The sequence below is a fragment of the Pinus tabuliformis genome, chromosome X (assembly GCF_031772625.1).
Source record: "Pinus tabuliformis cultivar Carrire ecotype Pingquan chromosome X, CPIR1, whole genome shotgun sequence".
Lineage (NCBI taxonomy): Eukaryota > Viridiplantae > Streptophyta > Pinopsida > Pinales > Pinaceae > Pinus > Pinus tabuliformis.
In genome coordinates this window covers 49,068,684-49,140,772 of record NC_142308.1, presented here as the reverse complement: position 1 = coordinate 49,140,772, position 72,089 = coordinate 49,068,684, and the positions used below count along the sequence as shown (strand labels likewise).

At 41.4% G+C, this 72,089-nt stretch overlaps 1 protein-coding gene across 1 annotated transcript; it reads right to left on the bottom strand.

Moving 5' to 3' along the window:
- Positions 1-18,774: 18,774 nt before the first annotated feature.
- On the bottom strand, positions 18,775-21,590 carry LOC149138274 (hydroxycinnamoyltransferase-like). Its single transcript, XM_089448818.1, has 3 exons — positions 21,277-21,590; positions 20,522-20,998; positions 18,775-20,122 (listed from the first exon to the last, which is right to left on the bottom strand). Exons 2-3 carry the CDS (start codon positions 20,972-20,974, stop codon positions 19,136-19,138), a joined length of 1,440 nt encoding a protein of 479 aa, XP_089304944.1. The 5' UTR covers positions 20,975-20,998; positions 21,277-21,590; the 3' UTR covers positions 18,775-19,135.
- Positions 21,591-72,089: the final 50,499 nt, after the last annotated feature.

The window sequence follows — 72,089 nt, the reverse complement described above, 5'->3', positions numbered from 1 at the left end:
ATTTCTAGCCCTCCACGCTCAATGTTTGAACCAATGCTCTAATACCACTATAACCACCTCCTACCCCCTTAAGCATCTTGGGTTGTGGGAGGTGTTACCCATTTGGCCAGAACTCCAAAGTCTGTTATGAACATGAGGTTACAACCACCTCAGTTTTTAAGTCTACAAAATTTAATTATGATACTACCTTTTCATTTGACTCGTCGAGAGCTTTTTGGCGACAAAGATTTTATCTAAATCTCAATCCTGGATCAAAAGTTATGCTCGTTAGAATTTTTGGCCTATTAAAAGAGGCCATGTCATCACAAGGACGCCACATGGCACTGATGAGGCCTCCACCTAGCCCACATGACACTATGATGCCATCAAAGTGAGGTCCATGTGCACCATGTTGCAATGGGTCAGTTTACACAGTGCATTAAACATGGTTTGTTGTGCAAGGTCGAGGTTACCATCCATGGTGGAGCCTCCAGATCCATGTCACGTTGAATATGAAATCTCCCAGCAGCTCCTTCCTCACACAAAGTCCATGTTATTTCTGGTGATCTGATGGCCCTTAAGCCCGATGGGCCCACCCCCGACATACTCCTACATCGGATCAGTATCACCTACCCCTACTCTACTCATATTGTTGGATATGTCTGATATCGATGGCCAATAGATGGTGGGGTCCACCCTTGAGCCACATCACACCGAATTGGCTCCTTCACTTATTAGCCTATGTAACACTCCCTCCCACCCCCTTGGGTTATTCTTATGCAATGGAGGATGTTACCTCAAAATTTACCTGATCTCCAAGATCTCTTATCAACATGGGGTCACAAAAATCCTCTTTTTCCAACCTCTTTGAAACTTAACAAACACCACCATCGCGTTGGACTCATCAGGAGATTTTTGGTGATATAAATTTTATCCCAATCTGATTCCCATATTGAAAGTTATGTCCATTTGAAAATTGGGCCCTTTTCAACCCCGCCACATTAGCATGCTTCGCTTCGTGGAACTACCAAGTGGCATATGTAGTTCTACCATGTCACACAAATCCCACATGGCCCCTGCCACGTCATAGCACCAACATGCCTTGCGTCATTCCTTTGGAACAACCCTTTTTAAAACCTATGTGATGCAAAAATAATTTCCACATTAATTACCAAGAAGATTTCTTGTTCCGCATCCCACCACAATTAACACTGCAAATTGTCATCGGGAATATGTGCTCCACAGTGGCGTGGCCTTGGGCCATGTCAACTCTAGGCTGGCACCACATATCACTTATGGCCACATGGCACCACATGCCACGTCACATCATCGACTTATACGCATCATCGGCCTCCCTGCTCCTTGTTGGTATCATGTAGATGTCAAGGTGATATCACCCTACCACATGGCATCCTATGACAGTACCATGTGTCACCCAAAAATATGCCTTTGACCATCCAATAGGGTTGAATCAACCTACCACATGTCACGCCATGTGGGCACCATGTCAGCGATCTTCCTCGTCACTTGCCACATGGAATCCATGTATCCTTTCCTGCCCTATGTGGCACCTGCTACCTCAACCATCGCTAAAGGGCCCCACATGGCTAGGCCCTTCATGAAAATATGATATTTCATGATATACAAAATCAAAGGTCGAAGGCACAATTGCTTCGTTAAGTGCCATATTCAATTCTTTGTCCCCCGAGATGCTGCCACCACGCCATAGCATTATAGTGCCACAACCAGGGATTTTTCCAACTAGGTGTGACACGACAAGAAATTTCACGACAAGTGATGGAAGGTAGACCTATCCCACGCCTTTTGTCAACAGTGCTCGGGCCATTACACGCTAACTACCAAGGGTGGAAGGGCACAACACGTCATAAACTTTTCCATCCAATGACGAGGAAATCCCCACCCCACATGCTTTGTCTATAGCTCTTTCCCCCAAGAGTAGCTAGCATATACCACTGACCAAGGGGGACATGGAGCGACATGAAATCTCATGTCAAGTGATGGATATTTTCCCATCTCACGCTTGTCATACTTTAGCAAATTCTAAGGTCCTCATATAAGAATATATTTGTATACTACAAAGAACCTTCATCAATCAAATGCAAGCTTGTAGCTTGCATTACACAGACTTAAATACTTCAAAGGTCAGTCAACAATCCTTAGAAACAAGTGTAGCCCACAAGGAGAGTGAGACATTAAACTTTTGCACATATATATATATACTACCATCAAGCATAACACCTTTAGTGCTTGGCCCATTCTCTTCATAAACACAGTACTTTACAGTATTAAACAATACAATAAATCTTTTGATTTATAAACATTCCAACCCTCAATACACAGTATTAGCATTGCAACCTCCAACGAAGCAATGAACTATGATATTTGCAACACATTAGATTATAGAGGTCACATACCAAAATAGGTTAGTTGAAGCATATTAGACAATCGTGCATATGCATGTAAGTAACTCTGTAAATCATGAAAATATTAGAAAACACAGATCCATGAGTTAAACCATCACAATGCAGGAATCTAAAGCAACGCATACACCAAGATCATACAGAGATCTCAGCAACTTCCTGAGACAGATTTATTCAATGCACTCAACATATAAATTTCACTCTTAATGAGGTAGCCCAACATTATGATTATGGAAGTGAGATGCCCAAACTTATAAACATATATATAGATAATAGAAACTCATGAGGCCATAGGTCAGTGCCGAGTGATATCACATCACCAATCAAGGTCATATCAGGCAACCTGCAAAAAGAATAGAAAGTCTACATGCACATAATAAAAGTAACTCATAATCATCACAGATACACAAGTCAGTGGGTCAATTATGATTAAACAATGAATCATGCATCCTTATATAAATAGCACAAGGTTAATCACTGGTCATGAATCCAATAAGGCATATTACAATCTACAGACTAGCATGCATAATCTAAGAATACTTATCTAAATTATTATGAGATGATTGGCAACTGAAGGAGGGATTTCCACTCTCCTCACAACCATAGGCCAACTACACTACAACCTTTCGAGCCGAATCTAAGGTCTAGGAAATTACTTGCACTAGGGAAGTTTACACCAAGGGTTCATTCAATCATTGAACTTCATATTTCCCACACAAGCTTAAACAAACAGGGTCTCAAACACAGTCAGGGGAATTGATGCCCAGAGTCACAGAGCACAAGCTCAAGGTCATTTAACACCAATTCCAAGTTACCACTCGATAATTAGCCCACCTCTACCCCCGATCAATGATTTCATGCCTCCCCCACTATGCATGTCGCCTCGCTTCAGTCTTAAACACCATCTAATAGTAGTTGGGACCAATGTACACCCATGAGCTAGGACCCAAGACAAGTCCCAAAATTTCTCGAAGAACTTCTCTCTCCCTCTCTACTCAGTTTGTTTTGTCTATCTTTCCCCAATGAGCATTATCTCCCCTTGCCTTTTTCTGTTGATTCCTCTCGTATTCCTCTGTGCAAGTGTGTCCTTTCCTTTTTTCCATGTCCCACCATGAATGTCCATGCTTTCATCTGTCCAATCCCATCTTTAGCAGGTGTCTGTGGTGGTGGCTTTCCAATTCCTCCCTCTTCGGGTACATCTAGACCTATTCACTGCACGCAATAGGTACCCAATAAGAAAGCAACAAGTGTAACCCAAAAGCATGCCACCAGTAACTGCATCTTTTAATTCAACTAGTAAGAGTCATGACTTTAAGCAAAAAAGACGGGCAGCAAGCTTCCTTCATACCAAGGATTCGTAAGGCTATCCAACCTTCAGTGGCATTAATTAATTAAAAAATAACAATAATTATAATATGTTTAATCAGAGGTCCATACAGTCATGGTCCTTCCACGCTAACATTAAAATCACAACCATCATTACAATAAGCAGGTGTAAAACAGGGGGATGTTATAGCATACTTAACTCATTAATAACCCAACACCCCATGGTAGGATTACCTTCTACAAGGTTTCGTTGTCAAATCAAAACTTTTGTCGTCAGATCAAACCTTACCATGTGAAAAGACCACAAATGTTTTTGGATTTCGGTGGTCCAGTCGTCTAACAACAAGGTTTCATTGGGTTGGTTATGTTGTCGAATCGACCTTTCTGCTATTGGATCGACTCTTTTCACGCAAAAAATCCACAACATACTTGGGTCCAATGGTCTAGTCATCCGGTAGGCATAGTTCCAACATCCAAGGTTCCACACTAGGCCCACCGCCTCCTCTATTAACTTGTGCATCATCAATTGTTTGGTTCTAACCATGAATTGATCGTCCATTTAGACTGGGGGTACAATGAATCATGGCTCGACCATCGTCCCTTCCCCAAACTACTCTGCAGTGCGCCATACACCCGTTTCGCAAGTCCTCAAGATAAGAAGAGGGGCAAAGCCTCTTCCCGAGCTTCACTAAGCTTGCCAATACTGCATGTGGAATGATGTACCAATTCAACCTTGTTCTATAGGCCTCTTGCATAGGTTGTTTAAATTCATATTCATAAGCATATATTCGTTAATCACATAAATGTAGAATACACATAACTACACAAGGACAATTCTAGTGAATCCTCAGACATCACAATTCCATTGAACATGTTGATCTATTTATTCAAAGCCATTATTGTCAAGCAATAGAGAGAGAGAGAGAGGATGAAAACATGGATTATCATATTATTCATGAACTAGTATTTATCAGCACAAACCAGGTAATTCGTTCAATTCATAACATACATGATAACTTGCAACTCACGAGTATTGTAGTTAATTATCCATTTCACACATTCATTAAATCATAGAAATATAAGTTAAATTTCAAATCTTGAGCACATAGTGAACTTCATGTATTTACTCATGAATATACAAAAGCATGCATTAATCATAAATACTAGGAATATCACAGTTCATAATTCCAATATGCACAAACATTTATACTCATTTGTGTGTGTTACTATCGTTGGCAAGTGAAGGAGGGGCTTCCACTCTCCACCCAGCCATGCATTAGCTACACCATAGCTTCCTTGTAGTTGACCACCATCGACCCTGATCCAAAGTATGAGGGATGCTTTCTCAAGGAAAATTCACACCAAAGCTTGGTAGACAATCAAGAGATGGATTCCACTGTCCAGGTGGTTTATCAACTGCCCTTTAGCAGTAAGCATCACAGTGACTCACTTACTCCTCTGAGTTCATACAAAGGGATTCACCCAAGATCCATATCAGGTATTGCTTAGTCTAGGAGGTTGAATCCATTGTTTAGGTGGTTTATCAACTATTTTTTCATAGCAAGCACCACAAGGGTCTCCAGTCCACTATCTAAGTGGTTTATAGGCTCTCCAACAATCACCATAGTGACTCAGATTGCCCTATCTAGGTGGTTTATCAGCTATACATCAGGCACCACAGTGATTTGGTCATCCATTGAGCCTCCCACTGACCACTCAAGCATAAGCACACAATCTAGTGGCCTCAATCACAATATTACAAGGAATAACACCCAAAATCACTAAGCATAGGGCCCAACAACAACATTCAACAGCGTTCAGTCTTCTTTGTTTTAGCTCCAGTAGCTCCTTGCACTCTGCAGCCATTATCAAGGAGATTTTGCACATCCAAGGAGAGCTAATCCACACCGCGAGAACCACTGCTTTCTCGTATATGTCGATTATTGTTCTCCTCACGTCTCCTCTTACATCTATTGCATATAGGCCTTTTGATTTTTGCTTGTTCTAAGGCTGTTGTCCCCATCCTCTATCCACAAGGGGAATGGGGATGGGTGTGGTCCTGTGTCCACACCACCTAATCCCATCTCACTACAACCTATCAATTCAGTTCATGGATTGGTCAGCAACTGACCTCTGAAATTTAATGCGGGTGGCTCTCGATTCTTCAAGGCATACAACCTACATTCCCCTCAAAAAATGGATCAGTGATGTCCCTCCCTTCAAGCCAACATTAAATTATCATTTAATTTTCAAGTGTTTGTAAGGTCTGCTTCAACTAGTCGTGGCTCTCACACTCGAAAATACACAGTTATATTTACAAGCATGGGGGTGAAACAAAAGGGTTGTTACACTTCCTCCATTGCACCACTAGCTTGTTATGACAAAGTTTCCCCACCTCTCCATTACTTACAATGAATGGACTTGGACGAGATTCCTCCAAGGCAAAAAATGATTCCTTTCCTAACATTAATACCAAGGCCAACACTAACATTAAGACCAAGCCCTATGTGGCATGGTTATGGTTCCTTTTTGTTAAAATTGGAAACTAGGGCCAAATTCCACCTTAGGACATCTCATATGACAGAGATGATTATTGCATTGGATTCCTCTTTTCGAGAGGTACAATTTTGATATAAAGATCATCTCATTCTGACAAGCATAAATGGAATTTTGAATTTATTCTCTCTCATGCACAAATTGTCAAGGTCGGCCTCAGTGAAATGTAGGCTCATGAAGCCCAATAGATGTGTCTCCTCACCCTCAACGAAGTGTATAAATAGGAGTGACCTCTCTCTCATTTGGATATCACTCATCTCATCACATATCTCTCTCTCTCCTCTCTTGATTGATTTGTACAACTTGGAGGCAGCGTTCTCTACTTCGCACGTGTGAAAGGAGGACGAATTTCTGGGTTTGTTTGTTGGCTGAATTTCAGGAAATCGGAACAACGTTGACCGGGGCTCTTTTGACCAGCGTTGACTACGTTTTCTTGGGCAGAATTCCTAATTTTGGAGGCCACACTCATTGGCACAGAGATCGAGGTGATTGGGACAGTTTGACCAAGGTTGACTTTAGATTTGACTGCAGAAATTACAACAGTGTTTTCTCTCTCCTTTGACTAGTTTGACTTAACTATTTTGGGTTGACTTTGACTCTCTTGGAAGGCCGAATTTATCTGTTGTTGACCGAGCTTCTTGGAGGACATTTTGGAGCTACTTTGACCAGTGTTGACTTTCTGGTTAAGGCTGCAGTTGACTGTTAATTTTATCAACACTGTTTTGGGCAAGTTAATTTGATATTTGTACTCGCTCTCTCTCTGCTGAACTATTGAAGAATAATAAGAATATTTGATCAAAGGGTTCCCCCACATTGGGGTTTGTCCCTAGCATCTACCATATCTTATGTCCTCTTGTCTTGGCTTATTTTTTGCATTTACTTTCAATGTGTTTAAGTTAATGTGATTGCTAATTGATATAATTGGAAATTGTCATTGGGCTGTTATAGGAACATTGAAGTAAATTGTGCTAAAGCATAGACAATACCATTTTATCTAAATTTAACATGGTATCACAGCTCAGGTGAAGAAAAAGCCCAAGCAAGAGTGAGGAAAAGTAATCGTTAAGGGAAGTTGTTGGACAAGGACTTGGAACTAGTCCCAATGACAACTACATCTTACTTCAAATCCAAGGACAAGCTTAAGGACAAATCCGACTATCATGCATGGAAGATGTCTGTAGATCTGACATTAGAAGAAAATGATGTTATGGACTATGTCAAAGGAAAGAGGAATGCTCCTGCTGCTCGAAATGGAAATGGTCGTCCTCCCAAGAAGTCGAGAAACTCCAAGTATGAAGAAGTTAATGTTGTAAAGCAAAAAGAATTTTATCTTATTTTTGCCCTCACCACCACCTCTCCTCTGGATACATTGGATCATTGGTTGATTGATAGTGGTGCCTCAAGGCACTTCACTGGGTACAAAGAAGCTCTCTCTAACTTGATTGAAAAGAAGACGAATATGGAGATTATACTTGGGGATAATGCCACTTATCCCGTGAAAGGAATTGGGATTGTTACTCTCCACTTAAATCAAGGTCAAACTCTTCATTTACAAGAAGTGTTATATGTACCTGATCTGAAAAAGAACTTGGTCTCTATTTCTGCGATGGAAGATAAAGGTTTCAAGGTGACATTCATTGATGGGAAGGTTCGTGTTTGGCAAAGGAACCTAAGAGATGCATTCACTCTTTGATTCAGGGTTGAAGGTCTCTATCAAGTTGGAGGAAGTCAGTTGGGAGCAATGACTTGTGATACTTCTCTTCAATCTGAATTATGGCACCGTGTATTTGCTCACCTTCATTTCAAAGCCTTACCTGATGTAAGGAAGATGGTCACAAGTATGCCTAAATTCAACTTAGATCATGAAGGTGTTTGTCAAGGTTGTGAAGCTGGAAAACATACAAGGGGACCATTCCCCTCAAGTGAAACTCAAACCACCGATATTCTTCAATTGGTCCATTCTGATCTATCAGGTATATTGACTGTGACATCTTTGGGTGGATATTTGTACTATGCTATTTTTTTGGATGACTTCTCTCGCAAAACATGGATTTATTTCTTAAAGAAGGATGAAGTGTTCAAATGGTTCTGCTCTTTCAAAGCCTTGGTCGAGAATCAAATAGGGAATAAGATCAAAATATTGAGGACCGATAATGGGACTGAATATGAGTCAAATGAATTCAACAACTATTGTAGAGAAGCTGGCATTAAGAGGGAGACCACTACTACATATACTCCTGAACAAAATGGTGTTGTCAAAAGGAAGAATCGAACTATCATAGAAGCCACTCGTGCCATGCTTCATGACCAAGGTCTACCGAAGTTCTTATGGGGAGAAGTTTCCAATGTCGCTATGTATGTTCAAAACAGATGCCCACATCAAGCTTTGGACTTCAAGACACCTGAAGAAGTTTTCACCGGTAAAAAACCTAATGTTTCACATTTTAGAATTTTTTGTTGTCTTGTATATTTTCATGTGCCGAAAGAGAAAAAAAACAAACTAGACGCATCTAGGAAGAAAGGAACGTTTGTGGGCTACAGTGTAACTTTGAAGGCATATAGAATCTACGTGCCTGGTCAAAGGGAAGTGGAATTAAGTCATGATGTCACTTTCGATGAAGGTTCTGCTCTTAGGAAGGTCTGAGATCTTCCTATCCCTAGGAAGGATAATGATGCTGGTGATGTTAAAAAGTAGGATGAACCTCTGTCTAATGAACCAATGTCTGATGTTGAAGGTCCGATGGATCCCATTGATCCACATCCTAGTGAGCCCACTACTTCAAGAAAAATACCTTTGTGGTTCAAACATACTCTTGAAAATGTTGAGAAACGCATTGCACCGAGGGGGACATTTCATGAAAGCAAGATGCCAAACAGGTGCCAAGGGCACTTAGTTTCCACGAGTAACATTGTACAATCTGAGCCTTGTACATTTGAAGAAGTCGTGAAACACCAAGTTTGGAAGGATGCGATGAATGATGAATATGAGTCGATCATGAAGAATGATGTCTGGGATGTGGTTCCTAGACCCAAGGACAAGTCAATGGTCACTTCAAAATGGCTCTACAAGATCAAACATAGAGCTTATGGGAGTGTTGAAAAGTTCAAGGCTTCTCACAAAAAGGAGGAGTAGACTATGATGAGATATTTGCACCAGTTTCCTGATACACCACCATCCGTTCGATCATAGCCCTTGCTGCTTCGCAAGGATGGAGCCTACACCAGATGGATGTCAAAATTGCCTTCTTGCATGGCTCACTTAAAGATGAAGTTTATGTGGAACAACTCGAGGGATTCGAAGTTCAAAATCGTGAAACACATGTATGCAGGTTGAAGAAATCTCTCTATGGGTTGAAGCAAGCCCCTAGAGCTTGGTATGACAGGATTGATAGCTATCTTATGAAGCTGGGATTTACAAGGAGTGATGCTGACCTGAACCTATACTTCAAGGTTGAAAATGACAGACCCCTCATTCTGGTCCTTTATGTGGATGATCTCTTTCTAATAGGTGATGACTCTCATTCATCAATGCAAGAGAGAGTTGGCTTCTGAATTCGAGATGAAGGACCTAGGACTAATGCATTACTTCCTAGGGCTGGAGGTCTGGCAAAAGTCAGGTGAGATTTTCCTTTCTCAAGGAAAATACTTTGTGAAGCTACTTGAAATATGTGGGATGATGGACTGCAAGTCTGTGACTACTCCAATGGAACTCAATTTTAAGAAGCTATGTGGAAGTGTCGATGGGCCCGGATTAATGAACCCTTCCAAGTATCACCAACTTGTGGGGGCCCTGATGTTGTTGGTCAACTCCCATCCTGACATATGCTTCGTTGTGAACATGTTGAGTCAATTTATGGTCAAACCTCATCACATTCATTAGATTGCTGCTAAGAATCTCTTGAGATATCTCTGGGGCACAATCCACTATAGACTGAGATATAATGTCAAGAATTTGAGGTTACATGGATATTCAAATGTTGACTGGGCTGGCAGTGCGATGGATTGTAAGAGCACGTATGGGTGTCGCTTCTCTTTGGGGTATGCTTCTATATCTTGGATGAGCAGGAAGCATAAATCGGTTTCTTTAAGCACTGTCGAGGCTAAATACATTGCTGCGAGTATGCCCTGTTGTGAAGCATTTTGGTTGAGGAAGCTCTTTAGTGGGATATTTGAGCATGTGTTAGATACCACCGTGATCTTCTGTGACAACCAGAGTGGGATTCGCCTATCAGAGAATCTTGTGTTCCACGACCACTCCAAGCACATTGATATCAGGTACCACTTTATCCAGGATATGGTACAACAAGGAGCAATAAAGCTCCAACACATCAGGACGGATGAGTAGGTCGCAAACATTCTCACGAAGCCTTTGGGGAAGGTCAAATTCTTAACCTTCCGAGAGAGACATGGAGTCGTGGAACGACCCTCCTATGAGAGTCCCGTATGAGTTGGACACTGAGATCCGGGAGCACCTATGGGCTTGGGGTACTTCTTGGAGCTATGAGCGACCATAGGGTGAGCGGTTCACCTTCCCCCTAATGGTGTACTAGATACAGGGTGAGTGATTTAGCTTCTCCTGTGATACCCCATGATGGTTGACATGTGTGTAGGGTGAGTGGTTCACCTTCCCCTACCCGGACACATGTATGTAGGGTGAGTGGTTCACCTTTCCCTATGATTGACATATGCATAGGATGAGTGGTTCACCTTGTCCTATGGCATATGAGCAGGATGAGTGGTTCACCTTCTCCTGTTGATGCCCCAGCACACATTCTGCCCATGGAGTCCAAGACTCATGGAAAGTACCTCTCGTCTGGCCAATGAGTTGGTAAAGGATGGTTAGGGACCATAGCACTACTAATGGACGCATCGTGTACTGTCGTACTCCCTATGACTAGGATGCCTGGTGTTTAACAACTTGATCTGGGATCAAGAATTAACTTTTGTCAGTAAAGAGTGATATGATCTTATGACTCACTCTCGACCTCTTCTTCTTCACTATTACTTCATGGTTCAGCAGAGCAGAGTAGAGTAAGGCAGTGATGACAGGGATGGTACAGGATGACAGGATGGCATGTGACAAATGGATTGGCACGAAGAATTCTCCCTAGTTGAGGGGGAGTGTTAAAATTGGGAAATAGGGCCAAATTCCACCTTAGGACAACTCATCTGACGAAGATGATTATTGTATCAGATTCCTCTTTTCGAGAGGTACAATTTTGATATAAAGATCATCTCATTCTGACAAGCAGAAATGGAATTTTGAATTTATTCTCTCTCATGCACAAATTGTCAAGGTCGGCCTCAGTCAAATGTAGGCTCATGAAGCCCAATAAATGTGTCTCCTCACCCTCAACGAAGTGTATAAATATGAGTGACCTCTCTCATTTGGATATCACTCATCTCATCACATATCTTTCTCTCTGCTCTCTTGATTGGTTCATACAACTCGGAGGCAACCTTCTCTGCTTTGCACGTGTGAAAGGAGGACGAATTTCCGGGTTTGTTGGCTGGTCGAATTTTAGGAAATCAAAACAACGTTGACCAGGGCTCTTTTGACCAACATTGACTGCGTTTTCTTGGGCAGAATTCCGATTTTTGGAGGTTGCACTCATTGGCACAGAAATCGAGGTGACTGGGACAATTTGACCAGGGTTGAATTCAGTGTTGACTTCATATTTGACTGTAGAAATTACAGCAGTGTTTTCTCTCTCCTTTGACTAGTTTGACTAAACTATTTTTGGTTTACTTTGACTCCTTTGGAAGGTTGAATTTATCTTCTATTGACCGAGCTGCTTAGAGGACATTTTGGCGTTGCTTCAACCAGTGTTGACTTTCTAGTTAGGGCTACAGTTGGCTGTTGATTTTATCAGCACTGTTTTGGGCAAGTTAATTTGATACTTGTACTCTCTCTGTGCAGAACTATTGAAGAATATAAGAATATTTGATCAAAGGGTTTCTCCACATTGGGGTTTGTCCTTGGCATTCGCCAGATCTTGTGTCATCTTGTCTTGGATTGCCTTCTGCACATGTTTTTATGTTCTATCTACATTTACTTTCATTGTGTTTAAGTTATGTGATTGCTACTAGATATAATTGGAAATTTTCATTAGGCTGCTAAAGGAACATTGAAGTAAATTGTGCTAAAGCATAGAACATACCATTGTTATCTAAATTTAACACTTTCCCTATTGTTGTCGCCCGAAGTGTACACCAAGGGCCACAACGCTCAGGGCAGGGGTTGTCACTCTAATCCCTACCCACTCTGTTCTATCTATCTCCTAGGCAAGCTAAGGGGGGTAGTCCCTAAAGGGTGAAAGGGTGGATGATGAAGGGAAACTTGTTGGAAACCAACAAGTTCTAGGAGATGCACTCAGAATTATCTTATTAACTCAACTTAAATTAAATGCAAGAGCGATCAATTGAGCAATGCTTAGGCTAGTCAATTAGACTATTTAAAGTTACAAGACCAGTGCCTTCAACTACAATGCTCAAAAAAATTAATCTTGCAGAATAAATGGATTATCAAGTCACAAGATAACAAGTGCTGCTTAGGGAAATTAGCTTAACAATTAGAGATATGAGCAAGAGAACAAGATTGCAACTACTTTCAAATCGCCAATGATTTGCAATTAGAAGTTCAAAACACAATGTGACGATTAGGTTCACAACAAGATGATTCAACTTATAACCAAGTAAGATATGATTTAGGAATTAAGCTCACAATTCTAATTGCTACCAAGGATGTAATGCAAAATGAGAGACTAGCTAACAAGGTTCCTCCAATTACTTCAATGTTCAATAAAATCACTACAAGATATTCAATGCTCCACAAGACACAATATCATTCAATTAGGCACAGTTTAACCACTTGCAATAGCAACAAGCTATACTTTAACCACAACAATTGGAAGCAACTTTAAAGCATTTTTAGGAATGCAAGATTACCAATTCCTCCTACTAGAATTCTTCAAGCAATACTTAAATTTATGTTTAGGGAACCACATAAGTTTTAAAGTTCCAATTTTAGTCACTCATTAGGCACAAGGAATCTATTAATGAAATGAGTATGCCAATAAGATAAGATTACCAAATACACTTAACCATTCAATGATGCAATTTAGCTATGCAAGAGTTATGCAATTATTTCTCTGCTTTGCCAATGATCTTCCAACAATGTTAATGCTTCAGAAAATGTACAAAATCTTAGAATTCAAATCAGATTTTCTTCAGCTATAAGAACAATCCCAAACATGCAAGAAAGATGTACAAGAACCAACTAGGAACAGAGTCACCGACTTTTAGAGATGCCACCATAGATTTCAGTGTAGAGCAAGATCAGATTTTCAAAATTTCATATGAGACTTCTATGAGAGAAATGTCAATGCTCTAATGAATTCACAGTCAAGCAAGATTTCAGGACAAAATACTCAGCAACCTCTGTAATCAATGTATGGTGAATTCCTAATTGTTTTAGGCTTATTATTGTTGACTTTTAAGTATGATTATGACAATGTAGCATATGCTTCAGATCTGGTTAGTTTTATGACATTCACAGCGAGTAATGGCAAGAGTAACAAAACTTTGCCTTGAGGCCTTCCTTCAACACCTGAAATGGAAGTATCAGCAATATTACCTCTTATAATGACCAAAAGGGACTTGTAACCATAAGTGTTAGCCGCATGTAATTTAATATCAAACTTTGGCACAGGTGATAGGAGGCTCCCTAGCGCTATCGTCTTATGGGACAAATGTCACAAAAATGGTTGCTTTGAAACTCCAAGTAGATGCCAAAATGAAAAATCTTAATGAAGAACCCCTACAACAATTTGTCAAATTCTTAGATTAACCACAGGGAAAAAGAAAACCTCCTCAAAGATTTTTGTTGATCACTAAAAAAAAAGTAAATTTTCTAATGAAAACAAGGCGAAATTTGAAACCCTAAGAAGGCTCTGCGGCCCTAAAAATTTATGCCAAATCCTTTGTGAAAAAACCCTTCAATTTGATGAGGAAACTCTGCAACAAAATTGAAAAAGTTTCCTAATTCACAGCCAAGCGTAAAAGATTTTACAAGTGAAAAAATAAATGAAATTTTATGAGTAAATCGATTTTGACTCCAATTTGATCAAGGGTCAAAAAAGGTTTAAATTTTAAGGCTCAATACACTGCAGCTTACCTAAGAAATTTCAATTTAAAAAAAAAATCTGGAAAGATGTTCTCTGATGCTTATGGTTTTGAGAGAGAAAGGCCTCGACATTTAAGTTAAACAAAGAGAAACAAAATTTGCTTGAAATCCTCTTGCAATATGACTTTCGCGACGAGTCTAGAGGCTTTCAAAAAAGAAAAGAAGTGCATCCCAAAGGCCTCAATAAATGCCAAGAATTTGCTAAAGGAGAAAGCATTCATATCAGAAGATTTGCAGCTTATAAACGGTGGCAAAATTTTGTTTAAACACATGATATTAACACCGTTAAATGAAGCATAAAAATGCACAAGGTATTAGTTTGAAAACCCTTACAGTTGTCACAAAATTAGTAGGAAAAAGCCAAATGACTTTGTCCCAAAATGATAAAAACCCTCCTTTTAAAAAAATCTGAAGGTGTTTGTTTATGAATTTGCAAGTAAAATCAAACCCTTGGAAGGTTTTGAGTCCAAATATGTTCCCAAATCTGATAATCTAAAGCTCTTACTAGCCAGATTTATTAATTTTTCCACAAAATATTTAAAAGATTTTGAAATTTTAGAGAGGTACTAGCCCCAAAACACCCTACAGAAAAAAGTTTAATCGTTAGATAAATCTTGGGGCTTATATGAGGTAGGCTCTTCAGAAAATGTGTTGAGAGTTGGCTGGTCCAACCAAGGACTATCCCCAAATGCTCAATGAGAACCTAAGCGATTTTCTCCAAACACTAGATTAACCATCAAACCAAGTAGAGAAATAGAACAACAATAAAATTTTGAAGAAATAGAGATACATGTTACTTCAATCAAAATTAAAAATGTTACCCTAGATCCAACAAACTGAATAAGATACTTGTATTCAGATTATTCTAAGAGAGCTATTGATTGATAGTTTTCACATAATATTAAGCAGAAATTAAAACAATGTTACCATAAATTCATGAAGAGGAACACCGCCGCAAGTTGAAACCCTAAAGACTTTTACATTTATTCCAAAATGTATATAAGAGAGTTTGAGAGCTTAGTATATGATTCAAAGATCAGATCTAAAATAGACTTACACCGACCTCTAATTTATAGATAAATTCTCCAATGGTTAGTTCGCTTGATCTCGATTAAAGTAATCTCGACCGTTGAAAAAAAATTGATTATCTTTTAATCTCATCCGTCGAAATTATTTTTTTTTTTGAGGAATTTCGAATTTTTCATTTAATTTTTTTTTAATTAACTCAAAAATAATAATTTTGAGTTAATTACCTCAAAAAATTGACTATTGACTTTGACTTAACTACCAAAGTCCAAGGGTCCAAGATTTCTTAAAATTTTCAATATTCCCTTAGCCCGGGACTTTTAAAAAAAAAAAATTAGACCCACGAATTTTGCCTTTGGAGAATTTAAATTTACCTAAGACATAAAATTAATTAATTTTTTGGCTTGGGATTTTTTAATTTAATTTGGCCAGAAAATTTAACTAATTGACTTATGAAGAGATTAATTATTTTTCTAACTCTCTAATATTTAGCCATGGTGTCTAATTATGAGAGACCATGCACTAAATATTTTTTACATCAAGCTTTAACATTTTAATATATGAAGGGGAAAAACTCGTTCGTTATAGACCCTCAAAAAAGTCAATTTCTGCGACACAAAATATAATTCAGTAGACCAAGTGACTTGAAATAAAATAATCTAGCTAATTAGCTAGGATTATTCCCAAAACATTTTTACATAGACTTTATCTAAAACACTAGGACTCGCCTAAGATCTTAGCGACAAAATCCACTCTAGCTTTGGGATAAGAGTGGAGGAGAAAAACTATGCTGATCATTTGTGTCTAGAGACAGAGATGAATCAGTGAGACAAAAAACCTCCTTGAATGGAGATTGTCACCAAAAACATAGGTTTACCTCAGCTGTTACATACAAACGCAGTCATACTTAGATTATCTACATTTTACATGTGCAAAATGGGCTGACATATTCATAAAATTGTCGGCTGATGATGAAGTCTAGATGGCACAGACACCCGAACATGATGGATCCCTTTTGCGAAAAAAAGAGTTTAACTGCCACGGGTTCGTTGACAGAGAGTGGTCCTATTATCATATAGTAGAAAGGCCTCATATTGCTCCTTTGTCTTCACGTCAATCTATGCTTATTTCTTTTTCTTATTTGGCCTAGAATCAGGTTGGCTAGTTTTCCATTCTATTTTTCCATTGCTTAACTCTTATTCTGTTATCTATACCTTGTAGGTAGACTAGACTAGCTAGTAAATAAGCTATACCTTGTAGGTATACTAGACTAGCTGGTAAATAGGCTAGTGTTGGTTGAATTGGATTAAGTACAATTAAAGATTAGACTAGCTGGTAAATAAGCTAGTGTTGGTTGAATTGGATTAAGTACAATTAAAGATTTAATTCCGAGTAAATAAGGTAAACTAGCACATGATATGTTATTAGGACTAAAGAAACTTCATTAATAGGAAATAGATAGACTTCACTCAATCCTGATGACACCTTGACTTTTGTAGAATCAACTAAGCCCCACTATGGATAGAACTAGAGACTCTACCACTAGATGATTTGCAACTTAGCGAACTGGAGAATCTACCATTCGATGATTTGCAACTTAGTGAACTGGATTGGGAACTTCAACTCAATCTCAAACTGCTACAATTGATCAATACGTAGAGCTACTATTTTTTGTATTCAATTCAATTTCTAAAAAATAAATACAACAAAAACATAAAGTAGTACCGTAGCAACTCATTAAGACTATAAATTTCAGTACTTATTTCTTCTTCATTCATGCAAATTTGTTCGTGGGGTACATGGGTGATAACTTGAATAGCAGTGACTGTGTCACAATACCTCAAGCCCATTCAATTGAGTGTGGGCACAGGTGAACAGAGTCTTCACTTGACTTATATGTTGTCGAATCATGTGCAATTGGAACATGAGGCTGAGATGCAAGAGAAACTTATGAGCCAAAGGAAGATTCCAAGGAAATTTGGCATATTTAGATATCTTGGAATGCTAAATAGAGAGGCAAAAGTAAGGCACCCCTTAAAGAATATTCATGGTCGAGTCTCCCAAAGTTGTCCGTCCTACACCTCAATCCATTGAAGCATTCGAGGTACATTGAAGAAAGATTTTCAACTCCAGTGGAGAATGATATATTAATCAAGATTTGAACCATAATGCATGATGTCCCTTATGAGTTTGAAAGGTATAGAACAACGAAACATTTATTCAAGGTAGTGGGTGAAAGAGCATGAATCTGTCTCATTTTCCTTGTGTTGTGATTTCTGCAACTATATGGTTTTTTCCAGTGAACCATACACCTATTTACTCATAGACTGGGTGCAAGCCTTGGAATGGTTAGCTGAGTCATGGTTTGATTTATTAGAAAATCCATTACAATAATATATTTGTTATGAGTTTAACATGTTATTTTATGGAAATTGAATTTGAATAGGAAGAACAATAATCATTCGTCTTATTCAGAGACTTAAAAAAGTTGATGAATGGTACATTGTTGAAGTGCTTGTGTGATGATCACCATTTCAAGGCCTTGTAAATGGTTTTAAAATCCAATTAAAATTTAATTTCCTAAATTATTTTACCTTATTTATCAAATTGAATTGACAACATTTTTCTACTTCTATTCTTATTTTTATTTTACTCTGAATACTAAATTTATCTTCCTTTTCCCTGTGTGGACCGTTCTATTTTATGACTTTTGATCCTCATCTTTCTGCTTAGTGTTTATGGTTTATGCCACATAATCAAGATGACCTACAATTATATACTCCAGGCAGCTACCATACTTAAATATTTGAGACCTGAGTCGACCCAATGACGAAAGACAAGACTCTGAAAAGGACCAAATCATTGGTCCTTTATCACACACCCTAATTTTCAACTTTTCTGTAGTCTTCTCCACTATGTAATTTAGCATATAGATAACAAAACCAGATTCTGTTTATATTTCCTTTACCTGAATTGCCAACTCCAGTATTATATTATGGCGCAGGCAGAAAACAAATCCAACCCGGCAAATCATCAGTCAAATCCTCAAACATTCGATCTTTAATATCTGTTATAGAAAGTAAACCCCAGTGTCATTGTATAGCAAAACAAAAAAACAAATCCAGCCAAAGAGTTTGGATGACAAATTGTCAGTTAAATCCTCAAACATTCAATCTTTAATGTGTTATAGAAATCAACATAAAAAGACTCGGAAACTTCCACAGAACTGGATGATGAAATCCACAGAACCTAAGGAAGCAATTCAATCAGTAACAGATATCTTTATTCAGGTTTCAGATTTTGGGAATATCCTTGAATTTCACGGACAGTTGCAAGGTCAAACAATTGGCCTTGCTACTGTCTGTGGGATTCGGAGATATTTCCAGAATTTGCAATTAAGCTAAATTCAGCAACCAAGAACAGAGAAGGCAATTCAATCAGGGAGCCCACAGAACCTAAAGAAGCAATTCAATCAGTAACAGGTATCTTTATTCGGGTTGCAAATTTTGGGAATGTCCTTGAATTCCACGGACAGTTGCAAGTTCAAATAATAGACCTTGCTACTGTCCAGAATTTGCAATCAAGATAATTTCAGTGACCAAGAACAGAGAAGGCAATTCAATCAGGGAGCGACAATCATAAGGATCCGTTTTAGGGCATCCATCTGATGGCGAGGAAGGCAAGTGGACACATCAATACTCCTTCCTCCGTTTTCTTCTCTCCCGCTGATCAACGATATCACTCCTATGTTTAGGTGTGGAGGCTGCACATTCAACGGCTTCCCCCATCCATGGTCTATTTCGTAAACAGGGAATTTGGGAGAGCCAGCTACGGTAGCATCGTGAGGGCAAACTCTAAGTGTTTCAATAAGATTTGAAATAACACGAGACTGATTAGAGGAAACCCAGTCTACCATATTATTTAGTTGCATCTCCATGGTGCAAGAATTGATGAGTACTTGAATGAGAGAGGCAGCGAAGGAGACATGTTGCCCCAAGAGCCTTTGGGCACTAGTCCGAACCAAGCCCAGGCATAGGCAGTTTCCGAAATACGTTGGGGGTAAGGGCGGTTTTACTCGACCTCTCAGGTCAGCAACAACTGAAATATCAACAGGCTCTGTGTCTGGGACCTCTCGAGCTTGGGTTAAGCATCTCCAAAAATGTGCGATGACTGCCACAAATGAACTTGAAGCCTGCGCTACTTCTTTCAACTTTTGAACCATTTCTTCGCTGAAACGAAAAGTATGCATTTCAACATCTATGTCATATTTTAAGGGTTTGATTATCTGAGCACTGCACTCATTTATGCTCTCCATCACGTTGGTTTCCAAATGATTCATGGGCAGTAAATCATCTCGCAGAAACTTGAAAATCTGAGCTTCCTTGATACGATCAGTGACAACTTCAGCTCTCCAAGAAACGTTGGGCATTGCACAAATTTTCTCATCGTGTTTGAAGATTTCTCGCATGTGCTCAGGCTTACTGGAAATAGGAAGCCCTCTGCTACATTCTGCCCAGCACTTCATGAAATGCCAAAAGGAACTCCCGTCTGCAATAACATGATGAAAATTGGCTCCGATACAGAGTCCCCCTCCCAGAAAAGCTGTGACCTGGTCTGTGACATCGGAAACCCATCATTACTTTTCATAGTTGCAAAATAAACTTGCAGGTATCCCAAATTTATTTATTTTTCCTTTTCAAATCTGGTAAAAGGCTATAATACTCAGGGCTACTGTTAATTTACCCTGAAACATCAAAAATTAGTAGACTTCCTACAAGTATGCCGTTTGAATTTTTGACTTCCCTAAATTCCAACAAAAATAACTTTTCGTTACCCCTTTAAATAAAAGATATACTGATTTATAACCTTTAACAATGCTAATTTCAGAGAACTCTCTTCCACCTGAATTTTGCATAACTGAATTAATGTTAATTTCAGAGAAATATGCCTTCCACCTGAATTAATGCTAATTTCACAGAAATCTGCCTTCCACCTGAATTTTACATACCTGAATTGAGAGAAGTGGCCTGTCACAAGTTCCATTGTCCGATGTATTGCGATCACGATCATGGTTCCGAACAAGTTCGTTGAACAAACTTCTGTGCCGAAACCCCTCTTTTTCCAAGTCCCCAAAAGCCATAGCGATCGATGCTTCCACGAATTCCACTCCCCCATCGTTGCATTCAATTTCTGGCCGACCTGATTCTTCTCCCTCAATGTCCAGTCGACCAGCGAATGGATAAAAATCCACCAGAACCAACGACAGGCTCCTCTTAAGCTTCTCGGCTATGGTAGAAAACTCCATCTCCTCGTCTATTTTATAGAACATAACCCTCTGATTCTTAAAAGAAATAAAAAACAGATCGAGGTTGGAGAGGAACATGCGATGCTTCAGAGTAGGAATGGCCGGTACCACGGATGAAACTCTCAACAGTTTTACATTCACTCGCTCTTCCGCCATTGTCCCGGGTTTCTCAGAGAAACGCTGAGGATCATATAGAAGAAAACAGTTAAACCCAACAGAGCTTTATAAAGAAAATCTGCAAGCCTTCAACCGATACCAAACCAAATGTAATCGTAATACGATGCATTTAAACTCTCATTAATAAAACCCTAAAGCCTGCTAAAATACACTCAGAGCCAAATGGAGCAAAAGTTGGGCAATTCAACCATAAATGCTTAAAAATTTCGTGATCACAAAAGTCCCTAAAGACAAAAACATTCGAGCTAGAAATAAAAATAGACAATGAATGCGATTAATACCTTATCCTTCCTCAATGGGAATCGATCCTGGGACACTGGATTCTATTAATACCTTAGCCTTTACTCAATGGGAATCGGCCCCCGGGAGGCTGAATGCGATTAATACTTTGTCCTTCTTCAATGGGAATCGATCCCTGGACAGAGCGCTGGTTATTGGAGACTGCAGAAAGCTATGCAATGTACAAGGAGAAAGGAGGCTGCGGAGGAAACAAGAAGGTAAGATAACAAGTGGGTCGTTGTATACACAGTGACGTAGATGATCCATGATATTTCGGATTTAAATTTCTTGAATCATTCTACCTTGATGCTATAACCTGATGGAATGACGTACCTGCCTCTGATATATATGTACATTTGTGATTTGCAACAGACATATTTCTTTGGAATTTTAATTAGTTGTTTTATATTAAAAATTAATTTTATTATAATTAATTTTTATTGCCATACAAATTATTTATTGGATTTTTAAAAAATAAGACATTATTATTATAGCGTAGAGGTTATATTGTTTTTTTTATTTGTAGTCAAAAACTTCGATTTTATAAAAGAATTTATATAGTTTTATAAAAAATATATATTAAAATTAATTTTGAGATTTTATTGGTTAAAATTTTGATTTGCTTTAAATTTGAATGGTCAAATATAAAACATAAATTTAAAAAAATAAATAAAAAATCGACATGTTTACCATTATTATTACATTTATATGTTGAATCCATTATTAGATGTGTGGATTTTGTTTTTAATAAAACAGGCCAAATTTTATCTTACTTTACTTGTATACAATTTATTTTTTTTTAGTAAATTATTTGATCCACATTTATGTAGGAACAAAATGAAATACGAGTTTAAACAGAAACACAGAGCTACAACGAAAACTAAACTCCAATTAATTGATGATAAAATACTGAAAATTGTTTATATGCATAATGGAAATACTCTAGCACAGATAATGGTAGCTTATCTCTAAGAAGATATGTGGTGGCTATATGCCTCTGAACTATGTTACAATGAGACTCGCATGCCTTTTTATTATTGAAAAACAAGGGACAACCCCAAACATCCAAAAACGTAACTCTAGGAGATGAAGCGTCAAAAGTTTATGGGCCTCGTTGGGGTTAGTTAGTACACTAACTTTCTGGTATCGTAACTTTGGCATATGTTTTATGTTTGACATATATGATACCTTGTTAGAAAGATCTATCTGATGACTACAACTTTCGACTACAAACCCCTACCACAAGTTATTAATTTGTTTGTTTTCCAAAAAAAAACGTCATGTAGGACCTCAAAACGACTCCAGAAGTTCAAGACTCGAAAAAACTGCCAAAAATAGTAAATTGTGCTAAAATTAAGGAAACTAAAAGAAACGGTGTTGTGGGTCCATGTGGAATATGTGGGTGGTCACCAATATCCAACTGGTTCAGTCCTCCCTCCTTAGGAACTAATGGTCCCCATTGCATTGAGTGCCTCCATGAGATGGGGAAATTTTTGCTAAACTTGGTCACTGATGAGCCACTTGCCCTAATGCAAGAGTTGGCCAGCTTTGACAACTCGATATATTTGGATCCTTTGTTTGCGAGTGTTCTTGATCTATGTGTCCATGCTTTGATCAGTTGTGCCCTGCTCAATGCAGTATGGGTTGAGCTTTATTGGTGTCAACTACTCTGCAATGTTTGATGTGTCTAGCAATGGTGGAAGTATGGACAAAAGCAGTCCACATTGAATACAGGGTGAAAGCCAAGGAATGGGGGGACACTTAACTCGAAAGTGTTGTCTCCCATAGCCTTGGTGATGGTGTTAGGCCCGTATCGGAGTGGTTGAAGCTTACGATGGGCTCCAGCGAGGAGCTCTTTCTACAGATGTAACCAAACTTGGTCGCCCACCTGAAACTTATGGGGCACCCGATGTTGATCATGTCGTTGTTTGTATTTGGCATTAGATTTTTCTAAGATGTTGATCCAGGTGGATGTTGGTGGCCACCCACCTATCCCACTTGGACTCCCACAACTGTCTCTTTCAGTTTCAGTTTCCTTAATTGTAGCACAATTTACTATTTTTAGTAGTTTTTCGGGTCCTGAACTTCCGGAGCTGTTTTGAGGCCCTAAACGACATTTTCTAGGAAAACTGGGAGTAGCATGGGGACATAGGCAAATGTTGTTCATCCCAAAGTTGTAGTCCTCGAATAGATCTTTCTAACGAGGTATTGTGCGTGTCAAACGGAGATCGTATGCCAAAGTTACAACACCGAGAAGTTGATGTATCAATTTACCCAAAACGAGGCTCATAGTTTGGCGCTTCATCTCCTAGGGTTAGGTTTTTGGATGTTTAGGGTTTTCCATTGTTTCTCAACAATAAATAGGCCTTCGAACCTCATTGTAACACAATTCAGAGGCATGTAGCCGCCACATCTCTTCTCAGAGATAAGCTACCATTGCCCTAGTTGGTTTATTTCCATTTATGTTTGTAAGCATATTTCAGTATTTTACATTAATGAAATGAAGTATTATTTATGTTGCATCTCTATATTTATGTTTATTTCTGTACTTTATTGTGTTCCTGCTTAAATCCGGATCAGATCTTGTGACCCTGTTAGCGGATGTAAGGCCTTCGGAGTTGTGCGACGCGGTTGGGCGCCGGGCGCGCGCACAGGAAAACGATGGTTGTGCGACGGGTGGTCGTGCACGACGGTGCGACCAACTTCTACGACCGGTTATGCGAGCAACGGAGGACTTGCGACAGACGAGCGACGAACACTTGCGACGATGGTGAACAAGTGTGGTTGTGTTGGTTTATACCCACGGTTGGGGCAATATGCGATGGAGTATGGCCGACATGCAATGGAGGGCGAGGCCGACTTAACATGGCGTTCAAAGGGGTGTGCGTAGCGTAGGTTGGGCGGTCGGCTAGGCAGCCCACCCACATTTGCGATGCATATATATATGCGATGCGTTGAGCATTCAAAGGCATCACATTCGGTCACACATCTTCGCACAAGTAGTGGAGTGCAGATCTAAGTGCGCAAAAGGCAAGAAGGAAAGGCGCAGATATACATGTGCCCATTCTTGGGCGAGTCGCACAAGGGGAACGCGTTGAACTTGGTGTTGGGCGAAGGTGCGCCCGGTGGTCGGGTGAGGCATGCACGGTGAACGTGTGGCGCCCGTTTGTGCTAAGTCTTGACGTGGGTGTCTTGGTGGCTCGGGTGAGTGCCAACCCATCGTGCAAGTGTGCACAAAGGTGAACGAAGGTTGGAACCGGATGTCATAGAGTTGAGCTGGCGGTACTACGTGTTGTTCACACGATTTGGGCATTTGTCAAAGGTTGGCGAGTGGGACTGCGTGTGGGCAGGTGTACACGGTTTGGGCGTTTGCGACCAAACGAAGAGCGAACCAGCAAAGACGTGCGACGAGGTGAACGACGGGTTGGAGAGTCGTGCGGCGACCGTGCGGAGGTGCCGACGAGCTGGGTAACCGAGTTTGCCGAAGTTGGAAATTTGGCTAAGTATAAATTTGGGGTTTCCCAAGGACTTAGCCTATACTTTGTAAAAGTGGAAAAATTATATATATTGATATTCGGGCAGACTCATATTGCAGGGAGTTGCCCCTCCCTTTATATTGTTGTGCATTTCTTTTGTTTAATGTTGTTGATAATGAATGTGTATGGGTGTTCATTGGTATAAAGGCACATTCATAATACTTGGTAACGAAAATAAAACTAAGTATGGAATGTTAAGACGTAGTCCACGAACATAAGTATTGGTGAAAAGAAAGTGTTCGGTGGTGTCGCACCTCGCTATAAGCGGTTGAAAGACTACCGCAGGTGTAGGGGCGTGAAAGTTGGTATCAGAGCTGGCTGATGACCGGGTTGACGACGAAGTGCTGATCCCACTGCATTATCGTGACAGTTGGTATCAGATCCGGTGAACTGAATCAAGGGGTTGATTCTACGAAGACCGAAGACTTGGCAAGGAGCTCAAGTTTTGCAGGTGACAGGTGGAATATCAGGGTGATTCAGGTGAATGGTGAAACAGGTTTAGCAGGGGTGAAGCTTTGTGCTTAAGCCAAACTGAAAGACAAGGCATGGCAGGTTTGGAAGGATGCGAAGGGAAGCTCTTGCTTACCTTATACAGGTTGAAGTGGATGAAAGAAGAGAATCCCCGGATTCGAAAGGAACTTGAAGTCTTGGAAAAAAATGTTGAAGACGAACTTCTTCAACTTGGTTGGACAATGGAGCAAGATGAAGTTGCAGATTGTGCTGACAAGGAAGAGGAAGCCGTGATGATTGAAGATGTTGCAGATGTGACAACGATGGAGGATGAACTTGAGGTTGATCAAGTTGGACCAGGATCGTGCAGGTTGCAGACAAGGATGGATGAGGATACTCACATGGAGGAGCCTCATGATGATGATGTAAGTACCGTTGATACTTGTGTTTCACTTGAGCATTTGGTAGATGGACCGTATGCAGGGAAGGGCAAAGCCAGTTTGCCAATGCAGGGGAGCATCTTACCATGGATGTCTATGATGAGACCTTGTATGGAGAAGCAAGGATTGTTGATTGTTGCAGGACTTGTTGGGGTTGTTTGTGACCTTATGATGGAAGGTGCAAAGGCCCGTGACAAGGGAGGAACATGATGATCATTGTGGAGGATTGGGTCATGCTTTAGCCACTTTGGCTAAGTGCCCAGCATGACTCATGGACAGATTGAAGGGCACACACTTGAGGTATGATGATACTTGGGTGGACTTCTCATGGCCGAGACCAAGAGATAGTCTTGGTGGAACCTTTAGTAGGGGAGCTATGAAGGAAGGAACTCGTGATGATGATGATATGGTTGGGTGATCGAGTTCACTAGACCGAAGATTGCAGACTTGGATGAGGATGATCGATTGTTGTGATGGGTCCACTCAGTGGGACTACATGGGCAATTTAGTCATGGACATCAGGTTGGAAACATGGAGCATGGCAGTCTTATGCAGGGACATTATGCAGGAGCACTTGTAGAGGTGTCACTTATGGGCATCCAATGAGGAGTGCCAAGGCAGGGATGTTGTGCAGATGGATTTGCTAGTGTGACATGGAGACTTATTACTTATGAGCCGATGGAGAGGTTGTACACTCTTGTGCAACAAGACCATGGACTTGGATGGATTGTGAGCAGACTATGGAGCATTCCTACTACATGGAGAGCTGAGGCATCTTGCAGAGACCTCTGGGCCGAGACTTGTATGCTCGCTGAGATGTTGGTTGGGGATGGTTTATGGAGCTCATGTTGACATGAGATTGTTGTGACTTCTAGGGAGGCTTCACATATGGTGGACTTGGAGGATTTGATGCATTGAGGAGATGAGGTCAGGGACTTTGATGCAGGTGCATACTTTCAAGTACATGCATGGGTGTGGCTTGAAAGAGTGACTTGATGTGGAGGATCGATATGAGACACTTTGGAGTGATGGAGTTACAACGATGATGATGCCTTGGTGGCAACACTTGGGCATGGGTTGAGCCGAGACTCAACCACTTTTTACACATGGGAGCTGATTGATCTATGATCATGGGCAGCACATGGATAGATGAGACAGGTGTATACTTGTTTCTATGACAGACTTGAGGGATGGCACATTGCATATATGATGGAGGTTGCTTCATGGACCTGGATGTGGCACATCGAGAGTCGGAGCTTGATGAGATGGTCTCTTCATATTGAGGAGATACAAATATGGATGATGTTGGGATAGATGTGGCTGATTTCATGCAGCACATTGACACCAAACATCATGGACAGCATGTTGCAGACGATATGAGGACTACTTCATGGACCTTAGCATGGCTTACACTTGTATGGATATGGATTCTTGATTGGGTTGAGGATGTGACAGGATGTTCAGAGAAACAACTGATGATGGCATGAGGATGTTCACTCTCATGGTTTGAGCGTGACGGTTGGATTAGCTACCCAACTAGTTCAAACATGGGGTCGCGAAGTGTGCAGAGATGTGTTAGCATTGTGTTGGAGTATCATGGCAGCAGTTCACATGATGACACATGATGAGGTCGGCACGAGAAGTTGCAGTGGGCATGTAGCTTGAGATGGAGGGACCAGCCTTCCATGATGGGAGCAGCATGTGGAGATTGTGACAGGGTGGTCGATGATCATGGATTGAGATGATCTCTGATATATGACATACCGATGAGGTGTATACCTTGGTATGGTGATCTTGGTGATAGATGGTTGCCGAGGCGAGACATGGTGGAGACGGTGGTTCTACATATGTTGCAGAGATTTTTGCAGTATGTGGAGGAGTTGACATCATGGATATTTGATGATCTTGGTGAATGGATACCAGGATGGTATGTTGTCGAGGACGACAACGATTTCAGGTGGAGGAGGATGTAAGGCCTTCGGAGTTGTGCGACGCGGTTGGGCGCCGGGTGACCCGGGCGCGCGCACGGGCAAACGATGGTTGTGCGACGGGTGGTCGTGCACGACGGTGCGACCAACTTCTACGACCGGTTATGCGAGCGACGGAGGACTTGCGACGGACGAGCGACGAACACTTGCGACGATGGTGAACGACAAGTGTGGTTGCGTTGGTTTATACCCACGGTTGGGGCGCTATGCGATGGAGTATGGCCGACATGCAATGGAGGGCGAGGCCGACTTAACATGGCGTTCAAAGGGGTGTGCGTAGCGTAGGTTGGGCGGTCGGCTGGGCAGCCCACCCACATTTGCGATGCATATATATATGTGATGCGTTGAGCGTTCAAAGGCATCACATTCGGTCACACATCTTCGCACAAGTAGTGGAGCGCAGATCTAAGTGCGCAAAAGGCAAGAAGGAAAGGCGCAGATATACATGCACCCATTCTTGGGCAAGTCGCACAAGGGGAACGCGTTGAACTTGGTGTTGGGCGAAGGTGCGCCCAGTGGTGGGGTGAGGCGTGCACGGTGAACATGTGGCGCCCGTTTGTGCTAAGTCTTGGCGTGGGTGTCTTGGTGGCTTGGGTGAGCGCCCGCCCATCGTGCAAGTGTGCATGAAGGTGAACGAAGGTTGGAACTGGATGTCGTAGAGTTGGGCAGGCGGTACTACGTGCTGTTCACACGATTTTGGCATTTGTCAAAGGTTGGCGAGTGGGACTGCGTGTGGGCAGGTGTACACGGTTTGGGCGTTTGCGACCAAACGAAGAGCGAACTGGCGAAGACGTGCAACGAGGTGAACGACAGGTTGGAGAGTCGTGCGGCGACCGCGCGGAGGTGTCGATGAGTTGGGAAACCGAGTTTGCCGAAGTTGGAAATTTGGCTAACTATAAATTTGGGGTTTCCCAAGGAATTATCCTATACTTTGTAAAAGTGGAAAAAATATATATATTGATATTTGGGCAGACTCATATTGCAGGGAGTTACCCCTCCCTTTATATTGTTGTGCATTTCTCTTGTTTAATGTTGTTGATAATGAATGTGTATGGGTGTTCATTGGTATAAAGGCACATTAATAATACTTGGTAACGAAAATAAAACTAAGTATGGAATGTTAAGGCGTAGTCCACGAACATAAGTATTGGTGAAAAGAAAGTGTTCGGTGGTGCCGCACCTCGCTATAAGCGGTTGAAAGACTATCGCAGGTGTAGGGGCGTGACAACGGATGTGCTAAATGCGCTCAATAACCCTGGTGGCTTTATCAGCTTCGGACTAAACATGGGCAAATTCTTCCTGTGTAGTTGCAAAAGGCAGTGCAACATCAAAGGGACATAATGGTTGAAATCTTAGGCCCACTTCAAAAGGGTTGTGAATAGTCGAGCTATGGAGAGCTATGTTATAGTTGTGCTGCACTTAGGGAGGACTCTCATCCCATGTCCGCATATGCTTAGAGTTGTACATGTGTAGTATGTGCACAATCATCTTGTTAACCACCTCTGTTTGGCTATCAGTCCAGGGTGGAATGCAGTTGATTTGGTGAGCTTGGTGTCCAACAATGACCAAAGGCTCAACCAAAACGCGTTTAGGAACCTATTATCCCAATCTGATATAATGATTTGCAGGATCCCAAAATGTACCCACACTCATTCAAAGAAGAGTTTGGCAATGGCCTCTATTGTGATACTTTTCTTACAGGCAGTCAATATGGCCATCTTAGAAAATTTGTTAATGACCACAAATACATAGTTGTTGTCATGTTTGGTAGAAGGAAGGTCAGGCATATAGTCCATGGAGATGGATTCCCAAGGCCTGCTAGGAGTAGGCAAAGGAGTATACAAGCCTTGCTTCTCAATAGTTGGTTTGGTGATGGCATAGACAATGCATGATCTGATGTATTTTCCAACGTCTTGTCAGAGATTTGGCCAATAAAAATACTTATGTAGTATGGACACAATTTTCTTCACACCAAAGGGGTATGTGACCCCACTAGAGTGCGCCTCCCAAATCATCTTGGCACGCTTGCTTGAAGGAACAAAAAGGTGGCCCAGGTAGCATAATAATGTATCCTGTAGGTGAAAATATGGAAATTTCTTGCTATCCACTAGCATCTGGTATGTCGTGGAGAACTCTGGATCATTTTTATATAATTACAGCCATCTATAGGTCTCGTGGCCACAAGAGTTGAGAATAGTGGTTAGTGTTATAACTGGTGGTCGACTGAGGCAATTTGCAACATGATTGGTGTTTCCCTTCTTGTATTGATATTCAAATGGAATTGTTGTAGATATGTGGATCACTTCTGATGGCGATTGTTCTGCAACGTCCCTTGGGTCTGTATAAACTACATGGATCAGTGATCTGCGTGGATGATTATCTCCTTCCCTATAATGTAATGTTTCCATTGCCAACAAGTCTACACGATGGAATACATCTCATTGTCCTAGGTGGGGTGTTTCTGAATTGTGTCGGAAAGTGTCTCACTTTGATAAGCCATCGGATGCCCTTGTTGGGTGAGAATTGCGCCAATAGCATAATCAGAGGCATATGTCTCAATTTCAAATGATTGTTGCAGGTTTGGCAATGTGAGTACTAGTGCAGAGTAGAGGCAATGCTTCAGCTCAACAAACACATTCTGTTGGGACTCGAACCAGAAAAACTTTTCTTTCGCTCCACCCTTGGTAACTTGATTCAAAGGCCAAGTGATATGAGAGAATCCCAACACGAACCTCCGATCAAAATTGGCAAGGTGCAAAAAACTACAAAGATTTGTTAGAGTGTTTGGGATTGGGCAATCCCGAATGACTTTGATTTTAGTTGGATCCACATGCACTCCTTTCTCATGAATGATGTAACCAAAATATTGGACCTGTCTCATGCCAAAGGTGCATTTCTGCAAGTTGGCACATAGTTTGTGCTACCACAGGGTTTGAAGGACCTGTCGAATGTGTTGCAAGTGCTCTTCCCAACTCTTGTTGAAGATGAGGATGTCGTCCAGATATACAACCATGAATGAGTTGGTAAAGGGCCGCAAGGTGTCATCCATCAACCTCATAAAAGTTGCAGGGGCATTTGTCAACCTGAAAGGCGTGACCAACCACTCCAAAAGACTCTCCTTGGATTTGAAGGTGGTCTTCCATACATATGTGGGTTCTATTGGAACCTGGTGATAACTAGAATTTAAATTGATCTTGTTGAAATACTTGGCCCCTTTGAGCTGATCAAGAAGGTCATCAATCTGTGGGATTAGATACCTATTCTTGACAGTGATTTTCTTTAGTACCCGATATCAATGCAAAGTCTCCAGGTCCCATCCTTCTTATGTACAAGTACAATTAGGCTCCCACAAGGTGAGGAACTTGGTCGGATGTGCCCTTTTTGCAACAACTCTTGGATATGTCACTTGAATTCTTCATTTTTCATAATAGAGTCGTGGTATATCATCCCATTAGGTAGAGGTGCTCCGGGAGTCAGATCAATCGAATGCTTGACCTAGTAGTGCGAAGGTACCCATGTGGGCGAGGAGAAGATGCCCTTGTATTCTTCCATGACCTTATCCACATGCTTCTGTTGCACGATGGAACCCTTTGCAGGGGCCATGGATGTGGCCATGATCTTCCCCTTACTTTGAGAACAAATAAAAAAGAAAATAAATTTCTCGGTCTAGGAGATGATCTTATTGTATTGCTTAGCAAAGATCAAAGAGAAGGTGGTAGGTGGGGCTACCTCCAGTATTTTGTATAACTTATTACCGCTCAAAGTAATAATAATAGTGCGAGGCCTCGACTCATACACAACATGATGCTTCCACAAGTATGGTTGGCATAATAATACATCACAAACTTCAAGAGGAGAAATGTCACACAATACCTAAACTATGAAGGGTCTGATGTTATAGGGAAGATGACACTATTCGCTGACCGAAGGTCTCATCCTTGGTGGAGCCACATGATAGTGTATTGTTGCGGGTGTGGTGTGGTCGGTAGGCCCAACCGCTTAACGACCTCTACTAATATGAGGTTCTTTTGGCTCTCGTTGTTGACAATGAACTACAATGGAGACCCCTTCACCCACATATGTGAGTGGAAGAGACGCTCCCCTTCCTATGGATCCTTGAGCTCAATATTTTGAATCTTAGTGGTGGCAATGGTGAGCCTAGGCTCCACATCAATAATATGCTTCCCTTTGGCATTCCCCTTTTTGGGTTCTTACTTAGAGTTGGAACATGCATCTGAATATGAAGTCTTCATATCAGCCACCGGTGATTACTTGCCTCGACACTCACTTGTGTTGTGAGTGGGGTTCTTATGAAACTCACACCACTTTCCTATGTCCTTCTTTATCTCTGTGGTGTTGTTCTTTGCTTGGGGCTTCAATGGGTTGTCTTGGGTCACCCCGCCTTGGATTTATCCTTTGTTTTGTAGTTTGGGGGTGCCTTTCCCTTGCTTCGGATTCGTAGATCCAAAGTCTCTATTTTTCTGTTTAAATTTATGCTCAATCCTGATAGTATATCGATTGGCAACACCAAACGAGGAGATGTCTAGTAACTCCATCTCATCCTAGATGTATTTGTGTAGACAATTGCGGTACTTGAGTACTAGATTCCACTCATAATCCTTAATACCCAACTTTGTGCGAAGGGTATGAAAAATATTTGTGAACTCTAACACATCTTGGTCCCTTCTCTGCCACAGTGTGGTCCATTTCATGAACTCATCTTCATAGCTACCAATAAGGTAATATTGTTCCTTGATGGCATCTTGAAAAGAATTCCAAGTGGGAGTGGCTGAAAATAATGAGGGTTCTCTCTCGTCCCTCTGATCACAGTAGGTTTCCCACTAGCCCTTGACGTGGTGGGCGACTTTGAGGAGGGAAAGAGTAATATTTTCCTTATTGGAAAAATAATGGACCGAAAAATATCCTTCCAACGTATTTAACCATTTATATATGGCATCTGCATTTATCTGTCCTTCAAATATGGGAATGTCAAAGTTGACTTGTACCTTAAAGGGAGTGGCACCTCTAGGGTGGTTGTTGGATGAAGATGTGTCGCATGTGGGCATCCGTCAAAGGATCTAGGCAAAGTTGTCTGTCACCGCGTTCCTTTGTCGCTCGAGGGCTTCTTCAAACAATATTCTGAAAGGATCTCCTGCTCCCTCGTATTTCTTTTCTTCCGCCATGGGAGGTTGTCGAGGTCGGCAAGGTCGGTCTTGTAAAGGTTCTACCAGTTGAAGCCCTAACTCCTTATACCCTGACCTAGTTGGGGACATGCACAAAAGAATAGAGAAAGAGAATATTTCTCTGATACCACTGATCCAGATTTATGCAAGAACATAATGAAATATAGATTTAAACAAAAACACAAATACAACAAAAACTGAACTTCAATTCATTGATAACAAAATAATGAAAATTGTTTACATGTAGAATGGAAATAAACTGGCTCGGGCAATGGTAGCTTATCTCTGAGAAGATATGTGGCGGCTACATGCCTCAGAACTGTGTTACAATGAGGTTCGCTGGCCTTTTATTATTGAGAAACAAGGGAAAACCCCAAAATTCCAAAAACCTAACCCTAGGAGATGAAGTGCCAAAAGTTTGTGGGCCCCATTGGGGTTAGTTGGTACACCAACTTCCCGGGGTCGTAACTTTGGCATATGATCTTTGTTTGACATGTACGATACCTCGCTAGAAAGATCTATCCGAGTACTACAACTTTCAACTACAAACCCCTATTGCAAGTAATGGGTTTTCCCGTTTTCTAAAAAAATATCGTTTAGGGTTGTAATGTCACCTCCCACATTTACCCTCTTTCACCGGCCTGGCGGAGTAAACATGAGTTGAGGGCTACTATGACATGACTCAACCTCCTAAGTATAGTTAAGGAAGTGGAATTGACAAACTAAAACTAATATTGACCTTCCTCGGGAGCTACATGGCCCCGAGGAGCCAAACAACCACTCGAGGTGCATAACCCTGAGTTAACTTGCCTTTTTTAGTGATATGGACTCCCAGTCACTTGAATAACAAGGCAATACAATGACCATAACCCTCTAGTTGCATGGATAACCCTACTTCCTAGTGACTGCAGTGTAGAATTCCCAGTACTGTGCCTACGAACCTAGAATCTGAGCCACTTTTTCAGGGCTAGGATCTAGACCTTTGCCTAGAACTTGATAAAACTTTCCATACTGATGAATGACATTATGACAAAGCCATTAACACAAAACTTTGACAAGAAATTGTCCTAACTAGGCCTAAACATGACAAATATTATGTCAAACACATGGTGAACATGCAATCTACAGGTCATGAATGCATATATAAACATAGATTTTTGAAACTTATCTAAGAATCATCAAGAAGGTCTAATGCCCTCTCACAATATTTTCAATAACATCTATTAGGTCATGCATTCAATAACCATTCATTTACCAATCAAAACATGATAAGAGCCATAACTAGAATTTGTCATAAAACCATGTTTATAACCAACATATAACCAGATAAATAACAATGATAAAACAACCATCAAAGCCACATCATAACAAGTACATTTACTCATAAAATACAAGAGGAAAATAGCTCTTATTAACATATGCAAAAGCCAACCAAGTCAGGGACTTCCACGTACCACCCAACCATAGATTGAGCTGAACCAAATCTTTCTTTCATCCAATCACCCCCGTGCCATATTCCAAGCATGAATGTGGGATCTCATGGGATAAACCAATACATAAACAACCAAGGGAATCCAGAGGTTAAACCACCTCCACCCTCACACTACCATGATCTCACCTAAATCTTTCATGAGATCAGAAAACCAAACCAAGCTTGGATGCCTCAAAATTCATCCACCATCCCTTGAGGAATTTTCCTATTTGCACCCACCTATTGAGGGCTTCCTGAAGAAAACTGTCTCCACCCCCAACCATTGGGATTTCCCTAAGACCACCTCACTCAGATCCAAAACCTTCCGGCAATCCAAATCTCAACCAAGAATGAATCCCATCACACCATGGCTACCTGAAAATGGCAAGGCAAGGCTGAAACCATTGTCAAACCAAGAAAAACCCATGATAATGACAACAAGTGAACCAAATATACACATGCATGTACCATGCATGCCAAAATCAACTACGAAATCACACATGCAACCTGCTACCTGCAAGTATTCCTGTTGAAGCCACTTGATCCAACTCTTCCTTGCTTGATACTTGCTTTCCTTTGCTTTCTTGTCCTTCCTTTGCTTGCTTGCTTTCTTTCTCCTCTTGGTGTTCTTCGCCTTTCTAAAACCAATTCCAAACTCAACTCACAAAAAGCTCCAAATTTATGCTCTGATGCCTTTTTATTATTGATGCCTATAATTTCTTCATTTTCCCTCTATTTTCCTTCAATTTCCTCTTCACATGCAGCTTGTGACCTTTCATCTCCATTTTCTCCTATTTTCCTTTATTTTCATAAATAGATGTCGATAATTTCCACTTTTCCTTTTCAAATCCTTTGCCAATTTCCCCTTAGCCATAATAAACAACAAGTAATGCCCACTAAAATGTTTTGCCCAACATTTAGCTTGGAAAACGTGTCCCATGACCTTGGTCTTATTTTTCCTTTATTAACTTTATCACATGAATTTTTAACTTGGGGTTGTTACAATCCCCCCCCCCTTAGGGGAACACCGTCCTCGGTGTTCTATGACACCTATAACCAACAAGGTCATTGAAACCAAAACATCTACCCATGGAACTTTATAACTTAGCTCGGTGTAGTATTTACAATGAACAACCTGCACAAAACCAAAACCATCATGACAAACATAACAACATGACAACCATACTGCTTATTGGAGCTTCAGAACACAGTTCATTGCGGTATTTACATCCATATACATATACACATATACCAAAACTCCTTTTCCTCAACTGGCAAACAATGAAGGATACATAGGCTGCCTCTGATCAACCATCGCCCATGTAGCTTCATCGGGCCCAAAGTGCTTAAACTGCACTTTAATTTACTCTATTGCTTAATTCCGTAGCATGAGTTGTTTCCGCTGCAACATGCATTGAGATTTCGGTTGGAATTCTCCTTCTGGTTCCACCTGCAATACAAACCAATCAATAACATGATAAACATCTTTCACATACGTTTTAAGCAATGAAACATGGAAAACATCATGGAATTTCACTATCAAAGGCAGTGCAAGTTTGTAGGCCACTGGTCCAATCCTCTCAAGGATCTTGAAAGGCCCACAATTTCGAGGTGCCAACTTCACACATGACCCAATCCTCAAGGAGCTCTTCTTGGGCTTGATGCGCAAGTACACATGCTCCCAAACTTGAAACTCCTTAAATGCTCGGTGTTGATCTACATAACTCTTATGTATATCATGTGTTACCTTTATATTCTTCTTGATAAGATGCATTCCATGTTCCATCTCTGCCAACATATCCGTTCCAATCAATATTGCTTCAACTGCTCAAAATTAGCTACTCATTCCTATGTCCATTCAAATTTATTTCCTTCCATATGCAATGATCTAATAGGATATGAAATCTGCGAGAAGATCTTGATGAACCGCATGTAGTAACCTGCTAACCCCATGAATGATCTGACCTCATCCACATTTCTAGGAGTTTCCCATTTCATGATAGCTCTGATCTTTTCTGGATCCACTGTTATGCCTTCCTTGGAAACAATATGTCCCAAGTAATGTACCTCTATCTGAAGGAAATTGCATTTACTAAGCTTGGCATACAACTGATGCTCTCTTAGCAATATCAATACTACTGCTAAATGTTATAAATTCTCTTCCTCATTCTTAGAATATATCAATATATCATCAATGAATACTATCACAAACTTTTCCAGATAAGGACACAACACATTATTCATCAAGCACATGAAAGTAGTTGGAGCATTAGTTAAACCGAAAGGAACAAACTCATAATGCCCATACATGGTCCAGAAAGTAATCTTGTAGATATCCTCTTCTTTGATGCGTACTTGATACTATCCTGATCTCAAATCAATCTTTGAGAACACTACTCCCTTCAACTCGTCAAACAAGTCATCAATCCTTGGCAATGGATACATGTTCTTGATCATCACCTTGTTCAACTACCTATAATCAATACACAATATGAGAGTACCATCGTTCTTCTTCATGAACAATACCGGTGCACCCCAAGGCGATACACTTGGTCTAATGTATCCCTTGTTAAGCATTTCCTTCAACTGCAACTTCAATTCCACTAGCTCCAAAGTGCTCATCCTATAAGGTGTCTTTGATGTTGGTGCTACCCCTGGTACCAACTCAATAGAAAAGTCCACTTCCTTGTGGGGAGACAACTCTGAAATATCTATTGGAAATACATCTTGAAATTGATGCAATATAGGGTACCTCTTGAGGACTTCTGCATCCTCAACATCCTTACCCTTGTCACTTGAAAAATGAACTGCAAATAATACACACCCTTTCTTTCAATTGCACTTTGCCTGTATAGTTGTAACCATTGTCACCAGTGTAGGCTTCTTCTTTCCCTACAAGATTCTCTTTTTCCCATTATCATCCAGGAACTCAATAGCCTTGTTGTAACAATCTACTTTGGTCTTGTGGAGGTACATCCAATCCATACCCAAAATCATACTATATGATCGCAATGGAAGCACATTTAGGTGTGTTGATATACGAATACCATTCTACTCAAATGCACAAGCTCTTACCCAATGATGAACTCTCTTCTTAGTACATGTAGCCAACTGCACCAACCAAGACTCTGCATGCACTTCTTTTCTCAAACCACACTTATCCACTAGGTCAGGATTAACATAACTATAATTGGATACAGGGTCAATCAAAATAGAAACAACTCAATCACAGAGCTTACCTTCCATCTCAATAATGGATGCCTCGTGATCTATCTGTTTGTTATCCACAACTTCATGAATAAGAGGAATGTTATGACCAACATCCCCAACTGTCTGCACCTCTTGAGCATTGTATATCTAAGGTTTGCCACCCTGGTACAATGGAAAATCCTTCTTGCGATGATCTTTACCATAAATCCAACACTATAATGGTCCCCTACCATAACCTCTATTTTGTTTCTCTTCAGGTTGGGACCCATGACCCTTCTTAACTGCATTAAACTTCTTGTAAGGAGCAATGTTTTCTTTCTCACCTTCATCCTGAGGTCTTCCCTAATTCGGTGGTCACTTCTCATTAGCTTTCTCATTCCCCTTCAATTCACGCTTAGGCTCAGCTTTATGCTTTGATTGCTCATACCAATGCTTCAGTTTCGTGATGGCTTCCTCTAGCGACAAAGGCTCGTCAAACTAAATCTGGTCTCTATATGTTATTGGCAACCCACTGATGAACCTTTGAATCTTTTCTTTCTCATCCTTGAGGTAAGGAACATACCTCAACAACTCTAGGAACCTGATAATATATTCATCATCTATTATAGAACCCATTTGCAGCTCATAAAACTCCTTAGATTTGTCGTCGTAATATCTTTCATATAAGTACTTCTTCTTGAAGAGTCTCTCGAATCATCCCAAATCAACTCTTCTTCTCGAATGCCTCTGACATTCTTCACATATTCCCACTAGATATCTGCTTTCCCTTTAAGACTAAAGGTGGCTATCTTGGCTTTCATGTTCTCTAAATAGTTATGCAATCTGAATAATTTCTTCATCCCAAGCAACCATGCCTCTGCATCTTCTAACTTCTTCATCTCTCCATCAAATGTAGGAGGCTTGACTTTCTTGAACTCCTCTGGAAAGTATTCACTCCTATAAGGATGATGGTGGTGATGATGGTGATGATGTCTCCTAGATGAGGAACTAGAATGAAACCCATACATACCAATCCTCCTATCAGGTGTATCCAATGATCTTCCACCTCTAACTGTGTCCCCTCTATCCAACCTGTATCCTAACTGAGACCTGCTACCATATGCCCCATTAGTCTTCTCTTCCTATTCTTAACTAATCCTCAGTTGTCCCTATCTCTACAAGTCTGACAAACTCTAAAGGATGACTACATTGACCTCTGCCTACTTTTCCTGAGCCCTTGCAAGTCTTTCCTGAGCCTCAACCAACCTGTCATTGTCTTCCTTGCAACTTCTGATATCTACCCTCAAACTCCTCAATGTATCTGCTATATCAGGAGAATACTCATCTCCTTGCTACCCAACTGATCTATAGGGAGAGTCACATGAACTGTAGTCTACCATTTTTCTCGTCATCTTTGATTCTCTTCTTCCTGCAAGCATGCCATGTCAAATAAACCAAATATATACCATAATCAAAATCATACCTCAATAATGTTTAGAGGAGGTTATCTCATCTACAAAATCAATGCACATTACAACGATACATGTATAATCATAATCATATCAATATGTTGACATCATGCATGACAATACCAATTGCATACCATGACCTCATGCATGACAACCATAACCATGACAATGCATGCATAACAACATGCAACTAGCTCTTCCAGTCCAAGCGTTTGAACCATGCTTTAATACCAATCTATAATGCCACCTCCCACATTTACCCACTTTCACTAGCCTGCCGGGGTAAACATGAGTTGAGGGATACTATGACATGAATCAACCTCCTAAGTACAGTTAAGGAAGTGGAATCAACAAACCGAAACTTTATTGACCTTCCTCAGGAGCTACAAGACCCCTAAGAGCCAAACAACCACTCTAGGTGCCATAACCTTGAGTTAGCTTGCCTTTTTAGTGATTTGGACTCCTAGTTGCTTGCATAAAAAGGAAAGTCAGTGACTATAACCCTCCATTCGCATGGATAACCCTACCTCCTAGTGACTGTAGTCTAGAATTCTTAATTTTGTGCATGCGACCTTGGAATTTGAGCCACTTTTTCAGGGCTAGGATCCATACCTATGCCCAAAACTTGATAAAGCTTTCCAGAATGAATATTCACACTAGGAAAAATCCGTTAACACAAAACTTAGACAAGAACTTGACCTAATCAGGCCTAACCATGACATAAATTTCGTCAAACACATGGTGAACATGAAATCTATAGGTCATGAATGCATATCTGAACATAGATATCTGAAACTTATCTAAGAATCATCAAGAAGGTCTAATTCCCTCTCACATTAGTTGCAATAACATCTATTAGGTCATGCATTCAATAACCATTCATTTACCAATCAAAACATGATAAGAGCCATAACTAGAATCTGCCATAAAACCATGTTTATAACCAACATATAAACAGATAACTAATAACGATAGAACAACCATCAAAGCCACATCATAACAAGAAAATTTACTCATAAAATAAAAGAGGAAATTAACTCTTATTAACATATGAAAAATCCAACCAAGTTAGTGACTTCCATGTACCACCTAACTATAGATTGGGCTTAACCAAATATTTCTTTCAGCCAATCACCCTCATGCCATATTCCAAGCATGAATGTGGGATCTCACGGGATAAACCAAGACATAAATGACTAAGGGAATTGTTGACGGTGCTGGACCCACCAACGTCAGGGGATCTCCCTGGTATGAAGTCCCAACTAGACCTCACATCGTTTGGTGTAGGAGTCCCATCCGGTAAGATAGCCTAGTTTCCATTATCTTAAAGATCTACCTCAACTCTTGCTTGTCAGCATAGGCGAGTGGTTTGCTTTGTCTTCGAGAAGTGAGGTTCGCGTGCCTGGTGAGTGTATGTGTCACTTGTGTCAATGGTTCTTTCATTGTCGAGGGAGAGGGTGAGAGTGAGTTCCAAGTCGATTGGGAGCAATCCCAACACTGCTAGGAACACACAAAACAATAGGACATGCGCAGCTTCCAGAGGAGTCGTCCACACGGATGTGGCGGTCACAACATGCAAGGTAAGATAACATGTACAACACTCAACGGATCAATCCAAATGAGTGCAACGGTTGTTACAACAAGCTTCATGTGAAAGGTCTGTCTAATGTTCGGGAGAGCAATCTACACAGGTGAGACAACGTTAATCAGCATATACAACACATTTCCATTAATAGATTATGCATTACAATAAATGAAACAGTTCAGATGTAGAATGTTATGAAACTAGCTCACAAAAAGATAGAAAAGATAGATCAATGCCTTAGAATTCAGCCTCTTCGAGGGGGAAACCTCCTTTACATTACACAAATGAACAATTCTTGGATGATACAAATGACAAGACCTCCTTTCTATATATAGGAGTCTAAGGGGTCATAATATAATTAGAGCCGACATAAAAATAATAATGTAAGGGCACAATAATAACAATAGTGGGCTTCTATGGGGCACAATAATAACAATATGGGGACTACATGGGCACAAAAATATAATAAGGGGGTTGTACTGATAACAATAAGGGGTTACACTAGTAGTATAGGGACCTAACATGCCCCTCTCCTTCAAAAAGTGTTGTCCTCAACGCTTAAGTAGTTCTTGATGCTTTTGTATAAATTCTTGTCCTCCCATGTGGAATCTTCAGCGGGTAAGTTCTTCCACTTGATGAGATACTCTGAAATTGATCTATTTCGTAGCTGTCGATTTCTCGATTCTGTGACTGCTTCAGGTTCCAATATGATTTTTACTTCCTTGTCAAGTTCTCGCAATACTGTTTGAACTGGGATCTTCTACAATTTTTGAATGAGTTCCCACTCCTTTGGGCATATGGATATTTGTAAGGCTTGATGTTTGGAGGAACACTTCCTAGAATCAAATTAATAGCATGATCATGATCATGAATAGGTGGGAGGCCTTTGGGAGTCTCAAATACCTTGGAATGATTGTCCAAAACGTTTTGGAGATCTGGAGAAATACATGATTTCGATGTGGGATCCTCTAGTGAACATAATTGTGCAATTACGCCCCATTTTTCTTTATTTAGAAGCGTTGTCATGCTGTTAGAGTTGATTATCTTTCATGGTTTCCCTTCGATACCCCTCAATTCAACTTCCTTTCCTTCCCAAAAAGATTTCAAGAAAAGTTCTTGAAAATTAAAAGCTACAATACCCAAACTATAATGATGGCCTACTGGATGTCACACTATAACTTGATCTCTTACCCTTCGCAAACCCATAACCTCCTGTTATCCCGCGTTTTGGGTGGAAATAATAGCAAGTCCTTTATCAAGCCAAAAGACAAGCTGCTATTGGTTCTGGCTATCGATTACTACCAGCTCTGGATCATGCATTCCAGCTTGGAAAAGACCATGGCATTAGGGAGCAAGCATTCCATCAATGTACCAGCGGAGCCATGACCGAAACCATACATGTAGTCATTAGCGCTAGATCTTACCTACATTGAATGAAACAAAGAAGAGGACCTTTTCCCAGCCATTGGACTCCTAGTAAAACATCAAAACCACCCATTGGAATGGAAAGCATTGTGCTATTCAATACATATTCTCCCATGGATATCTTGATATTATGGCACTTTCCAGAGCAATTTATGGTTCCTCCACTTGAAACCATCACTCGACACTTTGGTGCTGGATATAGGAAGCAATTCAATTCCTTGGCTATCTTACAATGAATAAAATTATGGGTATTGCACGAATCAAACAACACTATTACCTTTTTCTTCTTGATATGTCCTTCTATCTTGATAGTTTGAGGAGTGGTAATTTCTTCCAATGTATTACAAGATATGATCAGATTCATTTCTTGATGCTCGATGTGATCTTTCACTTCTTGAACATTTCTCTTCTTGATATGTCCTTCTATATTGATAGTTTGAGGAGTGGTAATTCTGACCAATGCATTACAAGATATGGTCGGATTTATTTCTTCTTTCTCGATGTGATCTTTCAATTCTTGAACCTTTTTCTTCTTGATATGTCCTTCTATCTTGAGAGTTTGGGGAGTGGTAATTCTTTCCAATGCTTTACAAGATATGGTCGGATTCATTTCTTCTTTCTCTGGGGTGGGTTCTTGGTGTATGTCCTCTTCTTTTGAAGTTTCTTGATCCTTTTCTACCTCCTCTTCATAATCTATGTAAAATAATTTCTTCTCAGCACACTTATGACCTTTAGTGTATTTGCTATCACAGTTGTAACAAAGCCCTTTTTCCCTTTTTTCTTCCAATTGTTGAGGTGTAAACCTTGTAGATTGTGGAAGGCTAGGAGAAAAAACACTTCCATAATTATAGTCGTGAGTGGTGGGATTCCTTGTTTCCATAATTTTGCTTTCAATTTTTCTTGCCAACGTGAATTCCTTCTCAACTGAATTAGGTTCCCAAAGACGAAACTCGTGTTGAATGTTATCCTTTAAAGTCCCTATGAAGACATCAACCATTTTCTTCTCTGGAATATCATTTACCCTTATATTCAATTTTTGGAAGTCCTCAATGTTCTCTGCCATTGAACCCTTTTGTTTGAGATTTATACCATTTTCTTCTCTGGAATATCATTTACCCTTATATTCAATTTTTGGAAGTCCTCAATGTTCTCTGCCATTGAACCCTTTTGTTTGAGATTTATCAATTGGCTAAAGAAGGTGTTTCTCTTTGTATCCTCATAATGTGTTATCATTTCCTCCGTGAAAATTGACCACGTGACAAGTGGTTTACGAGAACAAAGCCCTTTATACCATAAAAATTGATTCGGTTCTAAATAATTAGATGCAATACGTACCTTTTGTAACAGTGGTACACCATGTAGATCAAAATATTTTTCCATCTGTAGTATCCAATTTACCGGATCCTTTCCATCAAACTTCCTCATCTCGCTTTTTATTGATTTTAGGAGCTCGATCTTGAAACGACCGTAACTTTGTAATTTCAGATCTTTAAGTTCTAAAATTTTGGTCTATAATAGCCCTTTGAGTCTTCTTTCTAACTCCACAAGTTTGATCGCAATTGGATTCCTAAAGAAAGATTTATTCCCAATCTCCCGCGATGACCTAATTATAGACTAGTTCAGTAGAGTGAACTTGTACGACATGCCACATGTCACTTTTTCAATCTTAGGTTCTGAAAATTATACCCAAACAAAATACAGTCCGTCCTCTTTCTTTAACTTCTTACGAAATTTCAATCTGATGCTCAGAGAGAAAGTTATGACGATTTTCCCAAGGTCACCTATTTAGGATGTAATTCGGGAGTCTGCAAAAACCCTAAATTCCTCAGATCATATATCCGAAAATATAGCGAGACAAGATCTGAAATTTGGACCCAAGGTTCAGACCGATTTCTTCTCAAATGGGTTTTTTGTTTAGGTTCTGAAACTTTGTAGCGAAAAAGTTATAGCGAAAATTCCACGATGACCTATTTTAGATGAAATTCTGGAGCTTGCAAAAACCCTAACTTCCTCAGATCATATATCCTCAAATATAGCGAGACAAGATCTGAAATTCGGACCCGAGGTTCAGCGAGATTTCCTCTCAAATGGGTTTTTCTTTTAGCTTCTGAAACGTTGCAGAAAAAATGTTATAGCGAAAATTCCACAATGACCTGTTTGGAGCAACGAAACCCTAGAATCCAAAGCTCTGATACCAAATGTTATGAAACCAGCTCACAAAAAGATAGAAAAGATAGATCAACACCTTAGAATTCAGCCTCTTCAAGGGGGAAACCTCCTTTACATTCCAAAAATGAACAATTCTTGGATGATACAAATGACAAGACCTTCTTTCTATATTTAGGAGTCTAAGGGGTCATAATATAATAAGAGCCGACATAACAATAATAATGTAAGGGCACAATAATAACAATAGTGGGTTTCTATGGGGCACAATAATAACAATATGGGGACTACATGGGCACAACAAAATAATAATGGGGTTGTACTAATAACAATAAGGGATTAGACTAGTAGTATAGGGACCTAACATAAAACACAGGTTAAAGCAACATGCATTACAAGTGTTAAAGATCAGTCTTACAACATATACAATACATGTGTGAAAATGTGTTGGCCTGTTAGAAGGCTTTTGAATTCAGCGAAATTTCCAAGACACATCGTTACACCATACATCACTAACCCTGTCAGTGGGGCGTTGGAGCCACTAGTTACTCCTCAAAGAAAAGATTACACATTCTCTTGGCTATGTGGGAGGAGTTGAGGTGAAAAGTCCTTTGCATGTACAAATGGGGGGGTATTTATAGCCAAGGCTGAAACTAACCCTTGTGGCTATTCAACTACCCTCATGACCGTTTGGCTTCCATGAATTTTCGACTTACATGACTCTTTTTTCAACAAATGGGTCTCTTGGACTTCCACGTTACATCACATTGATTGACAACATAGCCCATAATGGAGATGTGGACGACATGACTTGACATGACAATGCTGGTACATTCGTGTTGCTGCTGGGTGATGGATGTCTTCATGGTGTATCATAGCTTCACCTTCGCATGGCGAAGTGAGCGGAGTCTTCAATGGTCCTTGGTTCGCTTGATGAAGCTTTAGCATGGTGTTCCTTGCTTGCATGCTAAAAGGCTTGACAGGCTCATCTGTTCGTGAAGGTGCATGTTCGTCATGTTCATCTGCTTCACATGCTTCGTTCGTTCATCCATTGGTGAACCTGTCCTTCTACATGTGCTCTCTTCGTTCATCCCATTCATCGTCTTGCCATGATTGTTGGTGTACATGTACCTGTAGTCACTCATGACGAGACGACATCAAATCCAAAACCTCCTAGTCTACCATGGCACATGATCATTTCGAATGAAGGTGACTGGGAGAGGCAACAAGGTTGTGAAGTGGGATGATGGCTCCGGGCACTGGTAGTGAAAACTATGCAAGAGTCATTGAGTAATGGAGATGGGAAATCTGAGTCAACAGTGACTGCCTGTGAGGTCTAGCTCGGTTGGGAGGCAAAATTGTGCAAATTTTGGGAGGGACAATATGGGCTCTAGGAAGGCAAGGCAGGAATGCTTTGCACATTTTTTAGAATGAACAGGCAATGGGGGTTGGACAACTAGATTTGTGCAATTTTCCAGAGGAACGGGCCAGGCTGCATGAAGGGTCAATAGGCAGAAATAACGCAGTTTTTGGGAGGAACTACTCAGGAGACTGGCAGCCAAAACTGCGCAATTCCCAGAGGGAACTGACAGTTGGCTGCTAGGGTCATTGTTATCACCTGTATTGAACCTCAGGTTGAAGGAAGGCAATGCCAGGGTAACCACAAACCACACTTAGCCAAGTAGCTAGCCCTACTAGGCTGGGAGAGGGCTCTCTCCGTAAGGATCTCAGCCAAGATGACTAGATCAGATAAAGGGTATTAGGCTAGGTATAGTAGCACAAGGTTTGATTGGATTTTGAAGGGTGTTATAGACATATTTGGGCACTGCAACCCCAATCATACATGTCCATAAACCAAGGGATTCTAAGTCCCTAAAAGTGTTGTTTCATACCCTAAAGGAGCAAGGTCAGTTGATTACATCATCTCCCAGAAGTTCTCCATGAAAAACTACTCAGAACTGGTCAAAGCAGGACGATACAGACTGCCCAGTGCTAAAGGTGCGATGCATCTCACCTACCACATGCAAAAAGTGCGATGCATACTGGAAAGACCTTCTATAGGGTGCGATGAGCGAGAGCAGACAAATGGCACAAGCAGTTTGCTAGGTGGAAACGCAGAGAATATTCTAGAAACTGCTCATTTGAAACTTGCCTGTCTGAGTTCGCCCAGGGATGAGTAAGAGATCTAAAATCTACATGTGGAACCAAGAACTATTAGTGAAATGACACTAATCAAAATCCTAGAAGTTGACTCACTCTCCTGTAAACATCTATGTATGGATCCCTCATCCAAGAGATCCAAAGGCTGGAATTTTGTAATTTGCAAGGAAGTGCTGTTGGTTTCTCTTTGAAGACATTGTTGGGTGATCTTGCTTTGTATGAGGTGAAGAGGGCTTTCAATCTGGGAGGATGGCGCTGGGTCAGACCAAGTGGTTGTAATCCTCTCTTCTACGACTTTTACTAATAAAGCTATTTGAGTTTTCCTCCATATTGTTGTGTATCTCTGAATATTTTGTTGATATATGCATTTGTATGGTCAATATATATCTGATCTATATTGTTTACAGTGATATATCTCAATTCTTTGATGGTATTATGCTGCTGTGAATCTACAGGTGTTCTTTGAAGTGGGGCAAGTAAGGAAGCAATGGCGAGATTTTGTCAAAGGGGAAAGGAAACAAGCAAGGAGCCAAGCAGAAAACTGAGGTTGGTACTCTCTACTTCTTTCTCATCTCTGTCTCGTAAAGGAAAAACAAATGACTTTAATCTGTTTGTTTCTAAGATAGCTGCCCATCTTAGTGGGACTAGTAGCTCTGAATAGACACTAGTTTTCCCGATAACAAAATGGTGACTCCGCTGGGGATCGATTAGTTTGATTGCTTGTCTCTATTTGTTTGATTCATAAACCACAGACGGAGCCTGAAGTCAAGCCAGCTAGCCTTCGAACTGCATTTGCTATGCAAGTGCAAAGTAGATCAACGCTGCTTCAGTCAATCTCTGGGTTTGTTTATGAACTGAACAATTTACTTGCAAACATCCTAAGTGCCCTAGAGGTAGCTTGAGTAACCTCATTAGATCAGCCCTATACTTTGTAGTTACTGACTATCATTTGCTCGGCCTAAATCCCTGAACTAAACTACAAACTGTGACCAAAAACCAAGTTAAAGTCTCGTTCCTGGACCATCGCACCCTCTCCTTTAGGCAGACTGGATGCATCGCACCTCCTGTGTGCAGTAGGTGAGATGCATCCCTATTTCCCTGTGTTACAGGTGCGATGATCAGGTAAGACTGTTTCTGCCTCCAGATTTTGGTTTTTCTTCACTGTCTTCAGTTTTATTCAGGAGTTTTGCTGTCTATGATCAGTAGACCATTGTAGAAACACCCTTCCTTTGCATCATTCAGCCTCCATTGTACAAATATTTGTGAATGTTTTTATGTATTTTTCGCCATTCACAGCTCTCATTTACAAAATAGTAGCTTAATCGAACTGTCGTCTTTTGATTTGAAAGTGTCGCAAGTGTCGTTTTCAGTCAAAGAAAAGAATACTTCTCTTTTTGATAGTCGATTACACTGTTACTTTTTTATTTGATCTGAATTCATAAGTATTTCAAGTGTCAAAAGCAGTTTTCAATTCAAAATCACAAAGTGTCATCTTGCCTTCCTGTCGTTTTTTGAAAAGAAAATCGTTAGTACTGTCGCTTTGAAAGAAGAGATAATTCAGATTTGTATTTAGCATTCTTTTTGTCATTCACACATTAAGAAAGTGGAAAACAAATACATGCACGTGCATTTGCATTTAGACTGCTTGTTAATTTTGATTTAGGACAATGCATCTAGTGTGTGCTCTCTGCTCTATGTTGAAAAGATTTTATTTCTCTTTCCTTAGTAGCTAGGATTTTCATTGCAAAAAGAAGATTAAACGACTGTTTATCATCTTAGATTGCATTTTAGGAATTGTATATCTACATCACGTGGTGAACCTGAAAGGCAAATTTCTTAAGAAATATCAACTGTAAAATAAATTCAATGAACATAAAAACGCTTTGGAACCTAATGCACAACATCTAGAAGTCTAGGCTAGAGACGTATTCCGACATCGTAAAGCCTGGTAACTGTCGCTTTCATCATAGGTTGGGTGATTCCTCCTCTTTGAGACGATAAGTGCCAGTACGGACTTGTGCTCCCACGTACCGTCGAGTATATATTGGGAGACCACAATAGGCTATATCCTTTATCCTTAGGAAGCCGTGTCTGCCGCCCTATCGATCGCAATGCACTGAACACAACATTCGGGAAGATTGACTTCTACAGTTTTGCGATTGGATTGGTAATCCCTCTGTCTAGATTTCCAGAGTAGTCTCTTTCGTTCCTTTTCAGACTCCTTAAAGGAAAAGGTCCATCTAAGCACTTGTCACTTCAGGCTCATTAAAAATCAAAGGCGATTAGAGTCATCTTTAGCTTTTTCTCGACTCTTAAAAAGTGAAAAAGCAAGTTGTGTCAAAGCATCTAAAATTCATTTAATACGGAATAACATTTTCCCCTCTTATTTTGAGTTCATCAAATAATCCACAATCGTGGAAGAAAATCAATCAAAACCCCATCGTTTGTGGAGACTGACGATTCAACCGTCTTTGACTCCAAAACGAAACCATTCCAGGCCAAGCGAACTCGTTTAACTGGGTCAAAGTCTCCTGGTTTGTTTGAAACTTGTGTTTCAACATCCTTTGAGACTCCAGTTACTCCAACCATTTCTGGTATCCCTGCCTCTATAGAAGAAGTTCCGCAGTTACAAGAGGACATTGGAACTGATCCTAGTGTAACAGTAAACACTTCGACTCTTGAACCGGCTCCATCTAGAGTTGATTCGGAAGGTGTTACCCCTCCAGCATCTGTCACTACAGAATCTATACCCTCTTCGGCACCAGAAATATTTTACGGACCTGACGGTCTGCCTCTTCCACCCGGATTGATTGCTATAGAAGAGATTACGAAGGATCTCCCATCCAGTATTCCATCACATTTTGGGATTGGGATCCACCTATATCCTTCTACTTCAGAAGTTAATACCCCTTCATCGCAAGTTCCTGTAGAATCGCTGGGAAGTCTTTTGGATAGACTCGATATGTCTGGACAACCATCAACATCTAGGACTGTCTCGTCCGATACAGCGGTAGCAGAACCTCCTGCCACCACTCCGATGATGTTCACTGGTATACCATCTGTCCCAACTAGCTCTCAACTGCTAGAAGGAGTCCACCCAGGGACTGTTTCGACAATATGGTCTGTTCCCGTTTGTTCATCCAGAATAGTATCTGGAATCTCTTATGTTGAATCTCAACAAATTGATCCTTCACAACAATATCAATTTGGGCAGTCTGGTCTCCAAAGGCCAATCATTCCCTTAAGTACTGGATTGCCGCCATATGGAGGGCACTACACCCTTTCATTGTTCCCTCCGGTAGAATAACCATATGAGAATTCACAACCGAATTCAGGTCAAATTGGAATCACATCCAGTGGTTGGGTGCCAATACTGCCTCAACAACCAAGAGTTGTATACTCAATGCAACTGAGTCTACCTGTGTCGAATATCCCCACTACACCAGCTATTGTGACAGTGTCGCAAGTACAAGCATTGCATGTTGTATGCCAACCTCAAGTTTCTCAGGTCATTGTACAACAGCCTCTTGTCTCCGCGACACAACTGCAATCACCAGTTAGTGGCTCCTTAACTAGAGCGACTCAGGCTCAAACGGGTACTATTACCCCTCATCTTGGTCAAATGTCCAGTATTGGGCAACAACAAATGGTTTCACAACCATGGCTGGTGCAACATCAACAACTGCAATTCCAACAAGCTTACCAAGGACCTGAGAAGCAAAACTTTGAAAGTAATGGGCAGCCGTATATTCAAAACGGTTATCACCAATTGTCTCAAATTGGTTATGCCCAACGACCTTATCAAAGTTATTAGCATCAAATACATTATGCTGGTATGCAAAGACCCACTGCTCAGGCGATCCCATCTTATCCTGGGTACGCTTCGCCGAACCTGAATCAACAGTTGCCCTTCGTGGCGACTCTAGAGTTACCAGATCTAAATCGGCTAACGAACGATCCAATCGCTTATGCCCCTTGGTGGCCGGAAATTCCTCATAAACTTCCATCAGATATTCCTAAATTTAATGGAAATCCGGGTGAAGACCCGTTGAATCATGTGATGACCTTTCATCTGTGGTGTTCATCCAACACTCTCAATGATGATTCGATTCAGCTTCGCCTTTTTCAGCGAACGTTAACTAGTCCGACAACAAAATGGTACATCAAATTGCCTAAAGCTTCATTTGATAACTTCAGTGCCCTTTCCACAACCTTTTTAACCCATTTTCAATTACCAATAAGGTATGAAACAGGAACAGAGCTTCTTACCAATTTCAAGCAAACGACGGCCACTCACATATCCGATCATATTCATGAATGGCGACGTTGTCGTAGAATGGTAAAAACATATGTCCCTGATCAGCTACTAGCTGAATGGTTTATTAAGTCTTTGTTACCTTCTATAACAGAAGATGTGGCGAAGGGAGGGGTTGTCACTGAAGAGCAGGTGATTTCTCGTGCGCAATATCTAGACTTGATCTATACTCAGTCTGGCACGCTCTATGACAAAATCCCTGATGCTCCGAGACCAGAATTTTTCGTTCCTCCTCCTCCTAAATCAAACAAAGACTCTCATGCCGGCGATGGTGTGATAGGTACGATGAGCACGAAATTGACAAAGGCTACATCTAAGAAAGCCCGTAAGATTTCTGATCAAAATGAAAATGAAGAAATTCTAGCCTCGGAGGTTAATGCCGTGTCAACTGACAAAGGCAAAGAACCGAAGCAACCAGGAGGCAAGAAGAAAGGGAAGAGCAAAAAGAAGAAACAGGATGATTCGTCTCCTGAAAAATCTTCTGCAAACCCTTATGGGAAAAAGAAACCTACTCAGCCATGCCTCATATGTGATGAGGATCATTGGACAAGAGATTGTCCATATAAAGCTGAAGTTAAGAAATTCTTTAAGAATTCAAAAACCTCAGCAGTATTGACTGATCCGTTTCCAAACCTAGGAACCAATCTAGTTGCTAGTGACAATGCTTCCCCATCCCAAGTCCTTATGTTGTCCATTTCAAAATAGAAAAATGATGCTTTGATATTGACAAGGAATAAAGATTACAGGAATCCACAGCTGTCGAACAACAAGGCTACTGATCAACCTAGTAGTTCGACAACAACTTCGACCGAAGTTGTGCCACCCATCATTCCTGAGCTAACGATAAAGCCGCCAAAGGGAGTAGTACACAAATCGACATTTAATCCTCGTGCTAGAGTGGCACAGAATTATAATATAGTAGAGGACCTGGCCCAATCGCCGTCCGCTATGTCGACACTTGAAGTACTGCAAAATTGCCCCTCCCAAAAGCAGGCTCTATTATCAGCAATAGGTGGGATTGACCCAGTGGATTCCAATCTTGTGGCCTTTAATCATAAAGGATATGAACCTCAGTTACCAGCTCAACTCGCTTTCCTCATTCAAGTGAAAGCCCTCAACAAAACTGTTCATCGAACAATTATTGATGAGGGGGCATCTACATGTATTATGTCAATGAGTTGCTGGAAAACTTTAGGCTCACCACCCTTGTTGCGATCGTCGATGATGTTAAAAGCATTTGATGGATGAACATACACTCCATACGGGATTTTAAGTAACTTGCAAGTCGAACTGGGGGGAAAAATAGTAGAAATTGATGTGGAAGTTATCGATGGAAACCTCGATTACAACATCCTACTAGGAAGGCCCTGGATTTATGCTATGGCTGCCGTTGTGTTGACATACTTCAGAAAGATTGCATTTCCCTTCCAAGGGGGAATTACAATCGTCGACCAACAAACATTCCTCCCCAATAGTTCGCAAGTTACGAGAAGCATTCTGATGATCCACGAAAGCTCTCAGTCGCTTCAAAATATCGGAGTAGGCCTACTAAAAGACCCTACATTGATGGGTACTTTTGCCCTACCGCCTCCGAACAACTTGGCGGAAGTGGCAACGGTGGGAACCTGCAATATGGTATCTTCCATTCAGAAGATGTTTGAACACGATATTAGCATGGATCGTCACCAGGTGTTGCCTCCAAGCCCAATAGAAATATTGTAGCAATCAATGTTCTTGGCATGGGAAGAAAAACCCAATGAATGCTCATCAAGTGTTTAGGTAGATAGGGCTAAGGAGTATGGTACCTCTTTAGATCCTTGGTCGCATGTACATTCTATAGACGAAGGAATTGTTCAGTCAATGAACATACAGGGGGCACCATGGGAAGATTACCACCATTGTTCCCATCTTCCGGATTACAACGAAGATTACTCCAGCGACCTTAATCATCCATCAGTTTTTGATTTTCTATCAAATACTGTAAACACGGTGGATTCCGAGCAAAATCTGTCCAATATTGAAGAAACTATCACCATAAATATCTCGACTAAACCAGATGTTGTAGAAAATATTCATGTTGGAAAATCTTGTTCTTCTTCAGAACTTGAAATATATTACACTCTCTTTCGCGAGTTCAGAGATGTCTTTGCATGGTCATATGAAGAAATGCCAGGCATTGACTCGAGCATAGTTGAACACGAAATTAAGATGTATCTAGATGTCAAACCAGTAAGACAACGGCTTTGCCAGGTGCACCCAAAGAAAGCCGCTGCCATCAAGGTAGAAGTTGAAAAACTTCTCCATGCTGGTTTCATTTACCTGGTTCCTTTAACTGATTGGGTATCGAACATTGTTCCTGTGATGAAAAAGCAAGGAACAATTAGAGTGTGCGTCGATTACAGGGATGTAAATCAAGCTTGTCCAAAGGATAACTACCCTACACCCTTCATCGACCAGATAATTGATGAATGCGCCGGATGCGAAATATTTTCGTTTATGGATGGATTTTCTGGGTATAATCAAATAAATATCCGCCCACAGGACCAGTCAAAGACTGCATTTATTTGTCCGTGGGGCACATTCGCGTACCATAAGCTACCTTTCGGTTTAAAGAATGCAGGGGAAACTTTTCAGAGGGCAATGAATTATGCCTTCCATGACATCAAGAACATCGTTCAACCATACCTCAACAATCTTCTGGCTCACTCGTGAAAGCGGACCAATCATCCGCAGCATTTGAGAGCAATATTTCTACATTGTCGACACTACAAAATAAGACTCAATCCGCACAAATGTGTGTTTTGTGTCGGTTCTAGTCGTTTACTTGGCTTTGTAATTTGAAAGGACGGAATCCGTCTTGACCCGTGCAAGGTTCAGGCAATCATCGATTTGCCTCCACCTTCAAATTTGCTTCAGATTCAGAAACTCCATGGGAAAGCAAACTTTCTGAGGAGGTTCATTCCAAATTACACCGAACTTGCTAAAGGCTATACACGTCTCTTGAAAAAAGAAGTACCCTTCAACTGGGATCAGGTCGCGCAAGCTTCCTTTGATGCTCTAAAGGAATCCCTAATAAAATCATCATTAATGTGTGCTCCTGATTATCAAAGAGATTTTAACTTGTATTTGGCTGCAGCAGATACGACCATCGCAATGGTTTTAGTTCAAGAAGAAAATGGAATCGAACATCCTGTTTATTATTTAAGTCGAAACTTAAATGATACAGAAAGCAAGTACTCATATGTTGAAAAGCTAGCTCTCGCTGCTGTTCAAGCAATACAGAGATTTCGACACTATGTTCTCTTTCGAAAAACTACCGTTTTGTCAGATTGCAACCCCATGACTTACATCTTGTCGCGACAGTTGCTTGGGGGCAAATATTCAAAGTGGATAGCAATTTTGCAAGAGTTTGATCTGGAATTTGTAAAATCCAAATCAAAGAAAGCTCTAGTATTCACAGAGTTACTATGTGATTTCCCATCATCGTCCAACGATTCAACATCCAAAGCAACAATCGTGGATGAATCTTTGTTTCTGATATCTTCAAGCGATCCATGGTATGGAGATATAATCATTTATCTCCAAACCCAAACATATAGGTCTAATACCTCTCGCTTAGAACAGCGACATACTCGATACCAAGCAAAAGACTACATGATCGTTGGTGATACACTATACCGTCGGGGTCTCGATACTGTTTTGCGAAGGTGCCTCACCCATTAGGAGGCCGAAAAAGTCTTGAATGATTGTCATTCAGGTGCATGTGGGGGGCACCAATCTGGTATGCTACGGCACAAAAGATTTTACGAGCAGGGTACTTTTGGCCAATAATGTTCAAAGATTGCATAACCGCAATCAGAATTTGCAATGCTTGTCAAATCTTCGACCGCAAAACCAGAATACCACCTGCATCTCTGCAGCCAGTAGTTGTTGTTGGGCCATTCGCCAAATGGGGCATAGATTTCATGCAATGTAACCCCACCTCGGCCGGGGGGCATGGGTATATCATAGTCGTAGTTGACTATTTTACGAAATGGGCCGAGGCGCTGCCTACATTAAACAATAGCGGCGAAACGACCGCTCTTTTCTTTTTCAATCATGTAGTCGCCAGGTTCGGCGTTCTGCAAGCTATAGTCACAGATCATGGATCGCATTTCCACAATCACATGATGGTTGAATTGGCCGCCAAATTAGGACTGTCCCACGACAGCTCTACTCCGTATTATCCGCAAGCTAACGGGCAAGTTGAAGTGATCAACAAAGTCCTGAAACGCATGCTGCAAAGGATGATTGGAGTCCATAAACGGAGTTGGCACCTAATCCTGTACTCAGCCTTGTGGGCATACTGGACATTAGTGAGAAATGTGACCAGGTTTACACCCTTTCAACTGGTGTATGGCTTGGAAGTGATCTTATCAGTTCAGTGTGATATTTCGTCTCTCAAGCTCGCAGTTGACCTCCTCCCTGGAACTTCAGAGGAAGAAGCTCGTTTCTTAGAATTAATCCAAATGGATGAAACTCGTCGTGACGCCATCCTGGCTAACGAAGCGCATAAGAAACTAGTCGAAGCGCAATTTGACAAGAATGTCAAACCCCGCGTTTTCTCAGAAGGTGACCTGGTCTTGCTCTATGATCAGGAATCCGATAAATTGGGAGCAGGTAAGTTCCAGTATTTGTGGATGGGTCCCTATATTGTTAAGCGTGTATTAGCAAAAGGAGCCTACGAGCTAGTAGATTATGACGGGATTCCACTGTCGCAACCCCGAAACGGGTTGTACCTTAAGTGCTACTATGCTTAACTCAGCATGGTAACCTCTTCTTATGCTTTTGTTACATTTTTGTTTTCGTCAAGAGTGATCATTTTGGTTCGGTAATCCACTTTTGCATTTTTTTGCAAATGTCGAACCCATTGGAATCATTTGATGGATACGCCGACGGGGCGAGTCGTAGTACACGGAACCTATCTTCTGCAGCTTGGGCCATCTTTGATCCAAGCGGCGAATTAGTGAGTTTCAGAGGGGTATGTATTGGTCAATCAACGAACAACATCGTTGAATATAGCGTGTTGATAGAGCTTCTCTCTGATGCCATCGCGCATGGCATACGCTGACTTGTCGTCAGGCTAGACTCACAGCTCGTCATTCTACAGCTTACCGGCACCTATTCCGTTCGGAATCTAGCTATATATCGCATGTTCCTAAGGGTCAAGATTTTGGAAAGACAGTTCGATTCAATTCAATATCAACATATTTCCAGAAACTTAAACACGTTAACCGATTCATTAGCAAATTATGTGTTAGATAGACATTTGCAACATTTGTAAAAGAAAAGCATTTTATCAATAAACTGCATCAGGATAATATAACTTAACCAAAATAAAGCTCCGAAAATCAAAAATATATATATAACTGTTTATAGTTTGTACATAGTGTTCTGTGTCCAGGACAAAATCGGTCATATGACCCAAAAACTCAAAATGGAAGGGGGCACCCTAATCTAATGTTGCTCGTGATAACTAGTCACCTCCTGTGCAATCATGCGTAAGACCTTGGTCCATCGGCTCGGTACGCCAGTGGTATGGCATTGTAATCTCAGAGGCAGCTCATCGGTCCTCACATCCGGGATACCAAGGGTGAGGCCCTCAATCTGATCTTGCAACACTGCAAGGGTCTCAGATACATCCAGGTCACGAAGAATGGCCCTCCCTACAGCCTCTCCTGCTGGAACGACAGCTGCTCCTCTCAGACGTGCTGCTGGTCGCACTGGCCCAATATCTGCATAATCACATGAGTTTTGATTAGTCTTGATAAACATTTAAAAAACACAAGAACATTATAAAAACAATAAACAGAGATATGGTTAGAGATTTTTACCTATGACACCCCACTGCTCGCCAGCTGGCAGCACCAAATCCGAGTCACCCCGGAAATCCATCCCAGCATATGGATACTCGGCATAAACCATCTGCTGACGGTTGAACCACTCGAAGAAGGCATCAAAGAATGAAACCTGTGGTTGACCAGCATGTCTGGCCATAAGGTCAACCCATCTCTGCATCCGTGGCTCAGTCAGTGGTGGTAGGCCAAGTGAAATGTATTGTGGCTGCATCAGTGGGATCTTCTCCAAGGCGAAAGCAGTCAGAATAGAACCATAGCCAAAGTTCTTGGATCTTCCATTTTTCACCTTGGTAAGTTGTTCTTTGATAACTGGAAGTACTGCATCACACCAGTTGAATACCTTGGGTTCGAGACATTCCAAGGCATACTGCATATAGGACCTGTTGGCCAAGTGAAGGGCTGCGCTACCAGCCAATCTAGCAAAGGTGAATAAAATAGTCCTCAAAGGCCAGTCGGTCAAGAAATAGATGTCCTCAACATTCATGGGGATGGATTTGCCTCTTATCTGGAACACTTGGTTGGTAGGATCCCATGCATCGAGGAAATACTGCAACAAGTTGATTTGTTGCCTCATGCTAGATATGCGGAAGAACTTGAGCAATCCACAGTTCCGCAATGCAGTTACCATACCTGGATCATGTAGGGCAACCATGTCCTCTTCTTCATGCTCACGTTCACGCCATGTAATGACCATTTTTGCTTCGATGAATCTCTAAAAAACAAACAAGAGAAGAATCAGGGCCCTGATTTGGCAAAAAACAGGAAAAATTTCCATGAAAAATCAGTGCAAAAGTTTTCCTCCTTGCGCCCATTGCACCCTAGCTGTGTAATGAGTGTGATGCATACATTCTGGCTAGTGGCTAGCTTAAGATGCATCGCACCTTTCGATATACACTAAGTGCGATGGGGGCAGAACGAAATGTTCAAACCCCAGGGGCCCAGAAAAGTAGGAAAACATGCTCAGAATTCAAAAAGGAAAGAATGCAATTGAAGAGATCAGGTTTAGCTCCTACCTGGTCCAGACGGCGCTGAAAATCGTCCATAGAATCTCCCGGAATCAGCTGGTGAAAATCAAAGGGGAAAACACCTCCAGAGCTCCAACAGTCACAACTCCAAATGAAATGGTAAAATGAGGGGTAAAAAACTATTTTTAAGTTACCTTTCATGTAATTTAAGTAGGGAATTGTTTTCTTTTAACTCATTTTTCAAGCATATGTCCTCATTTCTAATCAGTTTGATGGAGCAATTGAACAGGTAGTATGACCATCAAAAGAACCTAGTGTCAATAGTGAATCAAATATCAATGACCATTATAACGAGCAGTTTTACGCAAAGTTCAAGCTTGTTAAAAAATAAACCTAGCAATGAGCATATGTTCCACCAGAGTTTAATCTCATTAAAAAATGAACCCACCACCGGTAAATAACCATTGAGATCGAATTATTATCAACTTTTGAGCCTTGGTCGTGTTCTTACCATCACCTCCACTCTTTTTTAGCTGATCATACGCCTCCATTTGATTGTTTACCCCTTTTGAGGAACAACTGCGACGAGTGATCCTATTAGCCACCTTCTTTACACTACTGTGATTGAAAAGTTCCAGACATTACCTGGAATCAGCTACTATATGAAAACATCACTCGTTCCTCAAAAAACGAGTCTCCTTTAAGCTCTTTTCATCTAACTCGTAAAATATGAAAAGATTGCCGAGAAATTGGCCTCTCCAGCTCGTTAAAGTGATTGGAAGTGCCATCCCTCCTCTAGATTTTAATATTTTTGGACCTGAGGGATTATTACACAAAAAGATCGAGCGTTTGTCTTGTTCGGCTCGTTAAAACTATCGAAAAGTCATCCCTTTCGCATTGTTTTATACTTTTTCAGACGTAAGGGATTATATTACGAAAAAGGAATATTGGAGTCTTCTTTCCGTCTCTTTTCAGACTCTCTAAAATTGAAAAGAACCAAGTTATCCTTGTTGTTAAACTTGTTAAAAGAATAGCGACAAACTTGTCCATTCAGACAACAACGAGTTTCACTGTCGCTAAGCTCGTTAAAACATAGCGACGGGTTTGCTCGAAGGGCAAATTATAGAACAAGCATATGTTATCCTCCTCAAGCTTGACAAAAATAAAGAGATACTGGTAAAAAATGACTGGGGAAAATTGGGAAGAAAACTTGAAGAAACTTTATTGGTAGCAGGTCGCTCTTGAACATGACACTTTCATTCCATCACCATGATTGAGTCGGGTTGGGTTATTCTGTTCACCGGTCATATTACCATTGGTCCACTATACCATCCACTTTTGGGGTTAACGCTACCAGTCCATTTCAGTGTTGCCGATATGTTCAAGAGAAGTCATTCAGAGAATTCACCTACCGAGCTTGTGTCTCATCCACTGCAATACCTTCACGCTTCATTCTTTCATGACCCCTGAACCTTGTATCATCAGATCATTTTCACCTCTACGAAATCATTTGCTTCGTTCCGTGTCATAGATGTGGGATCCATCAATGCCCTCCTACGACAGGTCACTTCTTGTCGACATCAGCTCATTATCCAAGAAGCTGACCTAGGAACAACCCTTTCAGTACTTTGAAGCTTGCATGCCTCAATGGCAAGTTTCTCACTTCCGACGACAGGTTTACATTAATGACCTTCGACTGAAAGACTTTGCGTGGTGTTCGACATCAACTCATGTATTCACACCACGTGAATTGTACTGCAGTACCTTGAGGGTCATCATCATCATCGGTGATTCCTCTCGCGCCTGTTAATAGCTCACATCATTGGCTGGTAATCAGGCGATGTCTTTCCATGTTCGACATCAGAACATCTATTCGCATGGATCGACTTGTACTTCGAGCGAAGATTGAACGAGTTTTGAAGACCTCAGATCTAGTTTCATCCATCCGGGCTGTGATATATTCAGGAAAATAAAGACATCAAATGTACATCATTGCTGCACAGATAATCATCCAAACTAAGGGATGATGGCTCTACCAGAATCATCAGTCTGCACACAGACGGTTGTCTGTCCTATGTACATAAAAATGAATTTATCAAAGCTGAGCATGGGAATGCCCGCCTCAGCTAGATCATGAAAAATATTATGAAGATAATGTATTGTATTGTATCTTATTATAGGTCACCTTCCAGTTCGAAAAACCTCGGATCCTCATTATAAAGCATTTCACCCGACATCAAAAGGATTTACGACCTCATGCTTTAGGGGGCAACTGTTATAGAAATATTTGGGAATTGCAACCCCAATTATACATGTCCATAAACCAAGGGCTTCTAAGTCCCTAAAAGTGTTGTTTCATACCCTAAAGGAGCAAGGTCAGCTGATTACATCATCTCCCAGAAGTTCTCCATGAAAAACTACTCAGAACTGGTCAAAGCAGGACCATATAGACTGCCCAATGCTAAAGGTGCGATGCATCTCACCTGCCACATGCAAAAATTGTGATGCATATTGGAAAGCCCTTCTATAGTGTGTGATGAGCGAGAGAAGACAAATGGCATAAGCAGTTTGCTAGGTGGAAACCCAGAGAATCTTCTAGAAACTACTCATTTGACACTTGCCTCTCTGAGTTCGCCCAGGGATGAGTAAGAGATCTAAAATATCCATGTGGAACCAAGAACTATCAGCGAAATGACACTAATCAAAATCCCAAAAGCTGACTCACTCTCTTGTAAACATCTATATATGGATCCCTCATCCAAAGGCTGGAATTTTGTAATTTGCAAGGAAGTGCTATTGGTTTCTCTTTGAAGACATTGTTGGGTGATCTTGCTTTGTATGAGGTGAAGAGGGCTTTCAATCTGGGAGGATGGAACTGGGTCAGACCAAGTGGTTGTAATCCTTTCTTCTACTACTTCTACTAATAAAGCTATTTCTGTTTTCCTCCATATTCTTGTGTATCTCTGAATATTTTGTTGATATATGCATTTGTATGGTCAATATATATCTGATCCTATATTGTTTACAGTGATAGATCTCTATGCTTTTATGGTATTATGCTACTGTGAATCTACAGGTGTTCTTTGAAGTGGGGCAAGTAAGGAAGCAGTGGCGAGATTCTGTCAAAGGAGAAAGGAAACAAGAAAGGAGCCAAGTGGAAGACTGAGGTTGGTACTCTCTGCTTCTTTCTCATCTCTCTCTCGTAAAGGAAAAACAAATGAATTTAATCTGTTTGTTTCTAAGATAGCTACCCGTCTTAGTGGGACTAGCAACTCTGAATAGACACTAGTTTTCCCGATAACAAAGGGGTTTTGCAAGATTAGGAGGAGCTAGACAGTTAGGGCTAGGGAATTAGGTCAAAATTGCAGGGTGTTCAATGGGGTAAGGTAGGCATAAGGTTTAGCACTCTAGGGCTTAATGGGTGAGGTGTTTTAAGAAAGGTGAGAAGCTAGGAAGAGCATGTGATTACCATGGATCCTTCCTAGACTGTAGAAAACATATAATGGTGAATATTTCCCCAAAGCAGAGCAGTGATGTTATGAATTCTACCTATCAAACTTGAAAACATTCACTTAGAAGCAATGAAATGATTAATGAAGTACATCGGGAAGGCAGTCAAAAGTCATCTTGAAGTGGTGTTACGCTTCTGCAGTCTGGCGTTGCGTGTTTCAGGCAATATTGTTGGCGCTGGGCGTTGAAAGGTTGGCGCTACACGTCTGGGCTCGGCGCTGCACGTCTGGAGGTTTCCGCAGTGAAAATTTACACTATGCTGTGCGTCTGTGGTTGGTGCTATGCATTGAGTAGAAAGACCAGAATGTCTCCAAACTTCATAAAAACTTCCAAACAACCCTCTCATCTCTCAAACAAGTAAGTGCACTCCATCTACCTTATCATTAAAGTTGCAATTGTAGGGTTTGAAGGAATTTACCATGCTAAATATGAAACCCTAGTTTCTCCCTCCATGACATTCTAGAAACCTTAATCCCCTCTATTTTTCCCACCACTTATCACTAAACCCTAAACCCCTTCCATACATCACTCCATAACATTTTATACCCCTTCATCCTTCATCCCACAAGCTATACTTCAAAAAAAGGACCTAAGCCCCTCTCCCCCCATTTTCATGATTCATACCCTCCCCTTCATTTTATAGCCCACCAAAAACCTCACAAGGTCATCTCCCATTCCCTTATTCCTAATCACTCTTGCTCACTCCCTTCATCCCTTTCTAGGAGTGCATAGCCTCAAAATTTGCAAACATGGACAAAGGAAGACAGATGAGAAGGCCAAAGAGACTAGAGCTACTGAGGTCCCCGAGACCTACATGACATACCAGAGGGGCACAAGGAAATTGTTTGCAGCTGATAGGAAAGTGTTTGCTCCACAGGATGTGGAAGGGACCTTGCCTTCTTCATTAGCGCATAGGCAAATGCTTGCTCCACAGGATGTGGAAGGAGCTTTACCTTATTCATCAACACAACAGGAATAGGTGCAACAGCTGCACAAAGGGAAAGAAAAGATGCAGGTGGAAGATCTTTATGATGAGGAGGAAGAAAGAGACTTTGATTTGACAGAGCATGATGAGCCGGAGCAGCATTATACTCATCATGGCATGGAAACAATCGACTTAGAGGCTCAGGATGAAGAAACAATAAAGGACATCATCATACAGCAAAAGGAGGCTCAAGTCCAAGCGTTGATGGACAATTTGGAGAGGGCCAAGTATGTCATCACATATTTGGAACAAGAGAATAAGCAATTGAGTGACAAGCAGGTCCTCATGGAGCTAGAACTTCTCAAGGTAAAACAACAAGGTGACAAGGAGGCACTGGTCACTTTGTCTCCTATTGAGAAGGAAATTGAGGATGATAGAGAGATTTGGCTTGAGAGAGTCAATTTGCACCTAGAGAAGCTGTTGCAAAAGGCCAATAGGGATAACCAAATGATCAGGCACATGGCCTACCACTACAGGACCCGAAACAAAATTTGCAACATGAGGGTCAAACAGATGAAAGCTAGGCTAAGGCAGGCTCTAAAGGGAAAAAAAGAGGAGGATAGGCTTAGGTTGCTTATTGAAGCTTCCTTGGCTCATCAAGATGCTTAATGATGGTGCTGCTCACCAATTTTGGGCAGGTTTGGAGGAGATTTTTTTTTTGCAAATTTTGGAAATTGCACACACATAAAATCTGGCTCAACGCGCAGCGCCACTGGCGCTGTGATTTTCCTAGGGGCACCTAATGGGAAAATGGCTTGCATTTTTGGATTCAAAGCGATGAATACATGCACCTTATGGATTTGCTAAGTTTTTTGGGCAGAAATGGTCCACCAAAAAGTAAAAAGAACACCCTAAAAATGACCTTTCTGCCACTTTTTGGACACACAGAAGTAGTCTTGGGAGAATCAACTTTTGAGGGGTCAAATGAGCTTCAAATGAATAAATTCTAGGTGTTTTGGAAAGTAGACTTGAGGAGATTTCCAATGAGTGATCATGAGCTCAATTTGGATGCCCAGAAGGCCTACAAAAGGGACCTTAAAGTGGTGCTGCGCGTTGGACTAGTGGTGCTGCGCGTAGGACAAATTTTGCACAGGATTGCCATTTCACTGTGTTTTGACTGTGATCTTGGATTTTCTCTCATGGAAGATGTTTTACTGATGTAAATGATGACTTGGCTTGTAAATATGATGGATAATTAGTAGTAGAGGGTAGATTCATTAGATTAAAAGTCATTTTGAGCACAAATGAATCAGTTTCCTCACTTTTAGAGGCAAGTTGTTAGGATGCCTAGATTCCAGTTTCTTGTTCAGTGTTGGTTAGATTAGCTCCTCATCTTAGGGATTCGACCCCTGAGGATGGGAGGAGGTTGAATCAATGCCTATATCTTCTTCTTCTTTCTCATTATAAAGGGTTGGACTCAGCTGGATGCTTATGCCTTGATTGTACATCATTTTGTAGCAGTTTAGCAGGAGATTAATAAAAATTGCAGCTATTTCTTTGGGATCCATGTGGTATGGAGTTTAGTTCAGTTTCTTCTCTTGTGATCATATGTTAATATGTTTTGTGTACTTCATTAATCATTTCATTGCTTCTAAGTGAATGTTTTCAAGTTTGATAGGCAGAATTCATAACATCACTGCTCTGCTTTGGGGAAATATTCACCATTATATGTTTTCTACAGTCTAGGAAGGATCCATGGTAATCACATGCTCTTCCTAGCTTCTCACTAGTCTTAAAACACCTCACCCATCAAGCCCTAAAGTGCTAAACCTTATGCCTACCTTACCCCATTGAACACCCTGCAATTTTGACCTAATTCCCTAGCCCTAACTGTCCAGCTCCTCCTGATCTAGCAAAACCCATTCAAAATCCAACCAAACCTTGTGCTACTATACCTAGCCTAATACCCTTTTTCTGATCCAGTCATCTTGGCTGATATCCTTACGGAGAGATCCCTCTCCTGGCCTAGTAGGGCTAGCTACTTGGCTAAGCGTGGTTTGTGGTTACCCTGGCATTGCCTTCCTTCAGCCTGAGGTTCAATCCAAGTGATAACAGTCACTAGCAGCCAAAACTGTGCAATTCCTAGAGGGAACTGGCAGTTGGTTGTTGGGGTCACTAGCAGCCAAAACTGTGCAATTCCTAGAGGGAACTAGCAGTTGGCTGCTCAGTCACTGACAACAGAAACTGCGCAATTCCTGGAGGGAACTGGTAGTCTATTGCTAGGAGCTGCTAGTAGGGAAATTGCACTGAAGTTGGGAAGTTGGCCCGTTGATCATCTCTGCGCAATTTTTGAGCTAAGTGGACTATTGGACAACAGAAGGTCTTCTCATGAAAACTGCACAATTTCTTGGATGAGCAGTCGGTCGACTGCCTGGATGATTGACTGGGAAAATTACGCAATTTTCTGAAGGAGACATGGACAGGCACTTGGTGTCTATCTGTCCTGTCTACGTAATTTCCTCAGTTAGTTGAGTAAGTGATGTCAGTGGCCTCTGCGCAATTTTTGAATGGAGTCAATCCCAGGGTGACTGCCGTGTCCGACTGTCTAGGTGGTCAACATGGAAGTTGATTGAACTGCTTGCTGGCAGTGCAGCTTGAAAAGACTATCTTGGTGCTTCTGTGCTCTTCTGGTTGATAGTCAATCGAGTCGATGGCGAGGTGATGGTATGGCAATCAGAGGGGATTCTGGTCGTCAGGACTTTAGCAAAAATGACTAAGTGTGTGAACAGTCGAAAGATGCATAGGTGATCATATAAACACACACTCACACACTCGACGACAAAACGACTCAAACCATCCAGACACACATGTTTAACATGACTGACCGACGATGCAAGTGACAAGCGCGACACTCATGATTGACCGTTCATTGATTGAGACGATGCTTGCGCGACAATGAACGTGACTCTGTGTGCAAGTGCAACAGATGCTTTCATAGCGAACACAAAAAGCACATATGAAGCGAAGACTTCGAGCATAACTAGAACATGGTCGCAAGCATGACTTAGACACCAACATGCAAAAACTTGAATGAAATGAACAAGCAAGGTGGATGCGAGGACTCACATGAGCTCACGAAGCGAACCCGTGTGTGTGCAGTCATCAAGTGAAACTCTCAAGGGAGGCTCCGAAATTGGTGCAGGCCAAAATTTTGGAGGGTGGTTGTAGCTGCTACAACACTTGGCGACACACTGGTAGAACTCCAGCTTCTCTGTTTTGGTTCATTGTTAGCACAGGGCCTTGGTCTTTTGGGGAGTATTGAATCACTGTGTAGGTTACTTCAGCTTCCCCACTTACCCCATGGACATACATGGTTCAAATTTTTCCAACTCAGTCAAACACAGTCAAAAGTTCAACTTAGATCTCAGTGTTTCGAATCCGGGAAGGGTTGTTTAGCTTGTGAGTCGAAGATCTTCAAAGTATAAGTTTTCATCTCTGGTGTTGCTCTGTTGCCAGCAGGCCTAAGAGGTACCTCGGTCGAGTCACACAGGAACACACACATTGCTCCACTTCCAACTAGCATGGTCAGTACCCTGGTGGAGTTGCATGCTTCACCTCTATGCGCAGGAAGTATTTCTCTTCTTTGGCCTTTGTATTTTTCAAGAGGATTGTGCATAGGCACTTATTTATTTTTGGGACGGAAGAGGGATCCCGACTTATTGAGAGCAGAAGAGGTTGTTCCTTCAGAGAAGCATGTAAGACCTCTGAGATAGGTTTTCTCGTTTAGATTCCCCCTTCTCCGTTTCTACTAGTTGGATGAGCTTGAACACACAGAGCAGAAGGCTGAGTATAGGCATGGGGCTTCCCAGTGTGGACACAGGTTCATGGTTGGACTGAAACTTCCCTTGCAGATGGTTTGTATTTTCCGTTAGGACTTCATCGGTAAAAGGTTACAACCAAGCACAGAGAAGGCAAACACAAGACTGGCCAAGTTCTGCAATGACACGAGTTTTCCTCAAATTTCAGCCACATACTCTATTCAAAAGCCAGAATGTAGTAGTTGGAAACACTTATTTCCGGAAACAAAAATAGTAATATACCAAGCCTACAAAACAATGTAAACAAAAATAGTAAGCAAAGAAAACAAAGTGAAAACAACAATCAAGCAAGCAAAGCAACCAAGTCAGCAAGCAAACAATCATGCAAACCAGAAAGCAAAGACAAGTGAAAAAGCAAACACTACTTCTACTCCTAAGCTAACAGTGCATGGGTCATCTCATGTGTGTTGATACTTCCAATGCAACCATCGGTGCATTGGTTGACCCATGTTGGTGAGGGCATGGTTCGTGAACAAGACAACTATGCGAACCAGGAAACAAGAAAGATATAACAGTGAAGACAAACACATTCCTAGTTTACAAGCGACCACAAAACAGAGATGAGTGAACATGCATGACATGCACTCTATGGAGATGCCATGGTGTTGTGCTACACTGCATGCAGATGTTGAGTGTGTGCATTCTCTTGACTGTGATGTGCAAGCAAACGTGAGAAAGGTAGGCCACTTATGTTGTGCATGTGTGCTTGTTGTGTAAGATTCCTCCAACTCATGAGCGATGGGATCGTGTAGCTTGAGTGGAGGAAGTGAAATCTGGGTGTTTGGTTGATCTTCAATGCAAAGCAGAGAGTGATGAGGAGCCTTGAGTGTTTCAACAATTTCCTGACCGGAAGTGAAACCAACCTCAGGACAGTGAGGGCTTGACATAACCATCAACTCGGGCTGAAGTGCCTCAACAGTTTGCGGGGTTTCGACTTCATTGACAGATAGATCATCATAGACCAGTGTCTTGGACAGATTGACAACGGTTGAATCAACATCGTGATCGGATGAGGAAGTGGATAGATCACGACAACCAAGATTAGAAAATTCAAGATGTTTGTCGGCATCCTCATGATTTGATGAATCGGGCAGAGGAGTAGATGAGAAGCAAAGATGTTCACCCTCTGTGTTTTCAAGAAAGATAAATGACATATTGAATGGATTTTCTGAGGAAGATGTGTCCTCTCCGCATTGTAATGATAGACTGACATCCGAAGTGTCCTGTGAATGATCGGAAGTAGAAACATCCAGAAATGGGTTTTCATAGGGGAAATCAACAATGGCAGAATCACCATGGATGTCAAGATGAAGTGGATGAGGCACGGCTGGAAGGGAGTCATCCTTCACTGCGGGTTCTTCTTTAGATTCCCGCACACACTCATCATGAATGATGGCGTAGGTTGGTTGCATAACACCAACTCCGTCGACAGATTGATCCTCGTTCACAATAGGTGAGGAGTCTGGAATAGGATAACACAAGACAATACAATTCGGAGGATCAACAAACCGCGACGATGGAGGTCGAGGGAAAGAGTCCACGTGACAACCAACAAGCTAGCAAGCCAAATCTGCGCAAATCTCAAGAGAAGGTGGGGTGGGAAAGTGTGAGAGTTCAACAAAGGCATGTGCATGATCTCCCACATCATTCTGCGGTGGTGGAGCTGTTTAATGAGGTGAAGGCGAATAGTCATTTGTGATAACGACTGTGATTGCGCAACTCCATCACCGAAGCGTGTTGAGCGGGGTTCGGATATGTGAGGAAGATACTCAAATCTTCCATAAAGAAATTACCAATCAATTTCATCTTCAGGGAATCGGTATGCAAGATTACAAAAGTGTGTGTAAAACTGATCAACAGATTCATCAGGTGCTTTTCGTAATTTCAGAATTTCTTGATCAAGTGATTTCCAGTTAAAGTGATTAAAAGCACGGTCGATCTCTGTGACTAGATGAGCAAGAGAATGAATAGATTTTTCCGACAGCGTGGCACACCAGTGCATGGGGTGCCCTCGAAGTGTGTAGATGAACAGCGCACAACTCATGTATTCTTCAAAGAATCCATGTCTTTCGCATGAGCCTACAACGTCGACCGCGTGCCTAACCAAGGCTACGTAGCCTCCACCATCAAATGTTTTATGAGAAAAGTTATCTGAGAGGTTTTCCAAGATGATGGAATCGTTTCCATATGACATACACTCTGGAAGAGAAACTCAGTAGTTAGTCATGATAGATATGTAGAGATTCAAAACACATGTGAGGACTCAGCTTGTCTCTGGCCCTCCTTCTAGTGCCAAAATGTTGGCGGTGCTGGACCCACCAACATCAGGGGATCTCCCCAGTATGAAGTCCCAACTAGACCTCACACTGTTTTGTATAGGAGTCCCATCCACTACGATGGCCTAGTTGCCATTATCTTAAAGATCTACCTCAACTCTTGCTTGTTAGCATAAGAGAGCGGTTTGCTTTGTCTTCGAGAAGTGAGGTTCATGTGCCTAGTGAGTGTAAGTGTCACTTGTGTCAATGGTTATTTCACTGTCGAGGGAGAGGGTGAGAGTGAGTTCTAAGTCGATTGGGAGCAGTCCCAACACTGCTAGGAACACACAACACAACACGACATGCATAGCTTCCAGAGGAGCAGTCCACACGGATGCGACAGTCACAACATACAAGGTAAGATAACACATACAACACTCAACGGATCAGTTCGAACGAGTGCAACAATTGTTACAACAAGCTTCATGTGAAAGGTCTGTCTGATGTTTGGGAGAGCAGTCTACACGGGCGAGACAACGTTAACAACATATACAACACATTTCCATTAATAGATTATGCATTACAACAAATGAAACAGTTCAGATGTAGAACACAGGTTAAAGAAACATGCATTACAAGTGTTAAAGATCAGTCTTACAACATATACAATACATGTGTGAAAACGTGCTGGCATGTTAGCAGGCTTCTGAATTAAGCGAAAGTTCCAAGACACATCGTTACACCATACATCACTAACCCCGAGTGTGGGGCGTTGGAGCCACTACTTACTCCTCAAAGAAAAGATTACAAACTCTCTTGGCTATGTGGGAGGAGCTGAGGTGAAAAGTCCTTTGCATGTACAAATCGAGGGGTATTTATAGCCAAGGGTGAAATTGACCCTTGAGGATGTTCGATTACCCTCATGACCATTTGGCTTCCATGACTTTTCGACTTACATGACTCTTTGTTCAACAAGTGGGTCTCTTGGACTTCCACGTTACATCACATTGATTGACAACATAGCCCATAGTGGAGATGTGGGCGACATGACTCATGGAATGACTCGACATGACGGTGCTGCTGCTGGAGGGCATGTTGAGCTACAGTGTTGTTGGGTGATGGATGTCTTCATGGTGTATCATAGCCTCACCTCTGCATGGCGAAGTGCATGGAGTCTTCGATGGTCCTTGTTTCACTTGATGAAGCTTTAACATGGTGTTCCTTGCTTGCATGCTGGAAGGCTTGACAAGCTCATTTGTTCGTGAAGGTGCATGTTCGTCACATTCGTCTGATTCACATGCTTCATTCGTTCATCCGTTGGTGAACTTGTCCTTCTGCATGTTCTCCCTTTGTTCATCCCATTCATCATCTTGACATGTTTGTTGGTGTACCTATACCTGCAGTCACTCATGATGAGACGACATCAAATCCAAAACCTTCTAGTCTACCATGGCACATGATCATTTTGGATGAAGGTGACCGAGAGAGGCGTAAGGTTGTGAAGCAGGATGATGTCTCCGAGCACTATTGGTGAAAACTGCACAAGAGTCACTGAGTGATGGAGATGGACAACTGAGTCAACAGTGACTTCCTGCGAGGTTTGGCTCGACTGGGAGGAAAAATTGCACAAATTTTGGGAGGGACAGTCTGGGTTGCAGGAAGGCAAGGTAGGCATGCTCTGTGCATTTTTCGGAACGAACGGGCAGCGGGGGCTAAATAGCCAAATTTGTGCAATTTTCCAGAGGAACGTGCCGAGCTGCATGAAGGGTCAGTAGGCAGAAATTGCGCAGTTTTTGGGAGGAACTGCCCGGGAGACTGGCAGCCAAAACTGCGCAATTCCCATAGGGAACTGGAAGTTGGCTATTGGGGTCACTGGCAACCAAAACTGTAGAATTCCTAGAGGGAACTGGTAGTTGGCTGCTAGGGTCACTAGTATCCAAAACTGCACAATTCCTAGAGGGAATTGGCAGTTGGATGCTTAGTCACTGGCAACAGAAACTGCGCAATTCCTAGAGGGAGCTAACAGTACGCTACTAGAGAGGAAATTGCACTGAATCTAGGAAGCTGACCTACTGATCATCTCTACGCAATTTCTGAGCTGAGCGGACTACTGAACATCAAAAGGCTTGCTCATGAAAACTGAGTAATTTCTTGGATGATTAGCGAGTTGACTGTCTGGATGACTAACTAGGAAAACTGCGAATTTTCTGAAGGAAACAGGGATGGGCACTTGGTGTTTGTTTGGCCTGTCTGTGAAATTTTTTCAGTCAGTTGATAGAGTGAGGTTAGTGTTCTCTATGTAATTTTTGAAGGGAGTCAGTCTCGTGGTGACTGCTGGGTCCGACTGTCTAGGTGGTCAACATGGAAGTTGATTGAACTGCTTGCGGGCAGCGCAACTTGAAAAGACTAGCTTGGTGCTTCTGCGCTATTCTGGTTGATAATCGATCAAGTTGATGGCAGGGTGATGGTCCGGTTATCAGAGGGGAGTCTGGTCGTCAGGACTTCAGCAAAAATGACTAAGTGTGTGAATGATCGAAATATGTATAGGTGATCATGCAAACACACACTCACATGACTCGACGACGAAATGACTCAAACCATCCAGACACACATGTTCAACATGACTGACCGACGATGCAAGTGAAAAGCACGAAACTCGTGATTGACCATTCATTGATCGAGACGACGCTTGCACGACAGTGAACGTGACTCTGTGTGTGAGTGCGACAGATGCTTTCATAACGAACACAACAAGCACATACGAAGCAAAGACTTCGAGCATAACTAGAACATGGTCGCAAGCATGACTTAAACACCAGCATGTAGAAACTTGACTGAAATGAACAAGCAAGGCGGATGCGAGGACTCACACAAGCTCACGGAGCAAACCCATGTGTGTGCAGTCATCAAGTGAAACTCTCAAGGGAGGCTCCGAAATTGGTGCAGGCCAAAATTTTGGAGGGTGCTTATAGCCACTACAATAGGAATCCAGAGGTTAAACCACCTCCACCCTCACACTACCGTGATCTCACCTAAACTTGTCCCGAGATTACAAAACCAAAACAATATTGGATTCCTCAGAATTCCTTCACCATCCCTTGAGGAATTTTCCTGTCTCCACCCATTTGTTGAGGGCTTCCCAGAGAAAACCATCTCCACCCCCAACCCTTGGGATTTTCCTGAGACCACCTCACCTGGATCCAAAACCTTCCAACAATCCAAATCTCAACCAAGAATGAATCCCATCACACCATGGCTATCCAAAAATGGAAAGGTGTTGACGATGCTGGACCTGCCAAAATTCATGGGATCACCCCGGTATGAAATCCCAACTAGACCTCACACCGTTTGGTGTGGGAGTCCCATTCGGTATGATGGCCTGGTTTCCATTATCTTAAGGATTTGTCTCAACTCTTGCTTTTCAGAGTAGGAGAGTGGTTCGCTTTGTCTTCGAGAAGTGAGTTTCGCGTGCTTGGTGAGTGTAAGTGTACTTGTGTCAATGGTTCTTTCACCGTGAGGGGAAGAAGGTGAAGTTGAGTTCGAAGTTGAAAGGGATCAGTCCCAACTCGGCTAGGAACACACAACACAAAAGGACATACATAGCTTCCAGCAGAGCAGTCCACTCGGATGCGGGAGCCACAACATAAAAGGTAAGATAACACATACAACAATCACGGAACAGTCCAAATGAGTGCAACGGTTGTTACAACAAGGTTCAGGTGAAAGTTCTGTCTGATGTCCAGCAGAGCAGTTGACACGGATGGGACAACATTAACAACATATACAACACATTTCCATTAATAGATTATGCATTACAACAAATGAATCAGTTCAGATGTAGAACATAGGTTAAAGCAACATGCATTACAAGTGTTAAAGAGTAGTCTTACAACAAATACAATACATGTGTGAAAACGTGTTGGCCTATTAACAGGCTTCTGAATTAAGCGAAAGTTCCAGACACATCATTACACCATACATCACTAACCCCGTCAGCGAGGCGTTGGA

Coding starts and splice junctions, on each gene's coding strand:
- LOC149138274 (XM_089448818.1), bottom strand. CDS start 20,974: ATGGCGGAAGAGCGAGTGAATGTAAAACTGTTGAGAGTTTCATCCGTG. Junction 20,123..20,521: donor GGCCACTTCTCTCAATTCAG/GTATGTAAAATT, acceptor GTCACAGACCAG/GTCACAGCTTTTCTGGGAGG.